The following is a 69,604-nucleotide window of genomic DNA, read 5'->3' as shown; positions in this document are numbered from 1 at the left end:
GATGAGAAAATCATTAATAATTAATGTCGAGTGTCATTTATTTTCCAAGGTTCCATTCATGTCAAGTCTTTTTATTTTAGAAAGAAACAAACAAACTAGTTCAAGACAAAATTTGCACTTATAAATCACAATATTTGGGAGTGACTAAGAAATATCCAAGGCAAAACATCAAATTAATTTAAGCAGTTAAAACAATAAAATCAAACAATCTTTTTTACTGGTAGTCAAATTTTAAACAAAATTTAGGGGTCTGCATAAATTCAATCTAAACCAATTAGCCAAATTAAAATCAACAAAATCGATATGGCTTGGCTTGAAATTACAATTTTTTTGATTCTTATTAGTGAATTTTGTTTTAATTATATAAAAAACGTAAATTGATTCTGGCACAAATCTAACCACAAAACCCAATTTTAAAATACCTTGAATTTGAAATATTTCTCATTTTTCTAAAATCAATTTCATAAAAAAATAAAATTAGTTCTGTTTAAATCAAAAGCACACCCTAATTTTTTTTTTTGATGAATCGAATAAATATTAAAGACCACCAAAGACGGCAAAAAACCCCCTACTCAAAACTTTCGCACAAGAAGTGGCACATACTAGATGACACACTAAAGGCTACGACTAAGAGAGAAGATTAAAAATTTACATCCTGAAACAGAATATAGTAAAGATTTCTAAAAAAATCCAAGTCCGAATAAGCAAAATTTCTATTGAAACATTTAAATAAATAAATTACTCTCGAAAAGCAATTGAAGGTGATCTCCGCGCTAGAACTAGTTTTGCCCTGAAAGATTTGATTGTTCCGATGCTTCCAAATCTCCCACACTGCCAAAAAACCAAAGCATCTGCCATAATTCATCCGCCATAATTCATGCTTCCAAATCTCCCACACCCTAATTATGAATGTAATTTAATTTATTGTCACTAAAATGGTTTTAAATAACAACACTATTATATTATTTCATATCCTGCTCCTAAAGAAATATAGGAGCCTTTACATCATAACTGGCGCGAGTATAATATTCATCAGATTAATATTCCCATTAGTTATCTTAAGTTTTTAACTCTTTCATTTGGATTTTGCTGATTTACCAATTTTTTTTTCTCAAAGGCTATATATATATATATATATATATATATATATATATATATATATAATATTGGCTAAAGTTATACCTAGAGAAAATAAAGCAAGGAAACATGAGAAATGCTGTGTCCAGGTCAGACGAAATAGTAAACTTAATACTAAATTCATTTTTAAGTTCTTAATCATAGAAGCTATTCAATGATTCAATCATATTAGGGTTAATTTCTAAAGAATGCATGACCTTTTACAAAATTTACAATTTAATCAATATCTTTTTATTAGTTCTTACAATGACATGCACGACTTTTCAATTGTTTGCAGTTTTATATATAATCTTTTAATTTTTTACAATTTCATTCCGATGTTTCAAATTTTTATAATTTCATATAATCCGGTCATCCAAAGCGTATGTATCTAATTGGAGGATAACAATGTATACCTAGTACGTAATGATTAGTCATATTCGATTCAGATGACCGAGTTGCATGAAATTATATAAAACTATGCACGATATTAAAAAAATTATGAAAATAGAATTAAATTACAAATTTCACTAAATTTCATGATCTTTTAATAATTAACGTATCATATTATAATACATTATGCACTAACATATTATATGGATTATGGAAATAGACAGAGTAAAAACAAATATCATTATCTAGGTTAACATAATAATTAGTTAATGATAGGGGGTAGCCTTTGAAGAAGCACAATTTTCCACTTTAAAAACCACTAGAGAAGTTAAGACTTTTTTATATGTAAAATTTAATATGGCTTTTGAGCAAAGGTGAAGTTATAAATTATATATAGGTCTAATGATTTGAGATTTCTATACTTTTTTTAATCTAATCTATTTTTAGTTATGACACTTTTATTTTTATAATTTTATGTGTTTAACTTCTAAAAATTAATTTTGTAGTACATCATATCAAATGCTAACTAACTAATTTTTAAAATTAGATTTTTTTGAATAAAATTAGGAAAGAAAACTCAGAGGTGCACCTGGACATCCCAGCTAGGCTGGCACCTCCTTAGCACCCACATCACAGTAAACTTCCTAAAAAATATCATTAATAAAAATAACCAATACAAATAGGAACAAAATCTAGAAAAACAGTCACAAAATTAATTACAAAATCGAAAATCTGGTTGACCCAAACTATTATAGGCGATAACATTAGCCAAGAAATCAGGAGACGAACTCCACCATAAAGAGGTCCCAATGTGCACTGCTTTTTTAGAAATTAATTTTGTAGTACATCATATCAAATGCTAACTAACTAATTTTTAAAATTAGATTAAATTACCAATCTTTAGAATTGAACTAAGATTACTAAAATTAAAAGTTTTGGTTGGATAATAAAAAGTTAAGATTTTCAAATGAAGTCATAAATAATATATATGTACAAGAAATTGAAGAATCACAAAACACAAAATCTCATGTTTTGTCCATTTTAGATGGATAGCTATAGTAGTGAATGGAAAATGACAAATGCTGAGTCTTTTATAGAGAAATGTAGGGGAGAAAACAATATATTGAGATATAATTAACATAAAGATGTTAGGGTTGATTATATATAAATTTAAAAGGATAATCATACATATTATCAATTTTTAATAGCTAATTTTTTAATTTAAATTATTGCAAAATTTATAATATTATTGTTGGGAATTGAGGAAAAAAAAACGGGCTATGTCGTTCTCAATGTTGGTCACTTTCCTCTCATATTATTACATTAACTAAGGGACCAACATTCTCATGGTATGCCTTCATCAATTTTCAGATAATTTTACCCTTTATTTTCCTTTTCTTTTTCACTTTTCATTCTCACAATTTCACCTTTTTTTAATTTCCTTGGTACATCCAAGGATCACAAGCATGAATATTATTACTATTACAATTATTTTAAGTATTCATGTTGAGTGTGAGAGTAGAATTAAAATAATTTTAAAAAAGCAAATAAAAAATGGGAAATATTAAAAATAATAAGTGGTGAGACTTTGGGCCTTTTAGGATTGGACCCACATGGAAAACGACCTGAAATTATTGAAAGCATATATGGGCACTTAAAGGTGTTTAATTGGTATGTAATATACACATTTATATCTACATCCATATGCAATATATATTTATTTATGTATTATATAATGTGGTCCTAAAATTATATATATATGGAGGGGTCCACGTGGCAAGGCCGGCAAAGTGTGGCCATGGCCACGTGGTAACGGTGGTCCAAATGGCAAAGAGATGATCATATGCGACACGTGTCTGGGAAAGAGTGGTGACAGGCTGTTAAATATTAAGCAAGAGGCAAAATGGGAGAGTTGGAAACTATTTGAGACAAAAGTGTGTTTTGCAGCCTTGTTTTGTTATTGGGGTTTTAAAATATTATATATCTCAATGCTAAAATATTTTATTAATTTATTATACGAATAACGTGACACAACCATAGTGTGATATAGTCTTATTGGTATTAATTGAATCCAACCAAAATTTAATTTTGATATAATTGTTGATTAATTTAGTTTGATTATGGTTAATAATAAAAAAGTTAATTCAGTTCACTTTGATTTTCAGTATGGAATTAATTGAACCGACTGAAGTAACCGAATAATATATACATAGAATATTAATTTTAAAAAAAGATCAAGAATTTAAGATATTTTCAAAATATTTTATAGGCTTTGAATATTAGTTTCTCCCTGCATGCAATGAACAATTAATACCAAAATTAATCATTTTAAGTTGATTATAATTTAATTTGTTAATATTTTGATTAAGGTTAAAAATAAATTTAAAAATTTATTTTCAGCTAATTCGGTTTTTAGTTATTGAACAAAACAAGGAACATCTTTATTAGTATTGGCTATTAGGTTTGCTATGATATCCAAATATTTGACTATAGTTTTTACTTTCAACTTTTTAATTGTCAATTTTATTGACACTTCTCAATCATCGCCCTAGTCAAGTAAATGTATTTTTTAAATGTGAAATTGGAAGAAATTAATTTTTCTTCAAATGAAACTCATCAATGAACCCATTTATAGTTATGAAAGTTTGTTAAGTTCCTTTTTATACATTAAAGATACAAAGAGTATACATACCAAATTAAGATCATGTGTAAAATTAATGCAAAGTTGATTTTCTTTATTGTGACCTATAAAAGAGTTGATAGTTGAAATATTTTTGTGTGGTCCATTTTTATAACATGTCTTGCATGAACAAAACCTATAAAGAAAAATAAAAGTTTTATTTTGATTGATATTATTATTTGTAATTTTGGAGTTGTTAGGATGAAAATGTTAAAGAAATAATCATTTGTTGTGAACTAGTTTTTTTTTTTTGTTAAAAACATTTGCTGTGAACTAGTTGGTTTAATAGAATTAGATCTCAATGAAGGAGACAAATGGAATCATTGAAAACAATAATTATTACTATAGTATACTTCAGTTGTAATTTGATATAATTTATACATAGGTTTACTTCATAATCAGATTTGAACCTTTCAATTCTCTATAACAAAAAATAATCATGTACTTTCTTGAGTTTTTTTATTGTCAATGCTCTGTTTTACTGGATTTTTTTAAAAAACAATAGGTCGGAAAAATTCAAGGTGACACTTTAAATTTAAATAATATATTAATATGAAATGGAATAGACTTGGCTTTTTTATTTTCTTTGTCATTCTTTGGACAAGAAAAATCATTTTTAAAAGTTGAAACCTAAATTTTTTGTTAAGATCCTCTAAGAGGATTTTAAGTCCAAGTTCAATGCCATGATGGTCTCTTTGATCAAGGCCCAGCACAATAAACTAGTTAATTAAGCCCACTGTAAGTTATGGGCTTGGTCTGCAATATTCCATCCCGAAATCAAGGCCCTGCATCCAATTGGCTAAACTTATATTGACAAAATGTTAAATTAACTCTCTGGAGTTATAGAGAAAACCACAAAAATGGTCTAAAAACAGCCAATCTTTTTTTAAATATGTTGAAAATTCGGTTTGTCCATTCGGTATCGAAGTTGTATTAAAAATAGATCAAAAATATCAGCTATATATTTTTGATATATGTCTACGATATATTTTTCATAGATAAAAATAAAAGCATAAAAGATGAATTTATTTTTATTTTTTTAGACACAAATTGAATTTTTGGGTTTAAAGTATTATATTTATAATAATTAAGTGATTGTTTTTAATATTTCTACATTTAAATATTCCCCTGGAAATTGTATCACATTTCATACACTACGTATATTATTTTTAATAAATTACACTACGTATATTGATTTACTAAATGAGTGCTAATTTAAGAAAGACTGGAGCTCCAATGATAAAAGAATTTCTCGTAATACTAGTATTAGAAACACACAGCAGTTACACTCCTCGTCGGTCAAAAAAATGGCCGGATGAAAAAAATCAAGTAGCGAGCAAGAAATGATAATAAAGTGATAATTAAAAATTGATGTAATATTGTGTGATTTTAATATGTGATATAACACACATAAACATCCAATTTATCGTCATATTATCCAAAATTGACATAAATAAAATCAAATAAAATTAAATTAACGGAGTCGGTAAGAATTGTTTATGCAATAAAATTAAAATTAAGGATGCTACTATTACATATAAAATAAAAATAAAAGAACTACGACGAGAAACAAAATTATCACTTTAAACTATCCGATTCGAAGAGAGAGTTTAAATTTAAGAACCTAAAATTTAAAACAAAGTTGTCTATGAGTAGCCAACAATTCAACCATCCGAAGATCAGCTGCATGACGAACAAAACGTAACACAAACTTCAAATAAATCTCAGCCAAACAACAATAACCGCTGCTTCTCGCGCTCTTTACGACGTCGTTCCATGCAGAAAATTTCACTTTCCCCGCCACCTTCATCATCACTATTTCCTCTTCAAGCCACTGCTTAATTTTCTTCAAATTTTTTTTACTCTTATTAATCTCTTCAAAAGAATTCCTTATTATCATCTCTATAACACCACGTATTTTACGGTTAAATTCGCATTCTCTGGTAAATTTGTAACTCCGTAAATATTTCTGTCGGAGAACGTAAATGTCAGGGCTGAAATTACCAGTAATGTTACTAACGTTCTGTGAGTTTCTTTGAAATCTTGCTAATTCTTTATTCCATTCGGGTTTGGCGGAAGGAATTCTAACGGCGTTAGTGTCGTTTGGTTTGAAATAATAATCTGAGGAGAAGAGGCTCATGATGATGTTTGATTAAGCAGCAGAAGTTTTGATGGTTGTTGTTTGATAATGTTTTGTGTTACTATTTATAGGGTTTGGTATTTCCGTTTAGTTTAAGGATATTTGTCTTCTGATTTGAGTTTGGAGTACGTAAAATCCTAATCCTAATCCTCCACGAAGTTTGACATGAATGAATACTTTTAGAAATCAACGGAGTTGGTCTAAGTAGTAACCGCTTGAGTAAGGTCTCGGTCTCGAATCTTGTGAATACAGAAAATTCTCACTAGCAAATTCATCCACCATGTCAAGTGTGCGACGCGGATCTGATCCGGATTAGTCAGAGCGAAAACTGGATGGGCAAACAAAAAATAAAAATACTTTTAAAATATTTTCCACATACACGTCATTAATTATATATGTTTATTGAGTTTCTCCATAATAATTGTTGTATTTGCCATATTAAAAAATAACTGATAAAAATAATATATAATCCATATATTTTTAGCTGTATACAATTTCATTTTAAATAAAACCGGCTCTGAATAAAGGGAGCACAAAATTGGACTTTTATCCATAAGATTTGGGCCACAATAGCGGCAACTGTAAGAGCTAGGGCCTAATAAGGTGCAGCCCCTGATATATGTTTAAGCAAAATTGGAGGGTATATTACATACAAGTTAGATAAAGTGATAGATTATGTAATAGATCGCAAATTATTCTTAAACCATAATATTTGGATGTTTTACACTAACTAAGAAATTAATTATCTAAATATTTAATTACATTTTTTATATTCTGTACATGTAATTTTTGATTAAAATTCAACATAGTAAATAAGTAACTATAAATAAACTTGTTTTTCTGGAATGAAAAAGAAGATATAGAGATAAAAAGAGGTCACAATTTAGGACAATGAAATTAGATAAAAAGAGCATCGCAATAGCGACAAGAAGTTGGTAGTCGAAGATGAAAGGTTGTCTTTTTATACTTTAGATGAACATTATTTGATAATTGTTTATATGTGATGTAAGACACCAAACTCATTATATACATTTCTTTTAGTTATTTTTTTTATCAAAAATAATGATCGACTCTTTATAATCTCATTTATGCAATGTTATAAATTGTATATATATATGTAGAATCGAAAATTGGCAAGCTATACCAGTAAATTTTAAAATTTATTTTTGCATTATCAGTAGTTTAACTTTTAAAAAATAATTAAAAATACTCATTAAATAGACTTTTAAAATATTAAAACACCAATTTTAAATAAAAATAAAAATTTACACATTAATATAGGATGTTGTGAAAAGTAACGGAAGTGTTACAAATTACAATTCTTCCTAAAGGTAATAGTTTTTTTTAAAGAGACACAAAATTTAGTTAAGTTGTTCGTTTTATTCCTTTTATCTGAAATTCTGATAAAAAATATCAGAAATCACACCGAAATATTTCAGCTAGTAAAAACAATAATTTAAAATTAATTTTGAGTCCGGATCGAACCCAAAATTCCAGGAACACATTTGGAGTGTCTTTCCATCGGCTAGGTCTCATTAGCCCTAATGATTACAAACTACTAAATATATAGAAACTAGTCGAAAGCCCGCGCATTTGCGCGGAATTAAATTTATATATTGTTTGTGAGTGATTGAATTTTGAAATAAGTAATATAAATGATTTTTAAAATTCAAATACATAATTTATGATCTAATAAAAAAACTATCTAACAATCCTAATAATGAATTGTTTTAAAATATTGAATATGTATGATATATTTTTTCCATTTTATTTTTTCGATTGGTATTTGTTATTTATCTCTCCAATGATCTTTTTGGTCTATCTGCAACTATTTTTGGTAATGAAATGTGGATCAGGTACCATACTTCTCAATATTTTACGATATTCATCAAAAAAAATTGTGTGATTTGGTTTTTTCCGCAATAGATAATAGAATTGATGTTCATATTCCACTGTAAAATGCGTGTTTGATTACCACATAGACCAAACTTGCATATGCATGTTTCCTTTTTTTTGTAAGACTGCTTTAGATTACGAAGTCTTTGTACTAATTTTTCTGCAAACAAATATTGATAGATTCCAATAACAAAAAGAACAGATTTTAATATCATATCATATTGATTTTATTTAACATGGCATATGAATAATAAAGAAACTCAAGGTTCAATTTTTTTTAGATAATTTGAATTTTGAGCTGCAATATAAAATTTGAATGACCTATAAAAAAATATAAGTGATTAGGTTATTTATTTTTTATATTGAAAATAAATTACTAAATTAGCTATACCTACGCTAATTGGAAATATCATAAATCATCTATGCTTGATTTTTTCATTTATATAGCTATTTTTGGAAGGACTTTGAAAGAAAATATCAAATTTTTCATATTTATTTGTATAAGTGACACTTCATATGCAGAAAACAAAATAAAATATGAAATTTGCATCAGTATAATTAATGTTATAATAGTAGTGATAATACGATTATGTAGTACTTTATAATATTAAAGTCTTAATTATATTTAATATTTTGTCAATAAAAGAAAGCTTGCAACTGAGAGGAGAACGTTAAAAAAAATCTTTAAATATTTTACTAAATGGAACTTTATATTGTACAGTAGTTTTATTAATTCCAAAAAATTGTGATATATATATATATATATATATATAAATAAATTATTATTATTTCTCGCATTGAACTTGGTATCTAATTTGCAGTAAGATTCAATTGGAAGCATACATATTACACATAAAAAAATTTAATTACCTCTACACCCATATTAATTTTATGATAGTTTTCACCACCAATTTTTGATAGTTTTGACCATCAATTTTTGACACATAATTACCTCTACCCATATTATTTTATTATCAAATCTATCTCCCATTGACGTAAAAGAGAACATTCCATTGTACCTCCTGCTATTGTTTATATAATGACATCTTCTTCTTTTGTTTTCATTATTGAGTATTTTTTTATAAAATTTGGAGGATCTTTCATTAGAGGAAGTTGAACTTTACCTTGCATGCAACATAATGAAAATTTTCGATGAGAATTTTTTTTGTTTCGTTCACTCCTTTCTTCAAACTACAAAACTGCATCACAAAACTCATATGAAAGTTGGTCTTCCGAAATCCCGAGTTACAGTAATATCTGTACAGTTAAATAAAGTAAACTAACATGAATATACATTTATAAATTTAAAATAAAGGTGTCATTTAGAATTTTATATATAGAATTTTTGACATTGCATTTCTCTTTGTCATCAATTTTTTAATCTAATAGCTCTCGCTTGTTTTACAAATTGTTTATCTACAAACAAAAATATATGAAAACAAAGGCCAGGAGAATATAAAGAAATAACTTAAGATTGGTGCAAACATGCATGACATGATAAAAAAAATTAAAGTAGAGATTGATATCTGTATATAATACCTAACATACAACTTTTAAGTTCCGAAAGAGTTGAATTACTATTTGAACCTTGCATGCAGTTTGTAAATTTCAAAGGAGTTAAAGTACCATCTGTATAGTCGAATAGGGCAACTATTATGAATAAAATTTATGTATAATCAAAATAATAACATCATAAAGTACCAATGAGTTATATCTCAAATGGTATAAGCGCTAAACAACAATCTGCTAGGTTGTGGAATCGATTTTTTCCCACAAGCGCTCCCCTCTCTTCTAATTATATAAAAAAAATAACATCATAAAGTGCCTTACCTATAATATTTGTTGTTAATGCATTTTTTTTTCTTGTCAAAATTCTTCTTCTATTAGCCTTTGCTTCCTTTGTGAATTTTTTTATCTACAAATTAAATATCATGTAGGTTATTGAACGCTGTAGGTAACAGAACCAAGTGAAAGAAGAGAAAATAGACATTTATTAATTCTTACCAGAACGTATAACATTTGCTATGATAATTGTCCTTTTTCTTGGAGGCATAGTAAAAACAGATTGTGGTCTCCAATCGTTGACTATAAAAGAATAAAATTTTCATAAAAATAAAACGAATAACATAAAAAGAAAAATTTCATTTAACTTTTTTTTTATCTGATCATGAGGTGTCCTGAACATGTTCCAACTATGAAACGGCATCAATTTTCATAAAAATAAAACGAATAATATAAAAAGAGAAATTTCATTTAACTTTAACATAAAACTAAACACTTCATATTTATTAACTATATAATCCATTGAGAATGTGGAGGACAAAATCAAGATTATATTTTCCACTCGCAAAATATGGAATAAGGGATTTCTTTTTCAATCATTACAAGAAACACTAATTACCTGAAACTTTCACAGACTACCTTGATGTTAATAATGTTATACCGTCAATTCTCTATTATAGGGATAGTGCTATAATAAATCATTCACACAGTAATAAATCATCAATCCATAAGAACTGTGAAAAGATTGGTTGATTATAAGAACTGTAGTTTGATTATAAAAATTATTTTTATTTATTAAAATAGGTGAATTTTACCGTCAAGGCTCTAATGATCTATTAATGTGTGAATGCATTCTAACACTATCCCTACAAAAGGCTCTAATATTAACCGAACTAACCAATTTTTTCACAGTTTTTCTAATCAAACTGCAATATGAAAATATCATTCTAATTGAATGAAATATTGGGATAGTGCTCCAGTGGTTTAATTTTGTTTATTTTCGCATAACATTCCAATGCACCCAGCAGATCCTTCTTCTTTAGCTTTATTCCTTACAACTTTCACGTTGAGAATTACTACATGCCTCTTCAAGGCTCTAATTTAGTTAGAATTCATTCACACAGTAACAATAAGCATTAATTTATGAAGATTAATATGAAAAAATTATTGTAATTGAAAGATGGAGAAAAAATATACCTTTTGAAGTTTAATGTAGATGAAGATGGAAGAGCTAATTTTTAGTACGTAGGGTTATGTAAATTTAATTAGTAAATTAAAAGAATGAGTAAATAAGTGTTTTGAAAAAATTGGTAACTAACAATAAATAAATTAAGATAATTATAAAATTTAATTAAAATAAGTATTTTGAAAAAGATGGGAACTAACAGGAATGCTCTATTTGGTGAGAATGAATGAGAGGGCTCCGTTGGTCCTCTCAATTATATAATATATAGATATAGATGTGTAAAAGAAACTCTTAAAATGAAAATAAAATCAATTACGCACTTTTTCTCTCAAGTATTTGAACAATTGAACCTATGGTTAAGTAATTTTATTATTTCGGTCACTTGTCTACGAAGGTTGCATGCATTGTTGGAATTAATAGTCAAAGTTTTATCCAATAGGTTCATATAGTTTAATACATATATTTGCAAAAAATCCTATAGTTAATTTATGATAAAAATATATATCTATGTAACAACACTATAATTAGTCAAATATATATATATATTATAAACTGATTAAAAGTTCTGAGTATAAGGTCATGGTGAATGAGATGTGTTGATTAACTAATTGACAAGTAAGAAAAATTGTTGCCACTAAAATTGATTTTTCTTGCATTAGTACAAGACAACCGACGTCAATTTCAACTACCACACATCAGCTCCTAATCGCACACTAATCATTTTCTTTTAAGTTTCTTGCTAAATAATAATTTTGTAAAAGAAATATAATGTCATAGCAATAATATACAATTTGTCCGCACGAGTTTGATTTAGTGATTTATGTTAAAATTGCGGGTTCAAACTCCAACTACGCTCTAAAATATGGAGTGGTTGAGACTGAGCTGCTGATTATTATAGTCCAAATTTGCCAATTATGTGAGCTTTTGGGCGGTTTATATTCCGAGAATTAACTATAATTTTGAACTTTATTTAGAGAAGTGAGTCATCAAAAAAAAAAGTTTATATACAATTTATAAATGTTCGTGTTTTTTTACATTTTGTTGGCTAGATGTTTAATTAAAAAAAACTCATTTTATTATTTTTTTTTTTAAATTATTCTCACTCGAGCCAAATAAATATTTTTAAATACAGAAAATAATTAGTTTTATTTACACATTATTTTGTAGCTGTTGAAAGAATATGACACATATATAGACATGACTTTGACTTTTTCGATGCGTTTTCCAATTGATTTTATTGATATATTTTATACGTGACACTCATTTCATTATTATATTATTTAATCCAAGAACCCACTTATATAAATAAAAATAATGCCATGCGGTAGAGCAAAAAATATGGGATGATAATTATAGATGGGGTATCTGACCGACAAATCAAGATTATTTTACCATTCTTTGACCTTTGGAGGAAGTATCAACTTAATCAAAGAGGCTATTACAATTTACAACACCATTTTAAGTTCTAAATGAATTTCTTAAAAAAAAATGGGAAAAGTAAAAAAAAGTTTATTGCATTGACCGGATGGACGATGGATCACTGATTTAATTACTAAATGCATCTAATTATTAAAATAATAACAGTAAAATAATATTAAAAAGTAAAATAATTTTTAAAATAAAACACAAAAACAATAATAATAAAAAGAATATTCAAACTAAATAAATAATCATTTTTAGTAAATCTGATATGATTGGTTGATCTTATCCGAGGAGAAATTCTTGGATAGACTTAGTCTATCACATTATCCGTGTACTAAACCTATCACATTATGACACATTATGTGATAAACTTAATTCACAGATGATGTGGTTGATTAAGTCTACTTAAAGAAAATTCTTTATCCGAGTTTTAAATATTAGTTCTATATAACATTCGACTTAAAAAATGTGAAATGATTTAAGTAGTTTATAATGTCTATGGTTTAGCTATTAAATTGATTTGGATTAACCATTTATTACAAATATTCATGACATAATTTTAGAGGCTTAATTATTCGTTTGGAAAAAATATGAGGATGTATCAGTACATTTTGCCTCTTTCTTTTTTCCATAAATTCATGAAAACGTGGCAATATTCCATTAGAAAGGCCAATAACAAGTGAAATCATAGCTATAAGCAAAGCTTGACTTTGTGACTGACAAAACAGATTTGGTAACAATAATACTGTCCACACTCATCAAAAACTCACTCTTTCACTACCAAACTGTATAAATATTTTTATAAATAAAACATAAACCAGAAGCTGCCATTTAAATTTTTCATCAAGAAAAAAGATTCATAATTAAATTTTTTTTGACATTTTTTGGTGATTTATGTGGTGGAAAAGAATTTGAATAAAGGACCCACTTGTGTAAAAGGAGCAAGAAATTAAGAAAGATTATGAATTCAACAAACAAACCAAGTGGGCCATTTGATTTCCTCACTCTGTAAACAATTCACTTTCTCTCTCTAAGATTTGTTTTTCCTTCTTTGAAAAAGATTTGAACTTTTTAATTATTTTTTTCTTCTGGTTTGATGGGGTTTAAAGAAAGTTAATATAAAGGTAATTAATTATGTTTTGATTCAAAGTTTCTTTCTTTTTTTGATTCTTCATCTTTTTATCCAATACCCTTTTCTTTATCTTTTCGAGGAAATTAAAGTAATATTTTTTTGTCAGGAATTTGGATGCTTTGCTACTCAAGATGATGTTCAATTTGGTTTTATATGTCAGCTGATTCTATGCATTGGTGGATATTGGGTGATGTTTCTGATATTGGATCCATCAGATTAATTTGTTTCTGCAAATTTTTGATTAGTTTGAGGTAAGATTTTGAGTTGATGTTGACTCTTACCAGTTCTTGTATTCATTCAATATCTAAAATTGAAATATTTTGATTATATCTTGTTAAATGCTTATAAATGAATAATGGGTATTTTTTTTAAATATTACTAAGGCCAAGAATTTGTTTCTATAATTTACTAGTACTTGTTTTATGTAAGATTTGCTTACTTATTGTAATCTTTGAATTTTGTAAATCTTTTTGAGAAAATATGTCTTAAATGCAGTAGCCATTTTGTTTTTTTCTACTCTTAACTTTTCTTCAGCAAAATATTTTCCAGGTTACTGCTGAATAAATAGTTCAGTACTTCAATTTATGGGCTGGCTAACCAAAATTTTCAAAGGTTCTAGCCATAAAAGGCAGTATCATGAGAAGTATGGAGAAGACCACTGGGATGAGCCTCGCCGTTCCGGGGTATTAACTGTTCTGCTCTTCATATATTTCCTCATAATCATCTGCTTATTTATGTATTATAATAGGCTTCTGTATGATCTATGACAGAGCTTGATAAATTTCGTGACACAAATGAATGTTTCTGCATTCTTGCATGAACTACATGATGATAATTTCTGATTAAGTATTTCTGATTTGCGCTTAACTTAGATTTCATGAAAAAATTGAATGCAGGATGATTTGTCGGATTTTGATAAAGACGAGATTGAATGTGCTATTGCACTTTCTCTTTCTGAAGAAGATCATAAAGGAAAAAAGGTTATTGGTAAGTTGCTCTACTGTTCCTTTTCTTACTTCTTGGTTGTGTTGTGTCCTTCTCAAGTTGTAAATTGTAACGCCCTTTTTCAGCAGAAAATCATATCAAATAACTATGATTTATCGTTGAGCCTATCTGAAATTTACCATTCAGTTGGCTCATTTGTGTCTGCACGGAAACAAAAATGTTATGTTTTTGGAGTTATAGAAGCATTTCTAGAAAGGAAAACTAAACGCGCCGGAAGTTTTGACTCGATAATTTCCGTGCAATATAGTAATGCGTTAATGTTTGTTTGCTTCTTCTCTTGTATTTTTTTTTGGTTGTATAATTTTGGGGTAGGAACACATGTTTCTAATATCAATATGCTATCCTTATCGATGTCAATTGGATCAGAGGAAGTCAGCGATTCGGATTCCCTACATTCAATAGACGACGAAGAAGAAACGGTAGTGAGAGATGAGGAAGAGGAAAGACGGGAGAAAGCGGAGGAAGACGAAAGACGTGCAAAAGTGGAGGAAGATGAAAGACGTGCAAAAGCAGAGGAAGACGAAAGACGTGCAAAAGCGGAGCAAGAGGAAAGACGCGCAAAATCTGAGGCAGAAGAAAAGCATCAAAGAGCTCAATTGGAGGAGGATTTGCAGCTTGCCAAAGCTCTACAAGATAGTTTGAATGTGGAAAATGAATCACCTCCTCGATACGATTTCGGAAATTCATTTTCACCATTTCCGTTTCTGTTTCCGTCAGGTTACAGGTACTATACTAAACACTAGAAAGGAGTATTTGTCGAAGCTAATGTGCAACTTAAGTTTAACTATACTGCTGCATGCAATCTGTCTGCTCAGTCCTTTTTTCCCTTTCCTGAACATTGCAGATTCTTTTAAATTTGATCTTATTATAAACAATGATTTATATGTAGGATATGTGTCGGGTGCAACGCAGAGATTGGTCATGGGCGTTACCTGAGTTGCATGGGTGGTGTTTGGCACCCTGAATGTTTTTGTTGCAATGCTTGTAATCAGCCAATTAGTGATTACGAGGTCCATAGCTTCTTCAACTTTGTTGATGTTTTGGTTTAAACTTTTTAGAGAACAATGCTTCAATTCTCGAGTATTTTTGCATTGTGATATGTTGCGGTATCAAGTAGCTGCCATATGTTTACTAATTTGTAATTTCTTTTGTGGTAATAGTTTTCTATGTCTGGAAATCGCCCTTTCCACAAAACGTGCTATAAGGAGCGCCATCACCCTAGATGTGATGTTTGCAGCAACTTTGTAAGTATTTATGTCAGGTTCAAGACACTCGGCAACATATTTTTTTCGCGAGTATTACTAAAGATGTTCAATTTGTGCACTTCAGTATTTTCATTCGTATTTGACCTTGCATAATGCAGATACCAACAAATCCATCTGGGCTCATCGAGTACAGGGCACATCCTTTCTGGCTCCAGAAATACTGCCCTTCGCATGAGCGTGATGGGACACCTCGGTGCTGCAGCTGTGAAAGAATGGAGGTCAGTTGAAAGAACACTAGTCTTATTTCTTTAATAAAAAATGTAGTTTCTGTAGGAACTGGACGATCCTTTTTGATCAAATACCTAGCGACAAACTCCTATCTTCCTTTATTTGGTTAAAGATACGTAACTTGTGTTTTGGTGCAGTCGAGAGATGCAAGATATCTATCGCTAGATGATGGTCGGAGGTTGTGTCTAGAATGCCTCGACTCAGCAATAATGGATACTCATGAATGCCAACCTCTTTATTTTGAAATACGAGAATTTTACGAAGGTTTAAATATGAAAGTGGAGCAGGACGTTCCTTTACTTTTGGTTGAGAGACAAGCTTTAAATGAGGCCATGGAAGGAGAAAAGAATGTAAGAGATTATGATCTGATGTTCTTGTAATTTGATTGCAGGAATGTGTTTAACATTTATATTTTGGTTTTGTTGTGGCCAGGGTCATCATCACTTACCTGAAACCAGAGGACTCTGCTTGTCAGAAGAGCACACTATCACCACTGTAAATTTTCTGTCAGACCTCATAGTTTCAAAATTCAACTATCTAGTTTGCAATAATTACGGATGAGAAAATCCGAACCAAATTCGATTCGGCTTGACAATACAAAAAAATTTAAGTTCTTCTGTTGGTTCGGTTTTGGACATACAAAATCCAGTTCAGTTTTTGTACAAACCGGCCCAGGCCAGAAAATGAAGTTCTCTACATCCTTGTAAATTCGGTTTAGTTCAGTTTGGTACAAAGGAACACACACCCCTAGCTATTTTATTTCCATATTGAACTGGAATGTGATATATATGTCAACCATCTTACTAGGTCTCTAGGAGGCCAAGGATTGGGGACGGTTTTCGGTTCATAGATCTTATAACCGAGCCTTATAGGCTGAGCCGTCGGTGTGAAGTGACTGCAATTCTCATTTTATATGGCCTTCCCAGGTATGTATACAAATCATTGATGATCATTATCAGAATATATATTCAGAATATACATTCTAAAACTTCTATATGCATACTTGATACAGATTGTTGACAGGTTCGATCCTCGCTCACGAGATGATGCACGCATGGCTTCGACTAAAAGGTTTTTCTACATTTTATTACATATTCACACTTTTAGAAGTCTACATTGATTGACTAAGTAGTAGTATTGAAATACGACAGGTTATCCGAATCTACGCCCGGAGGTCGAAGAAGGTATATGCCAGGTCATGGCTCATATGTGGCTTGATTCTGAAATTTACTCTAGTTCTGGAGACAATGCTTCATCATCAGCGTCATCGTCGTCATCAGCATCTTCGTCATCGTCATCACCGTCCTCATCAGATTCATCTACATCGTCAAAGAAAGGAAAGCGGTCCGATTTCGAGAAGAAACTCGGTGAATTTTTTAAACACCAAATCGAGTCGGATGCATCGGAAGCCTATGGTGATGGATTCAGGGATGGGAATAAGGCAGTACTGAAATATGGTCTCAGGTCTACCCTTGATCATATTCACCTGACAGGATCATATCCTCTCTGATTTAGTCATTGATTGCTACAACAATAAAATTTGAAATACTACAACAATAGTTTATAATCCACTCTCATAAATACCTCTATACTGTAAATAATAAAGTGAAAAAAAAAACTTAGGAGATTTAATAAGCTAATGCTTTTGGAATTGGCAATTTAAATGTTATAGCAATATGTGAAACTTCACACATAAATGTAAATTGCACTTGAATATCAACTTTTTACTTGAATTTTATCATATATGGTCTGTTTTTATGTTGTTAAAGTAAGGTATAAATTATATTTAATTTAATTTGTATTCTTTAAAATATTTCAAATTTCAAATTTAATCTAAAAAAATAGAATTTTATTTTGCTGTGCTACTTTAACATTTATGTAAAATACATTATAGAGAGTTGAATCAAGATGCATGGTATAACTGTAAAAGGTGTAAACAATATGATAACCAACAAAAGTTTTTTCAGTTTGCCCTCTGAATTTCGAACAAAAGATCAATTTAGATCAAGTTGATGGCTTTAAAAAAAAACCACTACGAACTTGACATTTTGCCTTGTTGTACCCCCTCAAATAAGTTGTCAAAAAATAATAGGTTCGTTATATACAAATTTGAGCTCATGTGTCAAAATAGTATTGTACAATTTGAAATTGAATGGGAATGGGTAAAACGAGACAAAATACTAGGGTGTTTTTTTAAAACCACAAACTTGGCTTTAATTGATCTTTTGTGAAAAGTTAGAGGGGCAAATTGAACCTTTGTTCATATAATAAGAACACACTGTGTGTATTTGGGTAACATTAAAAGTTATGATGTCAAAAAGATCAAATGATCAAACTTCAGGCGTCTAAAAATGCATTGGTCTGCAAGAGATTGAAAAAAAAAAAGTAAAACGGTTCCGTTTGGATAGTGCAAAAAAGTACATAAACGTAAACTCACACGGCATCATTTGTAATTTTATCTTAGGCGGGAATTACCGTTTGCGCTAATAGTTCTTTCTATTTCCAATGCACGCTAGGTGTTTGATAGTTTGCCTCTGAGAGTCACTTGACAAATTTCCAAAGGAAAATCCAGCTACTGCAATGAACATTACCCGTCTCTTACGAGTAATAAACCATATCAACTTCCTAGGCAATCAAATTCGCTTCTTTGTTCGCGACCCATTCCCAAACAAACTCACTCACTACCTTCGTAGATCCGAATTGATTGATTCCATTCGACTAGCACTCCGGTCAAAATCACCCAGTTCCATCACCGCTATCCTTACCAGCTCCCGCATTTTAGACCCGTTTGTGATCACTCAAACTATTCGTTCTGCCCCTAACGCTGACTCAGCTATTTTCCTTGTTGAATCACTTAAAAAGATCCACCATTTCACACATAATCAATCTACAATTCATGCCCTGGCCACAGTTTTAGCTAGATCATGTAAAACTTGTGAGTTGAAATCACTAGTTAGTGAAATTAATGCGGGGAAGTATGGTAATGTTCATGTTAGTTTTATGAATCTTATGCAATGGTATGCTATTGTTGGTGATCTGGATGCAGTTTTAGACGTATGGGATGAGTTTAGGCGTAATAGTGTTACCCGTGTTTGTACTGAGTCCTACAATATTGTTATGAGTCTGCTTGCGGGGATGGGCAAGGATTTTGAAGCTGTGGAGATATTTTATAAGATGATTGACGAGGGGGCAATTCCCAACTCGAGAACTTATACGGTTATTATTGAGCATCTTATTAGTTCAGGTAAATTGGATTCAGCAATTGAGGTTTTTAGGATATTGCCTTTGATGAGGATCAAGCGGACTTCAAAGCAGTATTCGATTTTGGTGGAAGGGTTTGTGGGTGCCCAGAGATTTGATGAGGTCAAAACATTGCTTAATGAAATGAGGATTGATGGTATGTTTCCTGGTCGTGCTATGCATTTGGTTTTGCAGCGTATGCAGGATGCAGGATTTGTTCAGGAGACAGAGGAGTTCCTTAGAGAAATGTTTCCAGATGAGAGAATTAAGACGATAGGTACTTGCTCTGATAGTGATGGGGATGAGGATGAAGATGATAATGAGGATGTTAAGCAGGGAGATGTCGAGATTGATGGTGATGAAGTTAGATTAAAACCGTGGTTGGATCCAAAAGCTTTGGCAAATGCTTTGAATAAATGGAGTCCTGAAATAGTGACCACATTGGAGGAAGCAAAGTTTGTATGGACGACTAGGTTGGTATGTAAGGTGCTTAGGAATTTTAGATTGCCTGAAACAGCATGGGAATTCTTTTGTTGGGTTGCTTATCAACCAGGATTCACTCATGATATCTATACGGTTCAAAGGATGATGACACTTTTAGCACGACACGGGCAAGTTGAATTAGTTGATAAACTCATAACCAAAATAAGAAGAGAGGGAATGAGATTGCCTTTTAGCACAATCAGATTGATTATTGACTTCTATGGCATTTCAAAGAATGCTGATGCCGCATTGAAGGTTTTTCGCGACGATAGACCTCTCTGTGGTTCAATCACAAACTACAATCTGATGCTTTTGTACTCATCTCTATTGCGAACATTAACCAAGTGTAACAGAAATTCTGATGCCATGGATTTGCTTGAAGAGATGATTTTATCTGGGATAAACCCAGATATCCAGACATATTCCGGGTTAATGTATCACTTTGCTTTGCAGGGAGATGTTAAAATTGTGCAAAGACTGTTTACAATGGTTAGGCAGAGTGGTGTGGAGCCGGATGCTTATATGTTCAAGGTACTCATACAGGCATATTGCAAATGTGACAGAGCTTCTCTTGCATGGCGGGTTTTCGAAGACATGAAAAACTCAAATCTTATGCCTGATACCGCTACAAAGGATTTGCTCGTCAAAAGTCTTTGGAAAGAAGGCAAGCGGAGAGAGGCGGCCATGGTAGAAGAAAGCTGTGAGGAAAACAACAATGTCCTTCCCATTGTTTTACAAGGTCATATTTGGACAGTGAGCTCTGCAGATCTAACAAGAGTGTTTGACATTTACTCCAACAGTTTCAAGTCAAATAGTGCTTAGGATTTCTCCTGGACTTGCAATGAGCAGAAATCTCTAGGTACGTTTAAAATTTTGGCTTAGCATTACATAAAATGAAAATTGGACTTGAATTTTTGAGTGCTTTATCCTGCCCTGTTAGTAAATTATTTGTACTGTACCACAAGAACAAAGAGTTATATTCATTACTTATATCTTCTTGTATATTTTGTGTTTACCTGAATGAAATGCTCGATATAAATTATGTCCACCAAGAAAATAAGACCACAACTCTTACACTTCAAAGCTCTGATTTTGTCTGATACTATTATTTGTGTTCTCAGGACAGGAACATTTTAGTTGAGTGAAGTTGTGAAAATGCACCTAGGTAAGAATTTTCCTTTATACTATGCTATATATAAAAAAAAAATGCATGACATTTAGTAAAAAAAGACGGGGCTGCTGATTTTTTAAAAAAACTAGGTCGATGCCCGCACGTAGCGTGGGTAAAATCAAAGACTTATAATCATTTTTGTTTGAGAATTTTGAGTTATTTAATTTTACCTTGAAAGTTTTTCTGAATATATATGAGTTTAAAAGCAGTTTAAACTAGATAATTGATATATTATGAATTGGTGTTGTTATCTAATATAATTTATGTATAATTTTTCAGATATATTATTATGATATAATTTATAATAATTTGTTTAATATATTTATGGTGATGATTCTGAATGTTTTATGATATATAAAGAGTTTAATTATGAAAGTTGAAAAGTGTTGTTAACTATTAGTGTTTACAAATTATGATATGAAATACATTTTTAAAATTAAGTAATTTGATTAATTAAAGTTTAAGTTTAGAAAATTTTATGATTGTGATATTTAAAGGATTTTTATAATTTCTTGAATATGAAGAGTTTGTTTTATAATTTAATTATAATTTATTATTTCAATAAGCTATAAAATTTAATTTATTGATATATATTTTAAATTAAATAATTTAATTCAATCTAAGTTATATTAATGGTGGAATATTAATAAATTTTATTTCCAATTATATTATATTATTTCTAATTAAAGAGCTTAATCAAAATAAATTTTTAATAAGCATTGGATGAGAACCACCGGATGCTTTCCCCAATTTCTTTAGCACCTAGTGTGGAGCTGTCCCCAAATTTTATCTTTGATAATGCAAAATATTTGGACCACAAATATTTAATCAAATTCATTTTACTGTTAATTTTGACATTGTTTTGATAAAAAAATTAAAAAATGCTTAGAACTTTTGACGGGATCTATTAAATAATGAGGCTACAGTAAATCAGTAAAGGCTTCATTATCTTTATTAGCTTGAACAAACTAACTCAGGCCATATAAGCAAGATAATTCATCCTTAATCCACATGTCTGAATTCAGAAGTGCCACTTGTCAAATTTGTTTTAAAAGTTATTTGGAAGCTCAGAATTATAGTATACGACACAATGATTCAGGTCTTTATGTGTATTATGTGTTAGCTTAATGAAAAGCTAGAAATAAGTTCTGTCCGCCTAGAAAATAAGTCCAAAATTCTTGCACTCCAAAGCTCTGATTTTAATCAGACAAGAACATTAGTTAAGTGAAACTGTGAAAATACACCCATTTTAGATAAGTTTTTTTTGTAAAAACATATATATAGTTAGTTATTTGCCAAACATTAGGCAGCTGATATATAAAAAAATAAGATTAATAAAAAAATGACTGCTTGCCGTCCCTGCTGATTGTTTGCTGTATTAAACAATTTGATCCCTATCAAAGATACTTAGCATAAGAATAGCTAATTCTTGTCTCATGTAATTCACTTTTATATATGACTTTGTCATGGCATCATATAATAATGCATGATATTCTACAATGTCTATATCAAGGAGGAGATAATAATTGCATGAATAAGTCTAGGTAGAGACAGCTTCTCATATCTTCATTAATAGAATATGAATTTTATTTAGATTGATAGCTCCAAACTAGCATTTTTCGGCTTTTGCATTAACCATAAGTGAGATTCTGCAACTGAAATATATAATAACAACTCGAAAGCCTAATCATTTTCAGAAATGGCAATTTCTCTAAGATTTCGCCTTTCGTTGTGGAAGATTGTGTTTCTCTTGCTTAACTTCATTTTCGCCTTGTATGTCACGGCACAATCACCACAAGGCACTAATTTTTCTTGCTCTTCGGATTCGACTTGCCAAACTTATGTTGCTTATTATGCTCGACCGCCGAACTTCTTGAGTCTAGGAAACTTATCTGATCTATTTGGTGTTAGTCGTCTGTCGATAGCAACTGCTAGTAACCTGGTATCTGAGGACACGCCATTGATTCTGAATCAGCTCTTACTTGTACCTGTAACGTGTGGCTGCACAGGAAACACTTCCTTCGCCAACATCACTTACCAGATCAAGGATGGTGATAGCTTTTACTTTGTTTCGACCACTTACTTCGAGAATCTTGCGAAATGGCAAGCGGTGGAATCATTCAACCCCGACTTTGATCCAACCCTCCTGCATGCTGGTGACAAGGTAATTTTTCCTTTGTTTTGTAAGTGCCCTTCCAAGGAACAGACGACGAACGGAATACAGTTTCTTATTACTTACGTGTGGCAACCTGCTGATGATGTTTTCAAAGTTGGTGCTAAGTTTCATGCATCTCCACATGATATCGTAATGCAGAACAACTACTCTAACTTTACTGCTGCAGTGAATCAGCCGCTGCTGATCCCTGTAACTCAGTTGCCGATTCTCTTGCAACCATCTCCTTCTCCGCCTCAAAGAAAAGAACATCATGCTGTGATCATAATTATGAGCGTAGCAGGTTCTCTGTTGGTATTTCTTCTTGTGGCTTTTCTGGTTTATTCTCAGTCTTCATGTAACAAGAAGAGGAAGTCGACTAACAGTTTCTGTTTAGAGACTGCAGTTCTACTTCAAACAAAAGAAATCAAGAAAATTCCGAGTTTTGAGCCTAAGATTATACAAGATAAGCTATTTCCAGGGGTTTCAGGCTATTTAGGCAAGCCAATCATGTACGATCTGATCGAGATAATGGCTGGTACCTCACACCTACATGAACACTGCAGGATAGGTGGATCAGTATATAGAGCCAACATCAAAGGACAGGTCTTAGCAGTTAAGAAAACCACGGAAGATGTCACAGGGGAATTAAAGATTCTGCAGAAAGTAAATCATGGAAATCTAGTGAAATTGATGGGAATATCGTCCAACGCAGATGGTGTTTCCTTCTTAGTGTATGAATATGCGGAAAATGGGTCTCTGGACAAGTGGTTACACCTCAAGTCCGCGTCCTCTTCAGCTTTCCTCTCATGGAGTCAAAGGTTGCAAATAGCAGTGGATGTGGCCAGTGGGCTGCAATATATGCATGAACATATTCAACCAAGCATCGTTCACATGGATATACGAACAAGTAATATACTTCTCGACTCGAAGTTTAAAGCAAAGATAGCTAATTTCTCAGTGGCTAAACTAGCCACAGACTCTATGCTGCCAAAAGCTGATGTTTTCGCTTTTGGAGTTGTTCTGTTAGAGTTGCTCTGCGGAAAGAAAGGCATGGTAACGAAAGAAAATGTTGAGATTGTCTTGTTGTGTAAGGAAATGAAAAGTGTTATGGAGGATACGGAGAAAAGAGCAGAGAGACTAAAGAAGTGGATGGATCCGAAATTGGAGAACTTTTATCCAATTGAGAGTGCCTTGAGTTTGGCAAACTTGGCGAGGGTGTGCACACTCGAGAAGTCTTCTGCAAGGCCGAGCATGGCAGAAATTGTCTTCAACCTCACAGTTCTAACACAATCATGTTCAGAGACATTTGAAAAGTCGTGGACTTCCGCGGTTGCAGAAGAAGATCTTCAGATAACTAGTCATGTTATAGCTCGTTGATTTAGTCACGTCTGACTAGATTTCTTCATGCTCAAATCTCATGTAAGAAACCTGATTTGATTTTTTTTGTGTGATAAATTCTGTTAATTGCATGTAAAATGAATATTTGGTTTTGATTTTAGAACGGTACTCTATATTATTTAAATTATACATGAGTTGTAAGCCAGAAAAAAAAAAACAGTTCTTGAACAAGAACACTCTACAAAAGGAACTTACAATAACAGCTGAGAGATTCTCATTTCGAGTACATTTCTGTCGAGCTGTTGCTAAAACTCTGGTATCCTGAGGTGTTTGACGGTTCCCAGCTCAGTGAAAAAGTCAAGATTCTTGACAGAGCTTGAGTAATCTCATCGGTAGAAGGACGATCAGCTGGATTTTTATTCAAGCAACTGTCGATCAATTTCAACATATACACGATGATTTCTGAAGAACATTTCCCTTCCAAAGAAGGATCAATGAATTGCTTCAGACTCTTTTGTTCATCTTCTTCGGAAAGAACATGATTTATCGTATCGGATAAATTCACATTTTCCTCTGTGTAGAAAGCAGCAATTTCTTTTCCATTAACTATCTCCAGCATAACAACACCAAATGCATAGACATCAAGCTTTGTGGAGACAAGACCATTTTCCAAATACTCAGGAGCCATGTAACCTTTTGTCCCCACAATATGCCGTGTCAAAGCAAATTCACCGTCTTGTCCTTCCGTTGATCTCGCCATAGTGAGATTCGTGATCTTAGCCCGGAAATCGCTATCAAGAAGAACATTACTGCTTTTTATATCCTTGTGAACATGAGGAGGATTCGTAAAACTGTGTAGATAGTTAAGCCCTGTCGCAATATCCAAAGCAATTCGTACTCTCTGTATCCAACTCAAGAATTTTCCGTTGCTGTTATAAATCCAATCACTCAGCGCTCCATTAGCAGCATACTCGTAAACAAGATACCAAATACCATCGCTGAAACAAACACCGGATAAACGAATAAGGTTAAAATGGTTGACCTTGTTTAGTAAATCTATCTCCTTCGACACATCACCATTCATTTTCTTGATGGCAGCATAATCACCATTAATAGAGCCACGATAAACAGATCCCGTAATCAAGCAACTCGGGCTGAAATTATCCGTTGCAGCTTCAAGTTCTTTCAACTTGTATACAGTAATGGATTGAGCCATACTAGAAATACTGTCCAAGAAATCCTGAGATTCTTCATTTAACTTCTTGTTGAACGGTTTCCCATGCGCCTCGAAGCTTTCAGAGCCACTAATCAAATTCGAATTCTTTCTACTTTTACGAAATAACGCAAAGAAAACAACGGTACCAGTGCCAAGTGTAAAGGCAATTCCTCCAAGAACACCAACAGCGACATAGATCCATGTTTTATTTCTCGGCCTTCTGGTGGAGGAGTTAGTAGTTGGTGTCGGAGGTGGCGGTGAAGCTCGAGAAGGAGGCGGCGTTACCGTTTGACTACTTGTCGGCGCCATCTCTAGAGGTATCAGGAGTGTAGTGAATGGAAAAATAGTGGGATTTTCCATACTAAGTCCATTTGCATCAAGACTCCGACCAGTATCTCCACCGAATCTTACACTAACGCCGGAAACCGTATCACCCCGAGTGATGACATAGCTTAATAAATACCTGACGCCTAAATCCGTTTGGTTCTTAGTCGGACAAGCACATCTCAACGGAATAGCCAGTGATTCACCAGGAAATATATCAACAGTCCCCCTCGGGTTTTGATCATTAATAGCTTGACAGGTCGAAAGACCTTGATAAATATTATTAGCAATCAAGAAAGGAGAATCATTAGACTGAACAATATAAGAAGTGTTAGCCTGATAGTATTTACCCGAACACGAGCACCTGACAGGGACGATCACCAACTTGTCTGAATCAAACGACGCAGTTTCAAAAACGGAGTTTATTGCAGAAAGCTGAGTCGGGTCAGAGCCTAACAGGGTAGCTATGGAAGAAACGGTGTCGTAAGGAGGCTGGGATCGGAAAGTGAGGTAAGCTTGGCAAGTCGGGTTGAGGCCGTTACAGGAATATCCGAGAGCTGAATTTGCTGTATTCGAACAATTTGTTGCAGCTTTTGCAACATAAGGTTGCTGAGCTTGAATTAATGAGCAGAATCCAAGAATTGAGAGACAGAAAATAGAAATGAATCTCATTCTGAAGTGACAACAAGATCAAGATCTAATGTTTCTGGTGAGAGCATTAAAGGTTAATGATTCTGAATAAGCATCAAACGTTGAATTTTTGACAAGGAAGTTTCATAGAAGATATATGAACATGAAAGCTATGAAGTTGACCAGAGATTATTTATAAAGTCTTCTGAAACATTCCAAGCATGATTTTAGTCTTTGAATTGAAAGGATTTTAAGAATATATATTATATAACGTGGAATTTTGGAAGTTGACTTTACAACGCCCGAACCGGACTGATTTTCGGCTTCAAATTTTGTTATTTTAAGCCAATTTTCGGATAGTTAAAACTTTTATTTCATTAATTTAGATTATTTTAATAAAAATTCAAATCGGTTGGGTTCGGTTCTATCCGATTTGAACTGAATGAACACCCCTACCAACTGATGTTGTTATCAACTGATAGAGACAGATAATGAGCCACCATTTTTGACTTTGAAAGTAAACTACCTATGACCCCAGGCACACGTCTGATGCAACCCATAGGAGACTTGCCTAAAAGATGCACTTTATGGAGAGTTTTTTTAACAGAGAAGGACAATGCCCGGAACAGAACTCCTAACTATCGAGTAGCCACTCGACCTGGTAGAACCGCTCAGTTTTCACGGGTTAATTTGTTTTTGCGGGTACCAACTATATGTTTGTACATATATTGACTTTTAAATTCGTACGATTTGATGACCAAATTTCGCTTATGCAAGTCTAGTGATAGTCGTTTTTGAGAATAGGGATGACTAATTACCCAAGTTTAAGGAAATGAAAATCGGTAACCATTATATAAAATCACTATAGTTTGACAATCGTAAATTCATTTCACCCCGGTTTCACTTTATCTTCGTTTTTAAACGATATGAGCATATGACATTTTCATACATTAATACTAAATCAATCAGCTAGTGAAAAAAACTGAGAGTGGCTTATAAGTCAGTAAGGGATGCGATCAACAGAATCTGTTTAACATTGCACATCCCTAAGTCAGGATCAAGATGAAAGGCGCAAAGTGGTTTTGGTTACCCTTACCTACGGAAATTAATTAACCTCGGTTCTAAGTGACTACGTGTAGCGACAATACTGTGAACAGAAACAAGCAAGCTAGACCTAGACCATAGAAAAAGCAACGCATATTACAGTCACGACTCCTTAATTGTCCAGTTTCTTGAAGCTCTACCATCCCAAGCGAAACTAATAATATGAGACAAAGGATAACACCAGCAATGCTATTGCGCAGTCCATTAGCCAGCCATTCAGGTATGACCACAAACAATATGAAGCGAGAAACTGTTCATAGTTATCATCAACAAGAATTAATCAAACAATTAAGCTTTCAAGGTTCAAAATGCAGCTAAAGCACCAACAGCGGAACGATTAGTTGATTATTCGATATCTAAAGGGAAAAGAACTACTGACCTGGAAAGGTTTCAGGAAAAAATAGATTTGCGGCAACAGCAAGAAACGCAATCCAATAGCCGAACTGTCCTCTGAATAAAAACACTAGTAAGTTTTAGTATGCGCAGTTATAAACTAGATTCCGATCAAATACAATTAAGACATGATAATACTATAGAACTTGAGAAAAACCTTAAGATTTCGAAAAATACAGTTGGGAAACTCGTAAACAGATACAAGGTTAAAAGAGTAGTCGGCAATGCTGATCTCCTCCCTGTCCAATTCAGGATCAACAAGAATCTGTACCATAAACCAAACAATACTCAAACACGAAAAATGCTAAAATAAGATATACTCAAAAATAAAAGTACCAATTGAATGGCATTCAAGTCCATTCCGTACAAACAACTAAGCTCTTCTTCTAAGTAGCACGAAAACCTTGAGGAAGCTGTGTTTCCCCAACGTTCTCAACTTACCATACAAAATTTTTGTGGCCGTTTCAGTAAATAATAAAAATTCGACATCCGGTTTCCGGTTTCCCAATAGAAAACCTATAAAATTACTGCCTGATCCACCTTATAACTCATTTATTCTTACAAAAAGTTCATAATCTATGCAACTAATTCCTACTTTCCATACTAAATTGTGTCAAACATACTCCAGTGAAGTAACTAATAATCTAAAACCAATTCAGCTAAACTAAAACAAAATAAACCATCCATCCAAGTCCCAGAAACATGTACACAGTAAAAAAATCAAAAACATGTAAAAATAAAGACAACCCAATAAAACAGACAAAAGACATAACCTTGTCCTAATTTTCTTTAAATATCTTAACAATTAATCAACTAATTAGCACTTGAAAACAAGAATTATACAAAAATTACAGTTAAGAACAGAATCAATAACTAATAAACTATTTCACAAAAAGCTCACTCACATGGAAGATATAGTTCCTCCCCACTGAAAGGATTCAGTAGCTTTGTTAGATCTCAACAGCTCAATAAAATGATGATGCATTATGAACAAGATTTGAAGTCAACCAACTTAATTATAGATCAGTAATATTCTAAATTCTTCAACTTTAATTTGTTATACTTATACCACCTAATGATTCAATCTTAATGGTAAATTTTGATCCATGTTTGACAATCTTTGCCTCTTGTTCTTCTACTTTAGTATGCTGTAAAAGTAATTAAAGAAACTTTGGATTACTGTTATGTTTAATGCTAATTTGGGTGATGATTAACTGTAATATGCTTTTGACTTTTGGTCAACCAATAGCCATGCATAACAGTCTTACACGTGGCACGCATGTGGATTTAGAATCTACCACGTAGAAATGGGCCGTGTATAGGTCTTGTTTAGTTTTTATTTTGGCCCATTCTTTTTTGTTACTATTAATTTCTTTAAAGTTTGCAATATATTTCCATTTCAGCTCAGATTTGAATTAGTTGACACCATTATAATCGTCAGATATTTTTTTATGAATGATCAGATACTTATAATCAAATAGAATGTTACATTCATTTAAAATAATTAATATATTTATATATAAATTTCTAAAGTTGACAAAAAAATATTTTAACTAATATATTAGTCTTTTGTTTTTATTTTTAATGATAGATTAATATATTTGACAACAAATAGAGTATATTAAAATATAACATAAGAGTAAAAAAATTGAAAACATATATAAATCATATCATTACTAACCCTTTTAGCTTTTGGTGAAGTTTGTATATTACTTAAAATTTACTTACACAAAAAGATTTTACTTCTTTTATTTTATTTTTATGCTGAAATTGTATATTCCTTATGGTATATTCTTGTACAATTCTATGTATTTTACATAAAATATACATATCCAATGATTTAATATGTCAATTATAAACTATATAAATTTTAAATACGTGAGAATTATCATGTATGGATAAGTTGAAAAATATGAAAGGCTGCTAATGTTCAACATTAATATATACTATAAAAAATACAATTATATATTTTATTTTATTTTGATAATTGAGGAGGGAGAGCGTTTGTGGGAGGAATTGAACCTACGACCTAGCAGTTTGCTGTCTAGCGCTTATACCATTTGAGCTATTTCAAGCAAACTAAGGCAATAAAAAAGAATCGTTGCGTATCAAACTTTTTTTTTGTGCCTGATTAGTTCCAACATTGCTTGGTTATTTAATTTGCATTTCTACTCTCAAAACTACACTCTCTTGACCGTTAAATTTCACTCAAATTATTGCATCTCATTGTAATAAAGATTGAAAATTATTACTCCCTCCGTCCCGTTTAAGAAGGGACAAATGACTTTTTTACATATATTAAGAAAGCATTAACTACTATAGTGTTTTCTTATTTTACCCCTATTTATGATAGTGTTGTATTTTGTGTATAAACTAATAGTAATTAATTATGGAAAGAGAAAAGGGGGTAAAAAAGGAAAATTCATATAAATTGGCACAAAAAAACACGATATGGCCTTCTTAAGTGGGACAAATAAAAATAAGATATGTCCCTTCTTAAATGGGACGGAGGGAGTATATTCTATCGTAAAAATATACTCCCTCCGTCCCACTTTAGAAGTCTCATTTGACTTTACACACAGATTAAGAAAACATTTATTATTCTTGTCTTTTCATGTTTTTTCATGTTTTGCCCCTATTAATGATAGTGGAATTTTCCATAGAGCTCTTTTAAGATAACTAAAATAAGGGTAAATTAGGGTATTCAATGGAAAAATATTCTAAAAATAGTAATGGGACTTTTTAAATGGGACATCCCAAAATAGAATATGAGACTTCTTAAACGGGACGGAGGGAGTATTAAAAAAGATAAAATATTATTTGTTTTTCTATCAATAATTATAGCCCCTTTATCATATATATTGCGATTCTAATATTTTACCAACTTGGTTACACTATTTTTCAAATTTATTTAGAGTTGGCACGATAAAATTAATTTTATTAATTCTATTCACGTCACACTAATTGCAAACTATGCATATATATTTGACATTACCTTAAAAGATAACAAAGCAAAACTGATAAAATTATAGATTATTTGACAAACGAGCCATAACTATAGTTAGATAAATACATTTGGCCCTAAAGAAAATCAAACAAAAACGTCCCGAAGTAATCTACACAACTATGAACTTCGAAAATTAATTCGTGCAAGCCTTGGGCTAATGGTTAATTAGTTAAAGAAGCAAAATCAAAGTCAAGCCATCATTTGGTAAAACTCATGAAAATCAAGAACACCATCACCATTAGTATCAAAAACCCTAATCATAGCAACACATTCATCTAGCGATTTGTCATCACCTAATCGATTCAACATCTTTTGCAAGCCTTTCGAAGTTATGAATCCGTCTCCTTTTTTCATCTCAAACATTTCAAAAGCTTTCTTTAAATCTTCTTTCTCGTCACCTTTCTTCATTAGCTTCAAGAAATCGTTAAAATCCAACAGATTATCTTCGTCGCTGTCAAATTCTTTGATCACTTCTCGAGCTTGCTCGTGCGACATGTACTCTCCCATGGAGCCAAAGTATGCCCTAATTTCAAGTGCTGAAATCTTTTTATCTCCGTTGCCATCGAAGTGACTGAACACTTTTTGTAGCTCCTCGTCGTCGTCGTCTTTTCTTGGAACCATGCAGTTGGTTTCTGTAGGAACATGGTTCGATTTTGTTGGTCGGAGAGGCTTGAAAATCAGCCGGAGATTCTTGAAAGAGAGCCGTTTGGGTGGTTTTTCAGTGGCCATTAAAGAATTACAAGTTTCTTGAATGTTTTCAAGAAGTTGTAACGATAATAATGAGAATTGTGAAAGTGTCGATTAAAGAATGGTTGAAAAATTCTTGGTTTTGGTGGAAGGAAATTGCAAGGAAGCTTCATAAAGTCAATTGACATAAATAAAGCTGATTGACCAGTGCTCCCAATAATCTTTAGTCAGCATGCTCTTAAAAGTTGTTCATATTATACACTATAATACTCCTGTATATTGCAGGCTAGCGTGATCCTATGGTGCAAACCAAACATAAAATCAAAATCGGTTTGAGTTGGATTTGGATTTGGAAATGGATGGCAATGGGAGGGGGATTTCCCATTCTCCATAGGGACCCGCTTCTAATACGACGGAAATTCTCATTAATCCCCCCATAGAGACGGAGATGTGGGAAGTTCATTCTCCATCCACAGGGTTGGAGAGGGGACGGAAAGTATAATTTCCATACCCGTTTTCATGGGGACCCGATGTGTATATATCTAAAATTATTAACTTTTTATATATAATTCTATTTATATTTAATTATATATTTATTGATATAAATTTATTAATAAAAATATATAATATCGTATATATTTATATAGTATATACTTGTATAGTATTAGAAGATTAAAAAAATATAGTATACATGTTAGTTTTTTTTTTTTGAAACTACGTTAGTGTAGTGTTTAGTTATTGTTTTAATTTAGAAAATTAAAGAACTACTAAACACTAACTAACATATTCATATTCTTTTTAATCTTTTAATACTATATAAATACATATTAAAATAGAAAATAATATTTTTTTATAATTAAGAATAAATTATTTGTTTTTAAATAATTCGTGTAATATTAAATGATATTAATTATTATTATTAAAACACTCTTAAGTCTTTAATTTAAAAACAAAAAAATTATCATATTTGAAAGTTAAAAGGTGATGGAAATCCCCATGCGTATGAGGAAAATCATGAGAATGGGGATGGATTCATCTCCATCAATTAAATGGGAACAAAAACGGAATTTTCCCATTTAAGCAGGGGTGACGATAGCTACCTTATCTCTACCCCGTCCCATTGCCATCCCTAAATAGCAATCTGCTAAATTATAAGTTCGTTTCCTTCCATAAACGCTTACTCTTTTTGAATTATCAAAAAAAATGTGTATTTTAAATTATTTTTAAAATAATTTAAATAAATGTAGTGCAAGTATTTTGATAAGTGTAGTGGGTTAATCATTCAAATATACTATATTTTCTTGATTTTCTTTTTTATGGCTTCACTTTTTAAAATTTTAAAATTTGATTTTCATATAATAATTATATGAAGTAATATAAAAAGTATATTGAATTTTTTTTTTCACCCTCATTTAAATAAATAGCTAAATTCAAATTGAAAATTTAAAAATAAATTAAAATGAAGATTATAAAAAGTGAGGTTATTTAATAGAAAAATCAAGAAAATATAATATTTTTGCCCAAATATCTTAAAACAACACCTTTAGCCCCTTTTTGATTTTATGATCCGACATTAAAAAATCACCAATTTTATCCTATTTGGCATATTGCAGTTGCAATTGTACCATAAATTATTAAATTGGCCTCTTTTTCATTTGGAGTTTTTTGTTTCTTCAGATTTAGCATATATTCTATATAGCATGTAATGTTATAAATAGCATAAAAACTCATTCTTACCCACAAACTTAAATGATAATAATAATAATAATTTTTTAATTTAGGCTTAATCACCAAAAAATGCCAAACCTATACGTTTTGTGTCAATTATCGCCAAACCTTTAAAAATCACCAGATTTAGCCAAACCTTATATGTTCTGTTTCTTTTTTAGCTATTTTTGAATCGAAGCGGTTTTTTAGACACCGTGTCGTCCACGTCACCGCCAACTAAGCAATTGGCTGGCATGGCAGCTGAAATATTTAAATAAGGTTTGGCTATAACTGACACAAAAAATATAGGTTTGGTATTTTTTGGGTGAATAAATCTAATTTTAAATTCAAGCCAATTTTTAAATTTAATAATTAGTAAATTAATTATATCATTTATGAAATTTATATATATTTAAAAATAATTAATATTTCCTATTTAATACTAATTAAAATTCATTTTATTTTTTTATTAAACCTAATTAAATCTAATAAATTTATATTATAATATATTTTAATGAATATATAATTAAAAAAATGAATTAACGTATTACTTAGGAATTAATATTGAATTAAATTTGGTGAAAGGATTTAATGTTTATGATGATTTTGAACTTGATTTAGTATTTTTAATATTTTTGAGATCTTGTTATGACTGGATTTAGGTAATAAATAAAATAGTTATGTATAAATTAAGGTAATTTTTTGGCTATGCCGAGTAAAATGACATATGCATTTATGCTTATAAACATCATGATATATATTGATTACACCACAATGAGCTTCACTTTTTAAAGAAAAAAAAGAGAAAATAATTAAACTCGTCCTTTAAATAAACAGTCTATTCAGTAATTATTTTTATATTTATATGTGTATAGTTGACTTATGAACACTGTCGTATGTTTGTTGTGTATAATACTCTCAGATTGTTCGTCGGAAGACGAACAATTGGGTCTCAAACGGCGGCGGTGTTAAAGAACCGACGACTGGAATTTAAAAAAAAATAAATTTTAAGATGAATATGACATTTTTTGTTTTTATTAGAATTTAAATTAATTATATATCCCTCAAATATGTAAAAACAATTATTATAATTATTTAAATTTAGTAAAAATAAATTAATTTTAATTAGCGTTAAATAAAAATATTATTTTTTAAATATATATGAATTTTATTATAATATAATTAATCATTTAATTATTTAATTTTTAAAATTAGTTTTATTCATCAAAAAATACCAAACCTATGCATTTTGTGTCAGTTATAGCCAAACCTTATTTAAATATTTCAGCTGACATGCCAACCAATTGCTTAGTTGGCGGTGACGTGGACGACACGGTGTCAGAAAAACCGGTTCGATTCAAAAATGGCTAAAAAAGAAACAGAACATATAAGGTTTGGCTAAATCTGGTGATTTTTACAGGTTTGGCTATAATTGACACAACACGTATAGGTTTGGCATTTTTTGGTGATTAAGCCTTTAATTTAATATAATTTATCACTATTTTTTATGAGTGTTTTCGACATTAAAATCGTCTCCAACCACGATCTAGCCGTCCTTCGACCCTAGAACCGCCCACCTCCGACCCGCAATTGGTTTGTCTTCCCCATGGAAGATGAACTCAATATGGTCGGGTCCGTCTTCCATATGGGGAAAACGAACCGGTTCTGGATTGGAGATGGGCGGTTTTTGGGGTCAGAGGCGGACTGTTGCGGGGTGGCCGAAGGCGTTTTAATGTCGAGATAAGTTTGATGGTTTTTATATTTTTAATAAAATTTAAAAAATTAATTGTGTGAATTAAATTTAGTTAAATTAATTAAGAATTCACATTTAGTTTTAATTCGATTATGATTTTTAATTAGTTTCTTTAAATGTGAAGGATTTAATTTTATTTTTATGAATGAAAAAGAATACAATTTTACCCCCAAACTTAGTTATTTGAATGATTTGTTTATAAAATAAAAAATAGTTCTAAATTGGAAACTTGGATTACACTGAAAAGTGCAATATGCCAAATAATGTAAAATTTGTGAGGTTTTATAGTCGGAAAGGGATTAAATAGAGGAGGTTTTAAGGACATTTGGCCAATATTTTAGATGATTAGTCCTAGTTTAATTTGTGTTCAGCTAGATTATATACATGACCGTCCGAGTGCACGTAACAATAATGAGAATGAATTTGAAGAGGATAGTGACTATAGCTTTAATAAATTAAGATGGGGATTTGCAGCAAGATGATGCAACAGATATTGAAAGGGATAGTAGAAAGATGATGAAGTTGTGGATGAAAATATATAGAGGGGACAAATGATGCTGACTCTGATTATGGTTTTTCTAATGATCAGTTGTATTCATGTGGAGATAGCGATGATCAATGGCGGAATCAAAACTCCGACTTAAAAGGGTCGAAACTTTTACATTCGGCTATTTAAGTAATTCGGTGAATATACGTAAATTTGCAACTGTAGCCTTGTAGGGGCCGTGCGAATCTATTTTCTTTCTAAATTTTTTCCGCCGAACGAGGAGGATTGGCCAACCCTCCTCGACCCTTTCTAGTTCCGCCCCTGGCGATGATGAGTCTTTTAAGCATAGGTTTGTTGAGTTCCATCATGAAAATATGGAAGATTGATCAGAAAATGAGTTAATTTACTAACCAAATGTGTGACTTCAGTCGATGATCATGTTTTGACGCTATTTACAACTGATTTTTTTGGATGGATTAGTAACCAATTATTTATTTTTTTGAATTTCAAAATTGTTAATTTGAAACTTTTAATGAAGGTATCGGAAATGTAAAGAAAAATTGAAATATAATCGATGTTTAGCTTAAGAAGATGTGAAAGGTAATGAGATTATAACTACATTGATAAAGTAATTTTTAATTTGGTAAATCGTTGTTCCACTGAAATTAAATATAACATAGTAGAGAGATATGAAAACACAAATCCGATCAACAATATGTTGTCGATTTTTAGCAAATAACTTCCCGTCGCAACATTTTAAAAAATTGTACAACTAATACTCCCTCTATTCCATTTTAATTGAGATAATTCTCATTGCACATTGTTTAAGAAATTTTAGTAATTTTACTTTTATATTCTCATATTATATTAAATGTTTCACCACTTTTTAAAAATATGCTTTTAAACTGCATTAATTGATAAGGGCAAAAAAAGAAAAGTAGTGTAAAAAATATTTTATAAATAGAAGTTCTCAAATAAAATGGGACATCCAAAATAGAAAATTTATTTAATTAAAATGGGAGGGAGGGAGTACAATAAAATTTTCATTTTATAAGTTCAGTAACCCAAAAGATATAGATACATTGCTTTGTTTCCGTACTGAATTTCACAAGCAATTTCTTTTATATTGAATATATGCAATGGAAGAATAAATTCCTAAACAAAAGAGAAGAAACCAAAACAAATATAGTAATAAAATAGCATCTCTCTTTATTCCCTCTTTCTTTGCTTTTTTTCTTCTTCTCTTTAATTAACCAATCCACCATATACTTGCATAATATTAATCTTTCACACATTATACATATACATATATTTATATATCCTATTTTTACAATTAATCTAATAATTTAATTAATTAATTAACTATGCCATCATCTGATAAAATTCATGATAATCAAGAACACCATTACCATCAATGTCAAACACATGAATCATAGCAACACATTCATCATAAGATTTCGAATCACCTAATCGATGAAGCATTTTTTGCAATCCTCTAGGTGTTATACACCCCGATCCTTTCTCCAATTCAAACATTTCAAATGCCTTCTTAAGATCATCATCTTGATCATGATCATGATCATGATCATGATCATCATTTTCAATTTTCATTAACTTCAAAAAATCACTAAAATCCATCAACTTATCTCCATCAGAATCAAGATCATTGATCACAGTTTCAGCTTCTTCATGTGACATATACTCACCAACCGAACCAAAAAATGACCTAAGCTCCAATGCCGAAATCTTTTCGTCCCCGTCCGAATCGAAATGGCGAAAAACTTCTTTTAACTCGTCTTTAATCTTTGTTGCATTGTTTTTTGGCGTGCATGGGGACATAGGAGATGGAGGAGATGAACTTAGGGTTGATGAACTACGAGTGAGACTTGACCTAAGACCTTTGTTGGAGAACCATTTGTTTGGTTTTGGGATATTATATTTTGCCATTTGAGATATTTTTAGTTACTTTACAAAGAAAATGTGATGCTTAAATAGGAAGAAAATTTAGGGTTTTGTCTTTGGAAGATATATGAAGTTTCAGGCAGTTTCATGGAAGTTGCAAGAAAATGAAAATGGAGGCTAAACGTAACTGCAAGTAGAGATAGAATAGATGTAATGGAAATTTCATAGCAATTTCCTAAAGGGTCCCAAAAATTGAGGGTTTGTGTCATCTACCTATTCTTTACACGTTTCTTTATGTATACATTGTTTCAAATTTACACTTGCCAAATTGTATTTGTGTGTATATATTCTTGTTTGATACTTATTTTGAAATTCCTCTTTACTTTAGTTCTTCTCTTTATTTTTTTTATTTAAAAGTAATAATATTATTAGAATAAACAATCTCCAATGAATTGTAGCTTAAATGGTAGCAACTTGTTAAGGTCGCGTCGTTGGGTTCAAATTCTCCCATAAGCGCTTTCCCTATTCAATTATAAAAAAAAAAGCAGTCTTAATATAATATTTGAAGATACAATATACATATTCACTACAATTTTAGCCACTTTGTTAAATATACTATGTTTTTAAATTCGTGCTATATTTATCATCATTTTTTGGACTTTTTTCAAATATACACACGATCAGTTTGGATCTGATATAATGTGATGTTATATATTTGTGTGTATAACATCGCGCCACATCAGTTTCAAATCGATTAACAATGATTGAAAAGGTGATGATACGTATGACACGATTTTAAAAATATAATATATTTAATAAAGTGACTAATTAAAGTTGTAGGTAGATACTTAGATATGAATATTTTATCATATTTGAATAAGGAAAAATTAAAAATAAAATAAATCATTTTAATAAATAATTGATTAAACAACTCGTTTTGTTGATCTTAAAATGATTATTAGTTATTCTAACATCTGTATGTTAAGAATGAACTTGTAAATGCAATTTATAAATCAAGAATATAATTGTCTTGAAATTCTTTATCCTCAATTTTATTTACTTAATGTTCGATCAGGCCCGGCCCTAGGGCTAGGCCACTAAGGCCTAGGACTAGGGCCTCAACATTATGAGGGCCTCATAATCTTTGTGCCCACTTTATATTTTATTACACTTTTATAAAGAAATGTTGTCAGCGTAATATATAAAAGACTTATGATAATATCAACGTAAATTTTATTAAATGGTATCAAATCTTGATAAATTTTGTAAGCCAATAAAATGTACTAAAGGGCCTTAAATTTTACCAAAGTCTTAAACTAATATAATAGAAATTTCCTTAATAAATTTTGTTGCTTTTTTAAACAATTTTCTATATATATTTTTAACTCAACTATTTTTAAACATACTTTTAAGTTAATTATCCTTTTTCTAAACAATTGTTTATAGTTAATTATTATTTTTATTCTTAATAAATAATTTGGCTTGTTACAAATTCTTATAGTAAGCTAAATTAATAAGTTTTTAGACAATAGAAATAATTGATTAAGTTTTTAATTATATTTTTGTGTTATTTTGGTCATTTTTTATTTAATTTAATTTTCAATTACATTAAATAAATAATTTGTTTAGTATTTTTTCAATCCAATATTGATGACATTATAGTTTCATTACAAGTTGGTTTTTAAAAATATATTTTTATTAAATTATCTTTTTTTAGCTTATGTTCATAAAAAAATGATAACAAGTCCGTTCAAGATTTTTTTAATTTTAAAGAGTATTAATATTTTATAATTATAATTAAATTTTGAAATTTTTATGTATTTATTAGTATTTTTATTTACATGCAATATATTTTTATTACTTATAATATAAAAACTTATCTATTATTATATTAAAAACAATTAATATGTAATTTATATTTATTTAACCGCCTAGGGCCTCAATTCATCTAAGGCCGGCCCTGTGTTCGATTAATATGTTGTTGAAAATTATCGCTTAACTTTCCTATATTTAATTAGTTTATTTAGTTATTGAAAATAATAGTCTTTAGATTTTACATAATTAAAGCTAAAATACAATTTCCTGGAAAACTACTAAGTAAATCAAGTAGAAAAAAATATCTATTAAGACTTCCTCACTATATTTTTTGAAATTATAAATTTATAAACCAAACGAGTCCTGAGTTCTTTGTGCAAAATAATTAGGTAGTGCTGCTAGTGCAGTTAATTAGTAGGTTAGCTAACAAGGTATTGGTGGAAGAAATGAAGCCTATTTTCGGGAGAGATTTAGAAATTTACATAAAGAAAGAAAATAATAGGAAATAATACCTCAATGTGAAAAAGTCATGACAAATACATCACACTTTTTATTTTATTTGGATTTTACTCTCCGTGTTATAAATATTGTAATTATACTCTTTGATATATGTAGGCCATCTCTCCCTCTCTCTCACACTCTCTCTTTGCAGCAGCTTTGCACATGCATGCCATATGTCTTTTGTTCTTTTTAATTACTAATACTTTTGCTCTTCTTTAAATTACTTACCTGTTGGCATTTTTCTTCTTCTTTAAATTACTTGTTGACATTTTCTTTTTATTTATTCAATTTTTTTATTTTTTTTATTTTCTTCATTCTTTAAATTAATTATAAATATTTTTTCAATGATCTGATCTCTTTTTTTTCTTTTATATTTAACTTTTCAAAATAATATTTTATTTTTATAATAATATTATCATAATTTTTTTCATAAAAATTAATATAGTTTATTTTTAAATTTTTAAATTACTTAAAAAGGATGTTAATAATAAAAAATAATTTTTTTATAAAATATTTGAATATATTTAGTATAAAAAATATTTAATTTTTTTATTTAATAATTATATCTGTAATTTGTTTTTCATGCATGTATAATATTATCGTACTATTATCCTTTTATTATTATAAAACCTTATCATACTATTATTTTCATATTATCACCTCGTTATTATAATTTTTTTGTAATTTTTCTTTCATGCAGTTATCATATTATCATACTATTATCATTTTATTATCATAAAACTTTATCATAATATTATCTTCACATTATCATCTCGTTCTCATAATTTTTCTGTAATGTTTTTTCATGCAGGTATCATATCATCATACTATTATCATAAAATCTTATCATACTATTATCTTCACATTATCATCTCGTTATCATAATTTTATGTAATTTTTTTCATATAGGTATCATGTTATCATACTATTATCATATTTTTATTATCATCTAGTTATCACTGGTATCATGAATCTTATTATAATTATACTTTTACGTACGTTATCATCCAATTATCATAACCTTATCATACTTCATTATCATCTAGTTGTCATACTACAGTGTTATGATAACGACATGATAATATAGTGATATTAACATGATAATCAGACACTATATTATCATTACATTATCATAGATATTATCATTACATTATCATAGATATTATCATACTATTATCATAACCTGTTTTTATAAACAATATCATAATATTTTATCATAACAGTATCATAAAATATTATCATAACATTATCATGACGTACTTTATCATAACAATATATTATCATAACATACTTTGTAATAACTATATCATAACATTATCATAACATACTTTGTCATAACCTTATCATATTATTATCAAATGGTATCATATTATTATCATAAAATTTATCATACTATTATCATAAACGTTATTTATCTTTTATCATAACTGTATCACACTATTATCATAACTATATCACACTATTATCATAATCGTATAATGTTATGATATTGATATGATAATTATCATACAGACATGCTAACGTTAATGATACCGAAATGATAATCAAACACTTTTCTTGACAGAAATTTGTTTTTCTATGCAGTGTTATGATAATGATATGATAACGTCATAGTGATAACGATATGATAATCAGGCGCTGTTTTCTGCAGAAAATCGTTTTTTCTATAGAAAATTGTTTTTTTCATCATAAAATCGTTTTTAATGCAGATTTTCAGATCTTAAACTGAAAAAAAGTCAAGAACAATTTTTGTAGATCTGAGAGTTAAAATAAATTGTAATAATCACCACGAGTAAAGACAAAATCGCTGAAATTAAATATGAAAGAAGGGGGAAGACGGCGTAGCGAAGACGGAGCGAAGGCGCGAAGCAACGGCGGATTGTTAAAGAAACGGCGACGGAGTGATAAAGAAGAAGAAAAATTAATGAAGAGAAAGAAGAAAATGAAGAAGAAGAAAAAATGGAGAAGGAGAAGAAGAAAAAGAAGAAGAAGAAGAAGAAGAGAGAGAGAGAGAGAGAAGAAGAAAATCTGAAAAAAAATATAAATATTAGAGTAAAAATAAAATACTGAAAGTAAAAAACAATAAAAAATAAATATTATTATAATAAAAAAAGATCTCAGAGTAAAAAAATAAAAGTGCTAAAAAGGTGAAGTATTTTCTCTATCTTTTCCTTGTTGAGGTATAATTTACTATTATTTTAAAAAATGGAGTGTTTTTCCTAATTTTCTCTATTTTCGGCTAGTTGCCTAACTCAAGATCCAATTATACGAGAGAAGGGATATTTGAGTAAATGCAATTAGTTATTATACACATTCGATTGGTTTTCTTAAAATTAAATAAATTTAGTTTTTTTTTTCTAAAATTAGATCAACTATGTTCAAATTGAATAGAATGATAAAAATATCTGAATTCATTTTATATATAATTATAATTTTTTCAATCAATTAAAACTCAATTTACTTGAAAACAATTAACATAATTTACTACACTTTGGGTTTGTAAGAATTAGATCAAACTTTGTTTTTATTTTTATTTTTCTTTCAATTTTATTTTTTGGACAATAGAAATGTCATACTAATTATAATAACGTACCAATAAACTATAACTCATGTGATATAAGCCTAGGTTGTCGGTTCAATTTCTCCCACAAACTCTTTCCCTCACCAATTATAAAAGAAATCATGTCAACTACATTAAAATGCTCGGATATATTTTTAATTTTTAAAGTCCGAAACTTTTAATCTAACAAAAATATATTTGGTCTTATGAACAAATTTTGATTTAATTAATTCTGCCACACAAATTTATAAATTGAAATGATTCTCTCAATTGTATATGCATAATTATTACCTACTTTTCTATTAGTATAACTTTTTACAAAAAATTTGTTAAGCAACTTGTGAAAATTAGGAGTGAGCAGACAGTTGATTTGATTAAAAATTCATCAATTTAATCAAAATTAAAAGGTTAATTGCACGTTAGATCACGAACTCCAATGTAATTTGCAATTATAACATAAATTTTAAAACTTGATAATGTCGGATATCAACTTTCATTTTTTAACAAATCAAAAAACCGTTTATTTTCCGATACAAATCTGCTGAGTTGGAAACCGGTACTGCCACATAGGATGACACGTTAGAAAATAAACGGTGTTTCGATTTGCCAAAAAGTAAAAATTGATGCATGTCTTTGTTAAAATTTTAAAGTTAGTGTTGTAATTGCAACGCTAAAGTTCGTGATTTAATTTGCAACGTGTCAAATTACGTGGCAAATACTGAAATCCATTGTGTCAGTATATTATACATGGAAATTCTAGCTTCCAACTCTGTAAAAATATTCTGGAAAAATATCGGTGTATTAATTTGCCAAAATTGCAAAGTTCATTGATGACAATTGCTTATATATTTTAACTCTATTAAACTATACAAATATAAAATGATAATTAAAAATAAATAAATTTAAGATATTCAGTTAATTCAATTAATTTGATCAGTCAAATTTTTAAAACTTTTTAAAAAATTAGTTATACAAATGAAATCGGTTAATTTGGTTTAATTAACTACTTTTTTCACCCTGGAGAAAGCACCACAGTTGATAGTTTGACTTAATATTGTATGTTGTATCTGAGCATACATGTGAATGTTTTAATCTTATATACATACTAATATTATGTTAGCCATTTAGCCATTACATGTTATATGCTTTTGAAGACTAGAAAGGCTTTAAATTTTTGAAAAGACGGACTTTTAATCTTGTATACATATTATTCTCCCCGTCTCAAATTAATAGTCCACATTTTTTTTATTTGTTCCAAATAGTTGTCCATATTACTAGCAAGTCACAATTTAGAGTGTTGATTTTTATATATTACCCTCATTTGAAATTCACAATTTAATTGTGTTTTGTAAACTATGCATATTATTTTGGACGGAGGGAATATATTATTAGCCAATTAAAATGTATTGTATATTACATGCTTTTGAAGATTAAGAAGGCTTTAAATTTTTGAAAGGACAGACTTTTAAATTTAACCATAGAAAGTGGCCTAGAGAATTCCATACTATATCATGCTTAATAAATTATTGGACTCTCTACCAAACAAATTGTCCACATGTAATAGAGCAATTTTGCTAATGTACTTTTTAGATGTTCATTGAGTCGAGTCCAACACAATGACAACCGACACCAGTTTTAATTTTATTCAATGTTTAATTTTACAGCAAATTAATTCTATATCCAATTAAAAAAATATTTTGATTACAAAATAATTTTAAAAAATTAGGAACACTCTATTTTAAAAATAATATAATTTTCTACTTCAATAAAAAAAATTAAAAATATATTTATCCTTTTTAAATATTTATTTTTTTACTTTTAAAACTTGTTTTAATATATTTATTTTTATTATTTTATACGCTAAGCGTATTTTTTTTAGTTTCTACCACTTGTCACTCTCTCTCTCTTTTCCATTTTTTTCGTCTGTTTTCTTTTCTATTTTTATTCTCTTTTTCTTCGTCGTTCCTTTATCGCTTCACCCTTGCTCTGCCGCCGCTCCATCATCGCTCCGCTTCTTTCATATTTAATTTTAGCAATTTTTTTTAAATTATTACGATCTATTTTAATTTTAAGGTCTAAAAAATTACTCTTGAATTTTTTCAGTTTCAGATCTATAAATCTGCATAAAAAACGATTTTATGATAAAAACGATATATTTGCAGAAAAAATAATTTTCTACCAAAAATACGATTTTATACAGAAAACAGCGTCTGATTATCATATGAGTATTTGTAGAAAAATAATGTTTTATAACAAACATTGCTTAATTATCATATCGGTATCATAATATTATCTTATCAATATCATAATATTATACGATTTTATGATAATAGTATGATAAATTCATATAATAGTATGATACAGTTATAATAATATAATGATACGGTTATGATAATAATATGATAAGATTGCGATAATAGATAGATAAGGTTATGATAATAGTATAATAAAAATTATGATAATAAAATGATAAAATTAGAATAATAGTATGATAAGGTTATAATAAAGTACAACATGATAATAGTATGATAAAGTATGAAGAAATAAATTATAAAAAATTTATGATACCGGGATGATAATGTTGTAATACCTACATGATAACGAAGAAAATCGTAATTATTTTAAAACCGAGAGTAAGATAAATCTGAAAAAACGCAGAGTATTTTTATAATTTTTTCCGTGTTAAGGTAAAAAGTGAAAATATTTTTATTTTTTAAATAAATACGTAAACTTCCCAACAATTTATATTTTTATAGTTAAGTACGTCACAAAGGCTAAAGTATATATTAAATTGAATATAAAATTTATTTATGCCAATTTCAGATAAAAGTTAAATGCGTAATTAAGTTTTGCCCGTGCTTTTAATCAAAATATATAAAAATTCAATCATACTTTTTTAAAGTTTTTTCTGACAGAGATAAAAATTAAAATTGTTAAATATTAAATTTATCTATATTTATACTATATATATATATAAAAGTACGGATGTGGGGCATTTTTATGGTATTACCTTTAATATTATACTAATTTTGATTCAATTCTAATTCTAATTCAAATTAAATTTTTATTTTTTTATTCAAATCAAATATGCTACTGCTTCCTTATTTAAATATAACTCTTCTTTTAATAATAAAGTAATTATTTCTTAATAGTAATGAATAAGCAAAGACAATCCGATTAGAAGAACTTTTATTAATCAATTTTGGTTAGTTACATACGTCAGTTAATAGAAAAAGATAAATAGTATTTCAAATTACATTGTCAAAACAAACACTGTCTTATTTTTTTTTATTTTTTTTTTCCCAGAACACTTGAATAAAAAATGGCAATTTATAATGAATTTGATATTCTAATATCACACCTACTAAAGTAAAAAAATGACAATTAAAATAATATATATTGATTTAAGTTTTTTGAAACGATGTTAATATAATTTTGGTTTAATATATGCTTTAATACTAAAAGAGTTAATACTTTTTACTGATTAATGTGATTTTTTTAAAGTAAAGATGAAATTTTCAGATTTAAAAAAATATTTTTAAAAATTAAGATACATTTTTGGGTAATTTTATAGTTTTTCCTATTTTATATTAAGATTATGGAAGCATTTTGGACTGAGTTTGGAGGAATATTCATTCATGGGCCTTCTAATTGATTCGCGTAACTATAAGTTTGAAAAATGAAGGGACAAGTTTAGTTGGGCTTTCATATGAATATAGCCTAACAATCCCATTTCGAGAATATATTGGATCCACCCTTAAGGTAAACAAATTAAACCGATCACTAAAATTATCTCACAAAAATACTAAATATGGTAAAACATTTTAAAATTATGTGTGTCTTTATGTAAGTTTTTTTAATAATAAAAAAGAAGAAGAAGCATTTGTAAGAGGATTTGAACCCACAATCTAATAATTTATTCTCCGACGCTTATAACATTTGAGTTATAACTCATCAGTGTAGATCCTCTTACAATATATATTTAATCATCATTAATTTTACAGTTTATATATATTTAATCATCATTAATCTTATATAAATATAAATTATTTATATATTTTGTAGCAAAGACATATCCATCATATAGTATGTATTAAAAAAATATTTGTCATATATAAATTAGATGTATTAATCAAATTTATTTAAAAAATATTTCAACCACTTTTTATAAATTAATATATATTTGAAAGATAAATATATGATATACATCACACCGTATAACAATCGTTCTAATAACGCCCTTAATTTTGCTCAAAAAATAAATAACGTAAAATATCTTGTAAATCGGAGTGAAAAAGCAGGTTATTTATAACTGGAGTGTATATCTTTGTTTTCTTTTAAAAGGGATGAAGTATATAAGAGGAAAATCGAAAGAAGAAATAAAAATTGGTAGTAAAATAAAAACTATTAATATCATTTAATATAACGTTAAAATATTTTAGTATTTTTAAAAAATTAAAATGGAATTAATAAGTGTTCAATCCTACCAACTAAATCAGTGGTCGGACGCTGCGGGCGTGGTGGTTCAATAAGAATTAGGTCATGTTTAGTTGTAAAAAACATTTTCTATTTTCTGTTTCCAGTTTTCTTCTCATTTTCTCTATTTTTCAGTTTTTTGTTTTCCAAATAAAAAACTAAAAAATCAAAATTTTGTTTGCTTATCTAATTTTTTTATTGTTTTCTATTTTCTATTTTCTAAAATTAAACAACACATTACATTTTTTTAACGAGAAATTCGCATTTTTATTTTTCATGAATGTTGTTTAATCTCATAAAATATTAAAAAGAATTGAAATTCGAGTTTTAATTATTAAATATTCAATTTAAAATAAATACTTAATTTAAATATGAGGAGAAAATATGTGCTAAGAAACTTTTTATTATATCATGATGAATGTGTATGACTTTAATTCGAAAATAATATGGTTGGATCATTGATAATGTTTAAAAACCGGACAAAAAATGAACTGAGAGATTTTAGGCCGGTTCAACATTCTTTTTGGAACCAAAAATGTCGGTTGGTATATTTAAAAAAATATACATTTTAAATTATATACTAAATATGTTTATATAATTCATTGTTAATATAGTTAATTATATTAAATTTATTTTAATGTTTTTTTAATTTTTCGAATCGGGTGCCGTCTGAATTTGCCGGTTTAAAAACGGTCCGGAACAATTCAAGAGTAGGTTTAGGGCCGGTTCAAGTGTTTCTCGAACCGTGAACTATAGAGTTATAAACTGTGGTCATTTCTACATGCAAGTGTTTATTAACGATTAAAAAAATTCATTAATATTAAAATTGAATAAATATTGATTCTCGTTGTTAAATTTTTAAATTAATTTTTTTTAGTATTTTTTGAACTTGTAAGATAGAAATATCAATTAGAAAATTGCGTTTTCTAAAAGTTAATTTTAATAAAGAAAAAAGTAAGAAAACATGTTTTTGTTGTTTTCCAACCATTAGTTATAATATGGAAAATTATGAAAATTGTTTTCTAATTTTCTAAATTAGAAAATAATACAACTAAACACCAAATTCTGTTTTCCAGTTTTTTTGGAGTAATTTTTCTGAAAAACAGTCAGTATTTCCCACTATTAAACAGGGCTTAATCTTCTCACCATCTACAAAATTGGGGTACTTTTTGGAGTCTAAATTTTGAGTGCCGAGGCCAAGTGAATTTCTCACTCTTATACACAAGATGTTCAAACTTTTATTTGTATTTCAAAAAATTCAACTAAATTAAATTTTCACATAAAAATCTAACATATATATGTATTTTACAATTAAATTAAATTAAATTTTTGTATATGATTTATTTCAGTTTTCTAATTCAATTTACTTTTTTAATAATTTTTTTGATAAATCGAACTAAATTAAAATTTAAACAAATAATTCAACAAAATGTAAATTTTTTTCTCTCTCCCCTCTCTTTTAAATAGAAAACCCTAGCCGTCAAGCGTTTTTTCTTTTATTTTTCGCTTCGGCTGCCGTCAATGGTTTATTTTTGCCGTTAGCGATAGCCATTTCTTTTTTTATTGCTTTAGAATAAAATAAATGACCGACTCCTTTCATCTTTTTTTATTTTGGTTGGTAAATCTATCGACGAGACGCATCAATTTCAATATATATATAAATAAAAATCAGAGATTGATCAAGACCTTTCAAGATTGAAGATGAAATCGTTATAGGTTATATTAGTTTTTTTTTTTATAACTATTTTACAGCGATTGTCTTTCTTTTTTGAAAATTTTGTTGTTCTTTTATATGAAAGATTTGTTTTTTTTTTGAAGAGTTTGTGAGTGTTCCGTTGGACAGAAAATGATTGGATCTTATTGTGTTAGAGCAGTTATGTAATTTTGATTTTATTTTGTAAGGCGATCTGCGAATCAAGGTTTATATCTTGTTCCATGTCAGGTCATTAAAAACGGTTATACCCTTTTTGAATTTTTACACCTGTAACTGCTCTTTATTATTAATGAAAGATTTCGACTTTCAAAAAAAAAATTGGCATTTTAATTACCGAATAGTGAACTTGAATAAACTTTATCATGATTCAACATTCAAACATTTAGTGATTAAAAAAAATCCAAATATTTAGTGCAAATAGAAGAGTTTGAACTTAATTTTGCATCTTGAAACAGAGTAACCATCATTCATTCAATAAATCAGACTTGAAAAGAAATGTTTCACAGAAATATAATAATAGCTCTTGAGAAATATGAAGAAACAACAACCGAATAAAGAAGCTAATTAACCCTAGCTATATACTCCCTCCGTCCCGTTTAAGAAGGGACAAATGAATTTTGCACAAATATTAATAAAATAAGACAATATTTTATTTTATCATGTCTACCCCTATTAATTAGTATAGTTTCTCCTAATAATAGAATAAATGTATTGTAAATTGAGTTGTTTTTAATGCATATTGAAATAACTAAAGGGATAAAAGTGGAAGTTCAATATAAATTGGCACAGAAAACACGATATGGCCTTCTTAGATGGGACAAATAAAAATGGGATATGTCCCTTCTTAAACGGGACGGAGGGAGTACTATATAAAAAAAACAAACAAAATGAGGATAAAAGTGCAAAAAACAAAAATTGGAGGACTTTTCCATAATTATTTAAGGATAGAGATGCATGACACGATAAGATTAAAAGAGATGGGAACACCGACACGTGTACTTGTCACTATTTCATGATTCACCATGTTGCAGCGCACCGTCGCCGTCTTTTTCATCATCATTATGTCTTAGTTTTGTCCATGTTCATCATTAGTATCAATTTACAGTTTCTATTCTTTTTCTGATCCATTTTTGAGTTTAATTAGGTTTACTTTTTTTAAAATATTAAAATATAATTTATTTTCAATAAAAATTTATTTTGCTCCTTGAATATGCAACAACCGATCAAATTAAGCCAAGCTTGTGATTCGTTTATCCCATCAATTGAGGTGGTAGAGACATATTAACTAGTTATAAAAATTAGAGTTGAGGTGGCAAAAATTATGGGAGCATGATGTACAATTTGAAATAAGAAATAAATACGAGTTAAAATGCTTATTTTAGAGATGTTAATCCAAAGCCACAAATTTAACGTTATGAGATCTTTTATGCGAAATCGGAGAGGTAAATGAACTTTTTTTTTGAATCCATAACTATAAAAAAAAACTCTTTAGAGTATGATATATTTATTAGTTTTTAATTCATTTACTATTAATTTTTAAAATTATGGATCTTTTAAATTTAAAATTTAGACATCCAATAAGTTCAGCTAAAATTATATTAAATATTAAATTAATTTGATTAAAATAATTATATTTTTAATTGATTGAAAGTTGTATTTTAGATTAAATAAATTAGTTAAGCAATTAAAAGTATAAATTAAAACTGATTGATTAAGTCAATAAATTTAGTTAATTTAATTAAAATTAATAGATATTAAATTTAATTTAATAAGACAATATTAAGAATTTGATTCTTTCGACATAAATTCTTCCACAAATATGTGGATAATATATACATATATAGAAAGGGTGATGATATTTTCAGAGCAAATTTTGATAAGGTCATAGCAACTTTTAAAATTTGGACAATCTTACCCTTTTATAATTAGTCATTTCTTTCTTTCTTTTGATTTAATAATTTATTTCTAAATTAGCCTTATCTTTTTGGAAAGAAATCAATAAAATAAATTCTTCTTTACAGGCCAAACTATAAGTTCAAGAACATTCAAAGAACATGTACAATAGAAAAACGATGACCTTCAAGCAAAAATATAATACAATACATAGATGCCATTAATATTTGTGGAGCTTCTTTAAGATTATGAAATAGAGTAAATTTACAACTTGAAGAAAGAAGATGGAATGATTTCCGTTCCTTACCAATTACATTCATAACGAGACCAGTGATGGAATAAAAATTAAATCAAAAAAATAAATAAAAATTTAGCTTACCCAATTAATTTGATAAATGAGTTTGCATTAGAAAATTTATTTTGGAGTTAAAATTTAATTTACAGTTTATTGAAAAGATAATGAAGAAGTGTTAGATTGATACAAATTAAAGAACAAGGTTTGGATATTTGTTTATCTTCCCAAACAATTTATTTAGGTATAAAAATATTACTATAAATTAAAATATAAAAATAGTTGACTAATTATAATTACAAAAATGATAGCAATGTCTAAATCTTAAAAGCTACTTTGGCCATGTTAAAATTTGTTCTGGATATATCACCACCCATATAAAAAAATGGGGACATTCTAATTCTTAAGGTTAAATCCATTTTAAAACTCTTCTACTCCCTCCGTCCCAATAGAGTTGTCCACTTTGAGAAAAAAATTTGTCCCAAAACTCTTGTCCGCTTTCAAAAAATAATTAACTTTTACACTCAATTGTTCTATATTACCCCTATTAAAAATTCACTAATGAGTAAATTGAAAGTAAATTGCAAGTGGACCCCATATTAAATAGGGGTATGACAAGAAAAATAAGGTAAATTTTACAAAACCCATAAACAATAATTACTTTTCTTAAACTGTGTGATAAAGGCAAAGTGGACAACTCTATTGGGACGGAGGGAGTATTTTATTATTTTTGTTCAAAAAATTCCTATTTTAAACATTTATAAGTCTTTAGACTTGGCAAATTTATTTTTTCATGCCCATACACTCTTCTCAGCCCCTTAGATTTGTTGGCACTTTTGTATTTCCAGTCCACATAAAAATGCATAAAAATCAAAATTTGGTCAATATAGGAACTGGAATTGGAAAGATAAGCTTTTCAAAGTAGGGACTTTTTAAATAAAAGAAGTAAAATACAAGGATCTCAAGATAGATTTCTCCAACTCCTTCTCTTTGTATGCATAAGACAACAAAAATTAAGCTGTAAAGACAAAGAGGGGGATAAGGCTTAAAATGTAGAAATTGATGGAAAAAGGCCTTTTTCCTCATCCATATCAGATACAAATTACAATCATGTTGCTGCTTCTGCTTCTCTACACATTTCTTGATTGATTTCCCTGCCTTTTCAATTCTTATAATTCATTTGTATGGTGAAATGGTTAAATTGTTGTTTCATTCATAAAATAAAGTAAAATCTTATTCCCTCACTTTTAAATTCATTAGTAAAATATCAGATTTTGGATTTAGATTTTTATTTGTTGAAACGACATTTTACGAGAGATGTATATAATTATGAATGCCTCCAACAAAACAAAAATTAATCAGGTTTCCTTTGCTTTCTTCGAATAAAACGACGAGAAAAGGGTCAGTACGTCGTCCACATTGGTACTTGGGATCAAATAAGTTTTTTTTAAAATCTTTTTAGTCAACCAAAACTCAAAATTTGTGTTTTTTTTAATTCTTTTTAGTCAACTAAAACTCAAAAGTAGTTGATTAAAAAGATTAAATGTGATTTATTTGATCCCACAAATACAAAATCCGCCCTGACCTTTCTTTCATAAAACAACCAGCCACCATGGCGGAATACATAAATATATAATAGATGATTATCTACTTTACAAATTTGATTTTTTAAAATAATTTTTATTAATATAGGATTTTATAATATTATTTTTATATTTATAAAATTATAATAATAAATGTATAAATATATACATATAATTTTATATTTTTATTTATTTTATAAAAAATTATGAACATGTCACTCTCCACGATTAGACATGCCGCACATTAGAAACCGAGCAGGATTTTAGATGCGGAAATAATAATTGAGAAAATGGCAGAACCTTTATCTGAAAGGAAGCAAAAACATACACATAAAATTATACATTTTTTGTCAAGAAAAAAAATTTAATTTGTTACTTAAAAATAGTTAGAAGAATGAATGTAGATGACTTCCAATGCAGATTCAATCCAAAATATAAGGAATTCGTAATCAAATATAGTAATAGTATGATATATACAAAATGACATTTGTCAGGGTGAACTTGGATGGCATAATGGGACTGGTTCAGTGTGGCAAATCGGGTTGTAATTACCTCTATCTTTTTAAGATGTAAAAAAGAATTAAATATTTCAAATCCTAGTCCGCAAGTTATAGTAATTATTTCATGTAACTAATGTAGCAAGTCAATGATAATATAAATCTCTGATAAAATAAATAAAAAGATATATATATATATAATAATATAAATTTTATATGCTGAAATTATTTTTTAATTTAAACAGTCCATAAAATATTAAAAACCAAGCTGACCTATTTATAATTGTAAGAAATATTTTGTATGTTGAAGTGACATATATCTTATACTATTCGATAATTTCTCCAAAAATTATGTGTTGAATGCACATACTATATATTAAAAAGGAAAATTGATGCTAAATAAAGTAGTAATTAAAATTTATAAATTAATTTAGCTAACTTGAGTTAAAATATAAAAACCATTTTATATTTATTATAAATAAAATCAAATCTTGAATGTATGTAAGTTAAATGGATATTATTTATCATCCAACGAGCAATGAGACTAAAAAAAAAAGAGAAACAAGACTATTGACTTGGAAAAGTGAGCGGAGTAAAATAATTTCTAAAAAAACTAAAAACTAAAAATAAAATTACAAAACTCACATATTTATAATTGTAAGAAATATGTCGTAATTAGTATTACATCTATCTTTTTAAGATGTAAAAAGAAATAAATATTTCAAATCCTAGTTCGCAAGTTATAGTAATTATTTCAAATAACTATTGTAACAAGTCAATATACAATATATATTTTATATGCTGGAATTATTTTTTATATTTAAACAGTCCATAAATATTAAAAACAACTCTCACATATTTATAACTGTAAGAAATATGTCATGTGTTGAGGTGCTTTATATTCGACAATTTCTCCAAAACAGTAATGATAAATAAGCTAGTAATTAAAATTGAAAAATTAATTTAGCTAAATTGAGTTAAAAAAATAAAAAACATTTTTTTTATTTTAAAGAACAATCAAATCTTGAATGTATGCAAGTTAAATGGACATTATTTAATACAAATCAAACAAACTAATTTAGTTGATTAATTCGGTTAAACCAATAAAAATATAAATAATAATGATTAAAAACAAATAAAATTAATTCAGCTAATTAATATTAAAAGTTCTAACCATAATCGATTTAATTTCTTTTTTAACGATCAAACCAATTAAATTAATTGAAACAAATCAATTAATTTGATTATATAATTTTTGCTCGTGCCTAATCAGTGGTGAATTGAAGAAGGCGGCCACCTATTTTACACCAGATTACGCCTCCTGAAATAATATAGTGTGTCATTTTAGTACTTACACTTTATCGTCATGCACTGAACTGCAAGTTGCACAAAGTGATGCACGAAGCTATCCAAACCTGCTAATATAATATTTAATACAGATAAATAATAAGCAACAAGTATCAATAATTAAAATAAATAAATAAAGGAAGATGATGATATTAGGTTCCAAGTAGTGGGTCAGGTAGATCCAGATATGCCATGCCATTAAGTCATGAACATTGCTTCTTCTTTTTTACTTCTCATAGTTATACCGATATTTTTATGGTTAATAATCTCAAAAATATCTATTTTTTTTATTTTGTTTAAATTCTATTGAATTTTTTCAATCAGTTTATTTATTAATTTCTTAGTTAACAAAACTCATTTTTGAAAATTATAAAATTTAATTCTAATCTCAACAAATAACTTGGAGATCGTAGATATATTTCTACCCATATTTTTCAAATATAAGGTTTATTTATAGGTGTGTCTGTTATTTTTTATTACTCTTACTCTAAATTTTTTATTTTATTTATGATTGAGGGGGAGGAGCGTTTATGGGAGAAAGCGAACTCACGACCTAACAGTTTGCTGCTCAGCACTTCTAAATCATCTGCATTTGTTAGCCAATAGGTATTAGAAAAGAATCTTTGTAATTTTATTAACTCAGCAACTGAATTACAAAGAAGCTTAGCTCAACTTATATAGCAGTACAAAGTAACTGCCATGTTACATGTGGCAGGAGCTGATTAGCTAACAGAGAAGAATAAGAAAATACACGAGGTAATTGCTGACTCTAACTAACTCTGACATACACTAACTGCCTTGGAGAGTAAGGAATCAGCTGAGGTTGCACATACACTAAGATCCCCCCTCAAACTGGAGCATACAAATTTTGTAGATTCAGTTTGGAAGCAGCTGAGATGAACAAAGCAGGTGGTAATGCTTTAGTTAAACAATCAGCAAGCTGCATTGTTGTAGAAACAGGAAGGAGTGTAACAATGCCATGTTGAATCTTCTCACGAATTATATGGCAGTCAATCTCAATGTGCTTTGTACGTTCATGGAAAACTGGATTGTGAGCCAGTTGTATGGCTGACTGATTGTCACAAAAAATCAGGGCTGGTTGCATTGAGGGCAACTGTAGGTCTGCTAACAGATAAAACAACCACTGGACTTCACATGTAAGTGATGCCAAAGCTCGGTATTCTGCCTCTGAAGAAGATTTGGAAACTGTAGATTGTTTCTTGGACTTCCAGGATATGAGAGAATCACCAAGAAAGATACAATAACCAGAGATAGACTTTCTGCTATCTATACAGGTTGCCCAATCACTATCTGAGAAGCTCTTAATTTTCATTGATCCAGTAGCAGGATAAAAAAGGCCTGTGCCAGGTGAGCCTTTAAGATACCTAAGGAGTCTGTGAGCTGCAGCAAGATGTTTCTCAGTAGGTTTGTCAAGAAATTGGGATAGTTGCTGGATAGCAAAAGTTATATCTGGTCTAGTGTTAACCAAATAAACTAACTTGCCAACTAACTGCCTGTAAGAAGTGCAATCTGAAAGCAGAGGACTATCAGTAGCAGAAAGTTTGGTGGAGTTGATCATTGGAGTACTGACTGGTTTGGAATTAATGAAACCAGTGTCTTGAAGGAGGTCAAGAACATATTTTCTTTGGCAAAGATTAATCCCATGAGATGTTCTTGCAACTTCTAATCCAAGAAAGAACTTTAGAGGTCCCAAATCCTTGATGCAGAACTTGGAATGTAAAAACTGCTTTACTGAATTGACTTCTTCCATAGAGTTACTTGCTAATATGACATCATCAACATATATTAGTAAGGCTATGAAAGATTGAGATGACCTTTTGATGTAGAGAGATGGATCTGCTGCTGCATTTTTAAATCCTTGAGAATGAAGAGCTGTGGTGAGTTTAGCATGCCATTGCCTACTGGCTTGCTTAAGGCCATATAGAGACTTATGAAGTCTGCAGGCTTTTGTTTTTGGATCAGACACAATAAGTCCAGGAGGAATTGTCATGAAAACTTCTTCATTTAAGTCCCCATGCAGGAAAGCATTATTAATGTCTAGCTGTTGAAGAAACCAATTTTGCTGTGCTGCTACTGCTAGCAAAGTTCTGATTGTGGTCATCTTAGCCACTGGATAAAATGTCTCAAGATAGTCTAGACCCTCCTGTTGGTTGAACCCTTTGGCAACTAAACGAGCCTTGCATCTCTCAAGACTGCCATCAGCTTTATATTTCACTTTGAAGACCCATTTACAGCCTATAGGTCTCTTGTGGCTTGGAGTATCAACAACTGTCCAAGTTTGATTTGTTGCAAGAGCTTGTAATTCTGTATTAATGGCATCAATCCAGCATTGATGCTGTATGGCTTCAGTATATGAAGAAGGTTCAACTGGATTGGAAATATTTAGAGCAAAGGCTTTATGAGTAGGAGAAAGCCTGTGATAAGATATCACATTGGCAAGGCAGTGTGGTGAAGTTGTTTTGCTAGGTAAAGTACATTGGTAATCTTGAAGGTAATGAGGTGCTACTTTTTGTCTGGTGGATTTTCTGAGAGCTGGAAAGTCAGATTCCTGAAATATATTGTGAGGAGAATGAAAAGAATTGGTTGGTGGTGAAGAGGGGTTGGTGAAAGAATGAGGTGTGGGAACAGAAATAGGATCAAGAGTAGGTAAATTTGGTGATATGAGAGGGGTGGTAGATGGTGAAGGTGTAGTAGAGAAGGGAAATATGAATTCATAGAATTTCACATTTCTGGAAATGAACACTTGCCTTGTTTCTAGATTGTAAAGTCTGTATCCTTTTGTAGAAGAAGGATATCCCAGAAAAACAGTCTTAGTAGCTTTAGAATGGAACTTTGTTGGCCTTTGAATGTCTGTAGTACTGGCATAAGCCAGGCAACCAAAAACCTTCAGATTGTCATAAGTAGGCACCTGTTCATAGAGTATTTGAAAAGGTGTCTTTTGCTGCAGAACAGGTGATGGGATCCTGTTTATTAGATATACAGCATGATGTACACAATCTGACCAGAAGGAAATTGAGAGAGAAGCTTGAAATTTCAAAGCTCTTGCCACATTTAATATGTGTTGATGCTTCCTCTCAACAAGTCCATTCTGTTGAGGAGTATAAACACATGAAGTCTGGTGTATTACTCCTTTTGAATTGAAGAAATTATTCATAGCAAACTCAGCTCCATTGTCTGTACGAATAACTTTGATTGTGGCAGAAAACTGTGTCTCAACAAACTGGAAAAAATTTTCAATGATTTTCCTGGTTTCTGCTTTGGATTTCATGAGAAAAACCCAAGTGTATCTGCTATAATCATCAACCACTGTTAGAAAATACTTGTGTCCATACATGGATGATTGAGAAGTTTGACCCCAAATATCCATGTGGACTAAAGCAAAACAATTATGAGTAGTAGATGTGCTCAAAGGAAAAGACAATTTCTTTTGTCTAGAAAAATGGCAAATATCACAGTTTATTACATGCACTGGACACTGAATAGAAGGGTTTACAGATTGTAAAAGCCTTATTCTAGAATTAGAAAGATGACCAAGTCTAAAATGCCAAAGAGTATTAGCATTAATACTGGAAATAACAGAAGAACAACAGGTTTTATTTGAAAAAGAAGGAGCATCACTATCAGTTGCAATAGGAGCTAGATGATAAAGCCCAGCTATTTTCTTAGCTAAGCCAATCTTCTTCCAGGTGGTGAGTTCCTGAATAAGACAATTATCAGTGTGGAGTAACAAGAAGTAATTGGGATCATCAGTTATCTTACTAGCAGAGATAAGATTAAACTGAAAATGTGGAACAAAGAGTGCATTTTTAAGTATGAGTTTTGAATAAACTGTGACAGTTCCAATATGTGTTACTGGTACTTGATTTTTGTTTGGAAGGTTTATAAAGACACCACTAATAGGTTTGTAATCAGTGAAATGGTCCAAAGAGCATACTATATGATCAGTAGCTCCAGTATCGATTAACCAATCAGTTTGAGTGAACTTAGCAGATAATAAGCAAGTATGAGCCATACCTGAACAGCTTGGCTGTGAAGCAAAGGATGCAGAAGCATTATTAGCATGAGCAATATGAGGATTGGAATTGAGCAGTGGAGCAGCGGATGAATCATTCTTTTGCTGTAGCATGGCTAAAAGTTGGGAGCATTGCTCAGGAGTAAATGGAAACATAGGAGTTGTAGCAGCAGCAACAGGAGCAGAGGTGTTGTTATTGTTCCATTTTCCAGAACCAGAAGCAGTAAGATCATTGGAATGATCATAAGTATCATGATATTCATCATGAAATTCAGAATCAACTTGATTGGCATGACTGGGAGTCTTAAATTTTGCGAAGAAACCTGGAGGATATCCATGCTTCTTATAACATCTATCAATTGTATGATTTGTTTGTCCACAGTGAGAACATAATATTGGCTTCTTAAATTGTGGAGGAAAAAATTTCCTTTGAAAACTAGAATTCACTTTGCTATAGCAAGCATTGTGATCAGAACTTGAACCTTGTGCAGCAAAAGCATTAATATCTCCAGAATCAATATTATCAGCTTTGGATGAACTAAACTGTCTCTCATGTCTCAAGGCCATAGAAAAGGCTTTATTTATTGGAGGTAAAGGTTCAAGGAGTAAGATATGAGATCTAACACTCTCAAAATTTTCATTCAATCCCTTAATAAACCTAATCACATAGTCATTATCCTGATATCTTTTAATCACATCATAACCACCACAGTTACAGCTTGGAATGCAAGAGCAACTAGGTATAGGTCTAAAATTGGTAAATTCATCCCACAAAATCTTCAGATTTGTATAGTACTCTGAAATAGACATGTTATTCTGTTTTAAAGCACAAATTTCATACTGTAAATCTGCAATTCTATCAGCATCTCCTTGAGAAAACCTTTCTCTAAGATTATCCCAAATTTCTAGTGCAAAGTTGAGAAAACTTACACTTTGTGCAATAGATGGAGTCAAAGCTCTGTAAATCCAAGAAATCACCATATTATTACACCTCTCCCAAGCTTCATAATTTCTGTCATCATGTTTAGGTATAGGAATAGATCCATCAACAAATTTCAGCTTATTCTTCGATAATAAGGTCATTCTCATAGCTCTGCTCCATGTGTGATAATTCGTAGGGTTTAATTGCATTGTAACAAGCATTGTAGAGGGATTTTCACTGGGATGAAGATAATAAGGACTTGAAACTGATTCTTCAAAGTTAACTGCCATTGTTGAGTAACAGAAGCTCAAACAGAGAGGTTGAAAAGAAAAACAGAACAAAGAAGAGAGAAAACAATACTGTTTGGTTGCTGAGAATCAGAGAGAAAAATAACAGAGAATCACAAAGAAAAGAAACAAAGAAATCAGAGAAACCGCTTTGATACCATATTAGAAAAGAATCTTTGTAATTTTATTAACTCAGCAACTGAATTACAAAGAAGCTTAGCTCAACTTATATAGCAGTACAAAGTAACTGCCATGTTACATGTGGCAGGAGCTGATTAGCTAACAGAGAAGAATAAGAAAATACACGAGGTAATTGCTGACTCTAACTAACTCTGACATACACTAACTGCCTTGGAGAGTAAGGAATCAGCTGAGGTTGCACATACACTAAGAATAGGAGCCAATTCGACATTTTAAGAGTTTTGGCCAATAAGGTAACTTTTTTTATATTTTTTACATTTTCTGAGTTCTTTATAACCATGTGAATTATTGTGAAGTATTGAAGTACCACTGTACCAGCATGAAGCAATTGTAAGTCCATCATGATGCCATCGGATACACAGTATATTCGTTTTATACATAATGATTTTTTTGGTAAGTCCATCCGGTTTCTAAGACTTCGCCCTGACTAATCTGTATCCGATCCGCGTCGCGCACTTAGCATGGTGGATGAGTCTGCCAGTGGGAATTTTCTGCATTCACAAGGACTCGAACCCGAGACCTTGCTTAAGCGATATCAAGCCGCTTACCACTTGGACCAACTCTCATTGCTATACATAATGATTTATTATGGATGGTAACTATGATTCGATTCATATTAATATTATTATATGATTCATTATCTAATTTTTTTTAATATTGTACATATGCAATAGAATTTTTCAAAACTAACTCTATGTGTTAGACCAACTAAAATTTAATAAACTCTTTCTGTTTCAGAATGGCCTGCCCATAATTTGTTTTACATAGATTAAGAAAATTTAATTTTTATAGCTAGAATGATAGTATATTTTATTATAACATTTAATTAATAAAAAAATGAATCCTTGAAGTATTTAATGTTTTATTCGGTAAGACTATAAAATAAATAAAAGTAAAATAAATATAAAATATTTATATTTTATAACAGATAAACAAAATCTATTACTATGAAATGAGAAAGTAAATAAATTTTCTTAAATGATACTAGTATATATTTTGTTATGAATCGAACTTTGAAAAGAAAAATAAGGAGCTAGAAAAATATGCCAAGTGCTTACTCATAGTACACAGAAAATCATAGGACTTATTTTGTTAACATTTGGAGCATCGGATATTGACATGGCAGAATATGCGGCGTACGGACATTTATTACAATATTGATAATGATCATACCATCTAATCTTTCCAAACAACACTGTTGATCTTTGTTGCTATTAGGGTTTGTAAAAACTGAGCCAAACCAAATAATTAAATCCATCCTCATAAATTTAGTTCGATTTGATTTAATATTATAAAATATTTGGTTGGATGGTTGATTTAATTTTAGACATAAAAAAAGTAATAATGACTTTATTTTTAGAGCAACAAATATTCTGATAAAATTATTTTCTTTTTATTTGAGTTCATCGGGTGATTTTATACTCTATCATTATTAGTTGGTTGCTCTATTGGCCGCGTCACCTAAAAACTAATTTGAATTATAGTGCAAACCAATCGAATCGATTAATATAGTTCGATTTAATTTGTTTTTTTTAATGCTAATTCGATCCGATTTGAAAAATAAAAGAAAATTTTGGTTCGGTTTATTTAATTTGAACCGAATGTACACCGCTATATAAAGATTATTTTGCATCCTTTTACTATATAAAATTGTTAATACAATACAATTCTTCTTCTCTCTCTTTTGCTTTGGTTTACAACAAAAATAGCTAGTCTTCTTAACAAAAACAAACACTACTGTCTAGCTTAGTCTTCTAGTGCAAGAGAAGTGCTATGTCGTCGCCTGGTTATTGTGTTGTAGAACAGAAAGCTTGTGTTGGTTGGGTTGATAAATATTTTAAAGATTGTCTCTGTAATTTAAAAGATGAATTTTCATTCGGGTTCGGGTTTGTTAGTTTAATCTGTTGGGGAGTTGCAGAAATCCCTCAAATTATTACCAACTTTCGCTCTAAGTCTAGCCATGGAGTTTCTCTTGCTTTCCTTCTAACTTGGGTTGCCGGGTAAAAACATAACTCGATAAGTTTTCGTTTAATATATAGCATATAATTAAAAAACTCACAGAGTTTTCAGTTTATTTTGTGTTTAATATGCATTTTGATTCTGAAATTATTTTGAATGGTGCAGGGATATATTCAATCTTGTCGGCTGTCTTCTTGAGCCGGCAACGGTGAGTTTGTTTCAAGTTGTGAGAACTATACGATGATGGGGTTGTGGTCCTTAAAAATTGGCAGCTGTTCTGAGTTAGATGTTCTTAATTAGATGCAGTTTGTTTTGTTGTGAATCTGATTTATGTAAGTTTGTTTCTAATTTTCTTGTTTGTGGATGCAGCTGCCAACCCAGTTGTACACTGCACTAGTAAGTGCACTTAACTCTGGCTTTGCATATTGTTCATATTTTATTTTCATTAGGATTAATTGCAAATTAATACACAAACTTTATCTTAAGTTGTAACTACCACACAAATTTTAAAATTTAGCATTACCTAACTAACTTTTATTTTTTGGCAAATTGGTACAGCGAAATAGAAAAATACTAACGTAGACATTGTATATACAGTCGCTGTTGTTGATTGGTCAGTATATTAATTTGCCAAAAAAATAAAAATTGGTGTGATAATTGTCAAATTTCAAAATTTGTGTAATAATTGCAAGTTAGGGTAAAATTCATGTATTAATTTACAATTAAATAGAAAAAAATTGAGCTAATTTATTATAAAGAAAAAGATGTGGAATTGTATCTTATTTTATTAATTAGACTTATATCTATTTATCTGCTTCTTAGATGTAATTATTAATATTTATAAAAATGATAAATCAAACTGTTAATATTATATTTTAAAATATTTTTTTCATTTAGGTCATAGTTATAGATAGTTTTTTTTGACAACATAGCTTGAATGGTCTATATTTATTAAATACATTTCTTTATTAGAGATAATGATAAAAATATTTTTGAAAATCTACTTAACAATTTACTTGTTTTGAATAAATTTATTATTTTATATGATATTGGAGTTTATAAAATTTAAAGATTTGAATTTTAATTCTGACTCTCATTTAATTAACTAAATGTACAAAATAAAGTGAATTTGTACTATTTATATTTTAAATTTAATGAACATTTGTATACGGAATTATATTGAAAATAAAATAAAAAATATTATTCAAAGGCTAAGCTAATTTTTTGAAGAATAAATTAATTGACCGTTTGATATTTGTTCGACTACATTCAATTTGCCCCTCACAAAAGTACATTTTTGACGGAAAATTGACTTTTAAAGGTGAATAATTTTCTCGCTGGAGTTTAATTTTGTTGTATTGCAATTAATTTATGTTTATCACTTTCTTAGAAAACAACAAATTAAGGAAAAATAAATTAAAAGTATAGTTGATCATTATCACAAAGGTGCGGTATGGTCCCAAATCAAGGCCATACCAATCTCATATTGCTTTCCATGTTCTTTATATATTTGTCCAATATTTTCATAAACTCAGTCCACATCATTTAAAACTAAAAATGTGTAATATATAGGAATTGTTATTATTTCAATTAATAGCTTTAATTTTGCTTTAAAGTTGTTTATTTTTTATTTTCATTTACAGCTCTACACGACAAGCACAATAGTGCTAGTGTTGCAGGGTTTATACTATGATCATGTCTACAGGTGGTTGAAATGCCAGAAAATTGAAGCCAATCCAGAGGTACTTTCTGTTTCATATATATACAATTTTTTTGCATACATTCTGTCAGTGTTATTAGTTATTTAAATAATAGAAAAAAAGGATAAAAATTCTAAGCTGTTTGTCATATATATCTTATACTAAAATCTTTATCAATCTAATCCAGTATTTATGTGAATCGTGGCAACCCGCAAAGTTTATTCATTTGCCTGTTCAAAAATTTAATTGGTAAAAATAAAATCTAATTTATCTATTAACATATTTCACCATAAATTAATTTATATTAATTATTTTAATCAATTATACAAATAATGGCAAATATTAAAATAAATAATAATAATAAAAATATATTGTGAACAAATTATATTTGATTTTTATAAGATTGTTTATTTTATTTTTATTTTGATAATTGGGGAGGGGGAGCGCTTGTGGGAGAAAATGAAACCACGATCTTAACATTTTGTGTCCAGCGCTTATACACTTTGAATTACAACTCGTTGGTAAGATTTGTTTAGTTATGGGAGAAAATTGCATGTACTTCATCGTTGATATATTTGGCATGATTTGCTTAAATGTTGGACCAAACCGGCAAACAATTTAGTATAGAATATGCAAGGCAAATGATCAGTTTAGTAGAAAAATATGTTTAATCTGGAAAATTTCAGATTGTATTATGGAAGTTGTTATTGGTTTTAGGTGGACGATGAGAAGAAACCACTTAAACAAAAATCAGGGCATGATTCAGGCATTCCTATACCCAATTCCACATCCAGATCAGGCAAAGAGTATTTTTATACGTATGAATGCATTTTTTTATACTCTCTCAATTTATTTTGTAACATTTCTCATATACGTACCAAAGTTATTTATATATACTTAAATTTTGTAAATTGAGTAACTAATATTCTTTGAATTGGCAATATATATGCATGCAGTTCAGCTAGATCAATGGCGAGTAGTGGAGCTTCACCATTTCGAGGTTACCTTAGAGCAGCGAAAAGCGGTCCGTCGGCTATGGGACTTCACAATGAATCTTCTTCATCGGACGACGAGGCTGCACCGGCTGCTTCTGCTAGACCTGTTAGCCAGCCTAGACCAATTCCGCGATCGGTACACTCTAGCTAGCTTCTAAACTATTGTAACAATCACAAACAAAAAAATTCTCAAAAAAAAATTATTTTGAATTTTCAACCAAATAAATACTGAATTTTTTCCCCCCAGCTCTAGTGTATAATTACGTAATGTTGGATTGGCACATTTTAAATTTCAGGCTGGCTATGGAACATTTCTAGTAACATCACTGAATTTGCCACTACAAAGCAAGGGTTTGAGAGATGCCTACACTGGAGTTGCTAGTAGAAGACTTTTACATGTATGTAATAATATATCAGAAAATTAATTACAACTTCAAGCCAATTAATTTCATAATTAATTATTAAAGCATGATTTAATTTGTATTATGTAAAGCAGGAAGGTAGTGGAATGGAGCATAGTGCTGTTGGGCAGTGGTTAGGATGGATGATGGCAGCTATCTATATGGGTGGCAGAATTCCTCAAATCTTGTTAAATGTAAGTCTTAATAACATTTGTTTTCTATAGTCACAATAAATTCATATATTCAAAATTATGATAAATAATACTATACTATGAACAACAAATTATGAGAGGTTGATCTAGTAATTTTCTAAATTACATAAATAAAATTTATAAAGGGTCAATTGAAAAAATAATTTTTTTTATTTTTCTGTGATAAATTAGTCTTCCATTAGAGAAAAACTCTTAAAGATAAAGAAATTTATTATCCCATTTTATAAAAAAAACATATTGATTTATCTTCCAAAATATAAATTATTTTTTTGTAAAACTAATTAAGATACAGAAGCTATATATTAGTTTCTCAATATTAAAATCTTCATCTTTTTTTTTACTATTTGATTTAATTGACATAAAATGCATAATTGTTGGACTTGATATTTGATAAAACAATTTATGCACAATATATTTATCAATTTTATCATAATTATGGATATATTAGTTTATTTTATATTTTCTATACTGTGCCTAACTTGTTAAAGTTCATAATTTCTAATCCAAGTTAATGTTTGATATTTCTTTGACCAGATCAAAAGAGGCAATGTAGAGGTAATAATTTATATTCAATATCTATACATAATTTCCAAGTTTCAAGAACTTAATTTTTGATTAAACTCATCATTATGCAGGGCTTAAATCCTCTAATGTTCATATTTGCACTGGTGGCCAATCTCACTTATGTGCTAAGGTATATATATTATCTATGTGTTCTCTTTCACAAATTACATCAGATATATTACATATAATTATAGAAGTTGAATTAACAATATTTATGATTAATAATGCAGTATTGTGGTTAGAACTACAAAATGGGATAATCTCAAACCAAACATGCCATGGTTGCTGGATGCTGCAGTCTGTGTGGCCCTTGATTTCTTTGTATCCTTTTAGCTTAAAATTCCCATTCAATTTATAAATATATAGCGGCGGAACTAAAAAAAAAACGAGAAAGAAAAAATTACTGTTCAAAACAAAATGTCTAATAAGATGATTAAAAAGAAAAAAAAAATGATACAGGATTAATTGAGAACAACCAATAACTGGCAGCCATGATGATTGAATAAGGATTGAGAATTTTCAAACCAAACTAGTCGTTTCGTTAGATTTTCGATTAGTTTGGTATTTTCAGTTCAGTTTGTACAAAATTTAATTGAAATATTTTATTTTCAAAATCAAATCAAATCGAGAATCAAAGTTTTTTATAATATCAAATTAAATCGAAATAAATCTGTCGGAATTCAATTATTCGATTTGATTTGATTTTTGCGCACCTAACACCTTTAATATTTATATCTAAGGAGAGAGATTATGTACACTAAATATTAATTTTTTGACATGGTTAAATGTTGGAAGCCTTAATAAATCTGGTTATAGATCATATTGCAGTATATATACTATAGACACTTCTGTGAGAGAAAAATGAGACATGGAGAAGACTACAGAGACTACTATGTTGATGCCACCAAAAGCTGATTTAGATGGACTGTGAACTTGTATTTGTAATACTTGCAGATTGTATTAAACTAATAATCTTAATTTTACCCTATTACAGATTATTTTCCAGTGGTTAATTAGGTTACTCTATCTAAGCAATTACATCTTTTAGAAGTCAATTATATAGATGTATCAATCGCTATTAATTAATATGTTGTATACAATTGTTCTGTATACGCAATTGAGTGACGACTAAAGCAGAAAATTATTTATATAATATGATTTGTATATATGTTTTGAATGCCTATATATCTATTGGATTTTTTTTTTCAATTTCATGAAGTGTCTTGAACGAATCTCAATTATAAAACCGCAGATTTTATTTATAACGAGTATTGATAAAAGAAAATTCAATGTTTGTTTCCAAGAAAAAGAAGTTGACAAATACTTTTTCAAAGGCCAGAAATTTTGAAAAAGCCCAGCTCATTACTATAAAACAACTGGATTGCTAAACACCGCCCGGTTTTACTTACCACCGCACAGGCAAAAGACATTTCTGCCCTTTTAGCAAAATTTTGAAAAAAAAGTTCTCTCAACTCATTCGAATACATTCGAACAAATACGTAAAAAATCGATTAAAATGACGAACAACGAGTACAATTCATCGGATAACGAGTATCGACGTTCGGAAACAACCCCCGATAAATATATTTTTTTAAAAAAAACTCGAAATAAATAATTTTTTTAAATTTTTTTAAGGAGGGACGTTTACATTTCACGTCCCCTCCAGAGGAGTGGACGCCGGAAAGCGGCGTCCCCTCCTCTGGAGAGGACGTGGATTTTCCACGTCCTCTCCTGAAGAGAGGACGTCGTTCGTCCCCTTTTCAGGAGACGACGTGGGAAATCCACGTCCTCTCCAGAGGAGGGGACGCCGGAAAAACAGAAAAAAAAAGTTAAAAATTATTTTTTATCTCGAAAAAGCCGGAACATATTGTTTCCGACTGTCGGTACTCGTTTCCCGACGAATTATACTCGTTATCCGTCATTTTACTCGACTTTTTACGTAGTTGTTCGAGTGTGTTCGAATGAGTTGAGAGAACTTTTTTTTTTTGAAATTTTGCTAAAGGGGTAAAAATGTCTTTCGCCTGTGCGGTGCTAAGTAAAAAGGGGCGGCGAATAGCAAAACCCTAAAACAAAGGCCACATACTGCAATTTCTTCCTTAAGAAAATTTAGCCCAATTTGATTCTATGAAATTCTACATAAATCAATGAATTATACACAAATATAACTTGTTTTAACTAGGTTGTTCACTATTAGGTTAAAATCAAATCAAATCGAATAAGCCAAAATAAAAATTCTAACATAATATAACTTGACTTTGAGTTTTGAATGTAATTTATATTTTATTTTTTTAACTGGACCGAAGTAATTATATTCACATGTATAAAATGTTGATATGCATCATATTTATTTTTGTGTTAATTTTTATCTTCCTAGGGGTCATATTTTCTAATCCTTGTATGCCAGTCAGTAATTGATCAATTATAACCAACTTTAACTAAAAAATAAAAAAAATCATTTTGATTATATACTTTTTAATATTATTAAAGGTTACAGGTATGGGGAAGTTTTGTGATCGAACCGACATGAAATAAAAACTTTAAGGGAGCACTTGATTTTATATAAGGATTTAATATGTGCGGAAAACTTTGGAGAACTATAGCTCTTTTCTTTCAAGTGGTCACACTGAACATTTATAATATCTTGGGTTAAAATTGGCAATCGAAAATAGGAATATTTAGCTATATCTTTGAAAGCCACATGACATGAAATTAAAAGGCCGATTGCTGATTTAATAGAATATTTTTACAATAAAAAAAAAAGGCCGATTGCTATATTGGACCACAGGAGATCACCAACATTTTTTTCTTGCTTTTATATGGTTAATTTATCAAATTATTGATATAATACTCTTTAAAATTAATATTAAATGTAATTACATTTTTTTATAAACATGATTTTTTTTTCTATTTTTATAGAAAGAGGAACTACGTTCTAAACAGAATAAAAAAATGTAAATTGTTGTCTATAACTTTAATGAATATATAAGGAAAAATTATCGACAGAACCGTTGCGTCATGTCATTCATGTAACAAGTTAATTGTGCGTTAGCCATGTGATAAAATAAATAATCAAAAAATTAATAACAATCAAAAATATTCCTATCGCAAATGATCATTGACTTGTTATAAATATTACTACATGGCACAACCAATATAAGAGATAAACGTTCGTAAATAAAAAAAGTGTGATATTGGGGTGAAGTAGTAATTAAGGAAAATGATATTTAACCCACCATTTTGTACCTCCTTCATTGTCCCTCCTTACGTGGCAGCATTTAATTCGTCCAATTCCCCTCCAAAAGTGTATATCTCAAAAAACAAATTTTGAGACATCCACTAGTTTGTTGCCATATCAGGTGGATTAAAAAATGTGGGTTAAAAAGGAGGGTTATATAGCACTACTCAGTAATTAATTAGGATGGTAGCAGTAATCATTAATCCCAAAGTGTTGACCTATATAAGTAAAGCTGCAGCCTGCAGAAAGAGATCTAAGTGTAACATGGTACCGGCAAAGGTATTTAATTGGCTAGTCCGGCGCCTTAGATTTCTCATTGAACTTTGTGTACACCGTCGCCACTACTTATATAGACAACACATGGCATGAGATCCAATAAGAAGGAATTTTTCTTTTCATTTGCAAATACAAAATTGATATTCCCTATATTTTACAAATTTTATCGCATTTAAAAAATTAATTTATACTAATATTTATCACTTTAAAATATCAAAAAAATATGAATTGCTATTCTTTCATATTTATCATCTATTAATTTATTAAAAAATATAATAAACAAATAAAAATAGTAGTTA

The 69,604-nt window shown here is 29.6% G+C and overlaps 8 protein-coding genes and 1 long non-coding RNA gene across 13 annotated transcripts; 4 read left to right on the top strand and 5 right to left on the bottom strand.

The window, feature by feature from the left end:
* Nucleotides 1–9,322: 9,322 nt before the first annotated feature.
* Nucleotides 9,323–10,312, bottom strand: LOC126654585 (uncharacterized). Its single transcript, XR_007632651.2, has 3 exons — nucleotides 10,230–10,312; nucleotides 10,056–10,140; nucleotides 9,323–9,482 (listed from the first exon to the last, which is right to left on the bottom strand). It is a non-coding gene; the product is annotated as an uncharacterized LOC126654585 (long non-coding RNA).
* A 3,037-nt stretch (nucleotides 10,313–13,349) lies between these two features.
* Nucleotides 13,350–18,013, top strand: LOC126656010 (protein DA1-related 1-like). 3 transcript variants are annotated; one of them, XM_050350445.2, is made up of 13 exons: nucleotides 13,350–13,739; nucleotides 13,854–13,998; nucleotides 14,297–14,439; nucleotides 14,644–14,734; nucleotides 15,119–15,476; nucleotides 15,642–15,762; nucleotides 15,913–15,996; nucleotides 16,116–16,235; nucleotides 16,383–16,595; nucleotides 16,678–16,740; nucleotides 17,053–17,171; nucleotides 17,258–17,316; nucleotides 17,397–18,013. In XM_050350445.2, exons 3-13 carry the CDS (start codon nucleotides 14,332–14,334, stop codon nucleotides 17,753–17,755), a joined length of 1,695 nt encoding a protein of 564 aa, XP_050206402.1. In that variant the 5' UTR covers nucleotides 13,350–13,739; nucleotides 13,854–13,998; nucleotides 14,297–14,331; the 3' UTR covers nucleotides 17,756–18,013. The 3 variants fall into 3 exon arrangements, with proteins under 3 accessions (XP_050206402.1, XP_050206401.1, XP_050206403.1); XM_050350444.2 differs by having other exon boundaries at nucleotides 14,282–14,439; XM_050350446.2 differs by having other exon boundaries at nucleotides 13,352–13,739; nucleotides 14,282–14,430.
* Nucleotides 18,014–18,543: 530 nt separating this feature from the next.
* On the top strand, nucleotides 18,544–21,044 carry LOC126654749 (pentatricopeptide repeat-containing protein At5g66631). The gene has a single exon (XM_050348715.2). It carries the CDS (start codon nucleotides 18,826–18,828, stop codon nucleotides 20,788–20,790), a length of 1,965 nt encoding a protein of 654 aa, XP_050204672.1. The 5' UTR covers nucleotides 18,544–18,825; the 3' UTR covers nucleotides 20,791–21,044.
* A 1,219-nt stretch (nucleotides 21,045–22,263) lies between these two features.
* Nucleotides 22,264–24,821, top strand: LOC126655694 (serine/threonine receptor-like kinase NFP). The gene has a single exon (XM_050349947.2). It carries the CDS (start codon nucleotides 22,839–22,841, stop codon nucleotides 24,669–24,671), a length of 1,833 nt encoding a protein of 610 aa, XP_050205904.1. The 5' UTR covers nucleotides 22,264–22,838; the 3' UTR covers nucleotides 24,672–24,821.
* LOC126655693 (lysM domain receptor-like kinase 4) lies at nucleotides 24,727–27,568 on the bottom strand. The gene has a single exon (XM_050349945.2). The coding sequence runs from the start codon at nucleotides 26,842–26,844 to the stop codon at nucleotides 24,907–24,909; it is 1,938 nt and encodes a 645-aa protein (XP_050205902.1). The 5' UTR covers nucleotides 26,845–27,568; the 3' UTR covers nucleotides 24,727–24,906.
* A 245-nt stretch (nucleotides 27,569–27,813) lies between these two features.
* Nucleotides 27,814–29,475, bottom strand: LOC126655695 (cold-regulated 413 plasma membrane protein 4-like). The gene is made up of 4 exons (XM_050349948.1): nucleotides 29,205–29,475; nucleotides 28,457–28,564; nucleotides 28,286–28,356; nucleotides 27,814–28,156 (listed from the first exon to the last, which is right to left on the bottom strand). Exons 1-4 carry the CDS (start codon nucleotides 29,282–29,284, stop codon nucleotides 27,924–27,926), a joined length of 492 nt encoding a protein of 163 aa, XP_050205905.1. The 5' UTR covers nucleotides 29,285–29,475; the 3' UTR covers nucleotides 27,814–27,923.
* A 1,956-nt stretch (nucleotides 29,476–31,431) lies between these two features.
* On the bottom strand, nucleotides 31,432–32,220 carry LOC126656215 (probable calcium-binding protein CML41). The gene has a single exon (XM_050350729.2). It carries the CDS (start codon nucleotides 32,033–32,035, stop codon nucleotides 31,496–31,498), a length of 540 nt encoding a protein of 179 aa, XP_050206686.1. The 5' UTR covers nucleotides 32,036–32,220; the 3' UTR covers nucleotides 31,432–31,495.
* A 4,707-nt stretch (nucleotides 32,221–36,927) lies between these two features.
* On the bottom strand, nucleotides 36,928–38,002 carry LOC126654733 (probable calcium-binding protein CML41). The gene has a single exon (XM_050348693.2). The coding sequence runs from the start codon at nucleotides 37,885–37,887 to the stop codon at nucleotides 37,303–37,305; it is 585 nt and encodes a 194-aa protein (XP_050204650.1). The 5' UTR covers nucleotides 37,888–38,002; the 3' UTR covers nucleotides 36,928–37,302.
* A 23,602-nt stretch (nucleotides 38,003–61,604) lies between these two features.
* LOC126654857 (uncharacterized) lies at nucleotides 61,605–66,807 on the top strand. Of its 3 annotated transcripts, none has more exons than XM_050348854.2 (12): nucleotides 61,606–61,963; nucleotides 62,088–62,130; nucleotides 62,292–62,318; nucleotides 63,566–63,664; nucleotides 64,340–64,440; nucleotides 64,579–64,753; nucleotides 64,914–65,015; nucleotides 65,114–65,212; nucleotides 65,765–65,785; nucleotides 65,866–65,924; nucleotides 66,025–66,115; nucleotides 66,611–66,807. In XM_050348854.2, exons 1-12 carry the CDS (start codon nucleotides 61,737–61,739, stop codon nucleotides 66,707–66,709), a joined length of 1,143 nt encoding a protein of 380 aa, XP_050204811.1. In that variant the 5' UTR covers nucleotides 61,606–61,736; the 3' UTR covers nucleotides 66,710–66,807. The 3 variants fall into 3 exon arrangements, 2 of the variants coding, with proteins under 2 accessions (XP_050204811.1, XP_050204810.1); XM_050348853.2 differs by having other exon boundaries at nucleotides 65,111–65,212; XR_008791078.1 differs by lacking the exon at nucleotides 66,611–66,807 and having other exon boundaries at nucleotides 61,605–61,963; nucleotides 65,111–65,212; nucleotides 65,739–65,785; nucleotides 66,025–66,057.
* The last annotated feature ends 2,797 nt before the right edge of the window (nucleotides 66,808–69,604 follow it).

This window comes from Mercurialis annua, linkage group LG7, assembly GCF_937616625.2.
Source record: "Mercurialis annua linkage group LG7, ddMerAnnu1.2, whole genome shotgun sequence".
NCBI lineage: Eukaryota > Viridiplantae > Streptophyta > Magnoliopsida > Malpighiales > Euphorbiaceae > Mercurialis > Mercurialis annua.
This window is presented reverse-complemented; position numbering and strand designations above follow the sequence as displayed.

Excerpts from the sequence above, each read along its gene's own strand:
- LOC126654733 (XM_050348693.2), bottom strand. The coding sequence starts at position 37,887 with ATGGCAAAATATAATATCCCAAAACCAAACAAATGGTTCTCCAACAAA.
- LOC126655693 (XM_050349945.2), bottom strand. The coding sequence starts at position 26,844 with ATGAGATTCATTTCTATTTTCTGTCTCTCAATTCTTGGATTCTGCTCA.
- LOC126655695 (XM_050349948.1), bottom strand. The coding sequence starts at position 29,284 with ATGCATCATCATTTTATTGAGCTGTTGAGATCTAACAAAGCTACTGAA. Across the intron at positions 28,565-29,204 it reads GGAGGAACTATATCTTCCAT|ATTCTTGTTGATCCTGAATT; the intron begins GTGAGTGAGCTT and ends TTTATGGTACAG. Across the intron at positions 28,157-28,285 it reads TTTTCCTGAAACCTTTCCAG|TTTCTCGCTTCATATTGTTT; the intron begins GTCAGTAGTTCT and ends AACTATGAACAG.
- LOC126656010 (XM_050350445.2), top strand. The coding sequence starts at position 14,332 with ATGGGCTGGCTAACCAAAATTTTCAAAGGTTCTAGCCATAAAAGGCAG. Across the intron at positions 14,735-15,118 it reads TAAAGGAAAAAAGGTTATTG|AGGAAGTCAGCGATTCGGAT; the intron begins GTAAGTTGCTCT and ends CAATTGGATCAG. Across the intron at positions 16,236-16,382 it reads GCAGCTGTGAAAGAATGGAG|TCGAGAGATGCAAGATATCT; the intron begins GTCAGTTGAAAG and ends GTTTTGGTGCAG.
- LOC126656215 (XM_050350729.2), bottom strand. The coding sequence starts at position 32,035 with ATGGCCACTGAAAAACCACCCAAACGGCTCTCTTTCAAGAATCTCCGG.
- LOC126654857 (XM_050348853.2), top strand. The coding sequence starts at position 61,737 with ATGTCGTCGCCTGGTTATTGTGTTGTAGAACAGAAAGCTTGTGTTGGT. Across the intron at positions 62,131-62,291 it reads GTCTTCTTGAGCCGGCAACG|CTGCCAACCCAGTTGTACAC; the intron begins GTGAGTTTGTTT and ends TTGTGGATGCAG. Across the intron at positions 65,786-65,865 it reads TCAAAAGAGGCAATGTAGAG|GGCTTAAATCCTCTAATGTT; the intron begins GTAATAATTTAT and ends ATCATTATGCAG.
- LOC126654749 (XM_050348715.2), top strand. The coding sequence starts at position 18,826 with ATGAACATTACCCGTCTCTTACGAGTAATAAACCATATCAACTTCCTA.
- LOC126655694 (XM_050349947.2), top strand. The coding sequence starts at position 22,839 with ATGGCAATTTCTCTAAGATTTCGCCTTTCGTTGTGGAAGATTGTGTTT.